General features: G+C 49.7%; 2 protein-coding genes across 2 annotated transcripts in view; both read right to left on the bottom strand.

Moving 5' to 3' along the window:
* Positions 1–22,925: 22,925 nt before the first annotated feature.
* Positions 22,926–52,257, bottom strand: LOC103173034 (epithelial cell-transforming sequence 2 oncogene-like). The gene is made up of 20 exons (XM_042332726.1): positions 52,051–52,257; positions 51,215–51,327; positions 46,887–47,049; positions 45,871–46,103; positions 45,199–45,295; positions 44,664–44,770; positions 43,588–43,708; positions 43,233–43,398; positions 42,222–42,341; positions 41,923–42,015; positions 41,201–41,383; positions 39,453–39,562; positions 37,614–37,828; positions 34,564–34,711; positions 33,854–33,927; positions 31,082–31,316; positions 30,033–30,098; positions 27,815–27,903; positions 23,362–23,534; positions 22,926–23,126 (listed from the first exon to the last, which is right to left on the bottom strand). Exons 1-20 carry the CDS (start codon positions 52,255–52,257, stop codon positions 22,999–23,001), a joined length of 2,841 nt encoding a protein of 946 aa, XP_042188660.1. The 3' UTR covers positions 22,926–22,998.
* Positions 52,258–61,015: 8,758 nt separating this feature from the next.
* The window catches only part of LOC121848556, a 35,465-nt gene continuing 24,391 nt past the window's right edge, over positions 61,016–72,089 (bottom strand). Inside the window, exons 2-3 of the mRNA XM_042333212.1 lie at positions 63,836–65,961; positions 61,016–63,115 (exon numbers count right to left, since the gene is read on the bottom strand). Coding sequence (XP_042189146.1) covers positions 63,852–65,945 — 2,094 coding nt within the window. The 5' untranslated portion in view covers positions 65,946–65,961 and the 3' untranslated portion in view covers positions 61,016–63,115; positions 63,836–63,851. The remainder of the gene's footprint in view (positions 63,116–63,835; positions 65,962–72,089) is intronic.

Raw genomic sequence — 72,089 nt, forward strand, 5'->3', positions numbered from 1 at the left:
CAACTGCAGGAAGACATAGACAGAATGTAAAATGGGCGACACATGGCAGAGGAGTTTCAATGTGGAGAAATGCGAAGTAATGCATTTTGGTAGAAAGAATGAGGGAAGGCAATATAGGCTGGAATACAATCTTAAGGGGAGTAAAAGAACAGAGAGACCTGGGGGGGGCACATAAATGAATCCATGAAGGTGGCAGGACAGGGAGATAAGGCTGTAAAAAGGGCATATGGGATACTAGGCTTTATAAATAGGGGCATAGAGTACAAGAGTCAGGAGGTTATGATTAACCGATATAAACACTGGTTAGGCCTCAGTTAGAATACTGCGCCCAGTTCTGGGCACCGCACTATAGGAAGGATGTTAAGGCATTGGAAAGGGCGCAGAGGAGATTTACGAGGATGGTACCAGGAATGAGGGACCGTGATGATGAGGAAAGGCTGGAGAGGTGAGGATTATTCTCATTGGAGCAGAGAAGGTTACGAGGACCTAATAGAGGTCTTCAAAATCATGAGGGGATTTGATAGGTTAGAAAGGGAAAAACTGTTCCCACTGGTGGGTGTGTCGGTGACTCGAGGTCACAGATTCAAAATAGTCTCTAAAAGAAGCCGAGGGGAGGGGAGAAGAAACTTTTTCACGCAGCGAGTTGTTCGAATCTGAAACCCATTGCCTGAAAGGGCGGTGGAGGCCGATTCAATAACTACTTTTAAAAACGCGGTGGACGGGTATTTGAGGAGGACGGGTTTGCAGGTTATGGGGAAAGGGCTGGGAGTGGGATTGACATTACATTGCTCTATTCAAAGAGCCGCACAGACTCGATGGGCCGAATGGCCTCTTTTTGTGCTGTACGATTCTATGATTCTATTCTAACTCTAACTACAAGACAATCTGGTTTGTCTCACAGATACAATTATCTTTCCCTTGCAACTCTCCCGAATCTAACCCCCAACTCAGTGCAACTGTTGAAGTCCCAGTGCCTTGTGACATGCTCCTGATGTGAAAGGCACTGTATAAATGCAATATCTTATTGTTCTACACTATTGTCCAGTTGTCCCAGGTCAGCTATAGCACAGATAGATAATAGTAATAACAAACCTTGTATTTAACAAAGCAACTTTAACATTGGAATGATCTTCCAAACCACACAATGTGTAGTGTAGTGACTCTGTATTGTGTGGGTGTACATGGCAGCAAATTGGCCCACGGGTCATCTGTAGCGTGGTTTAAAGATAGAATAGGACTCTCTGTCTGTCCACAATCTGGGTCATCATAACAGACAGAGTAACTCTTCTTCTGCACTGTCCAGCCACACTCCCGGGGCAAGGAAAGAGACAGAGTAATGCTCTCTCTACCCTGTCCATCCACACTCCTGCAACAGGTTAGAGAAGAGCTCCCTCTAGACTCGCCAACCACTCTCAGACCAGGGTTAGGAATGGAGGAAAGATATCCCTCTACACTGTGCATTCCCCAGGCCCAGGTCAGGGTTACAACAACAACGTGCACTTATATAGCACCCTCCACACAGGTTAGAGTGTGAGGATCATGAAGTCGATCGTTCGGTGATGGGAAGCCAGTGGAGCGTGGCTAGAACTGGTGTGATGGGGGTACGGAGCTTGGTCCAGGTAAGTATGTAGGCAGCAGAATTCTCAATGAGCTGGAATTTTTAACAGTGGAGCTGGGGAGACCGGCAAGGAGTGCATTTGAGTAATCCAGGAGGGAGGTGACAAAGGCTTGCACGAGGGTTTCGGCTGCATTTGAGGTAAGGTACGGAGCATATAGATGAGGAAAAGAAGGCAGCCAAGGATGGAGCCCTGGTGTTCCCCGCAGGTGACTGGTGACCAGCAGCTGGGTGGGCCAACGCAGCAAGTGGGGAACTTCATGTGGGTGATTGAAAGGGAGGAGGGAGAAATGGGAGCAAAGGAGGTGATAGACAATGGAAAACAGTGTCATTGGGTTGTTTTAGCCTCCAGGATGACTTTGGAGTAAAAGTCAGTTTCAGCCTGTGACAGGGAGAGGCTGTAGGTGCGGAGGTACTCGAGCCACAGCTGGCAGTGAATCAGGCGACCGGGTATCTGACATCTGCTTTCAAGCATCAGGGTTTGGTTTTAAGTGAGCGGAGATGACTGTTTTGTACCAGGGGGAGCGGGTGGATTTGGAAAGAGCCTTGGATTTCATGGGAGCCAGGGAATTGGAGGTTGTGGAGAGACAGTCATTCAGCAGCTTGATGACTGCCTCAGGATCACTGCGGGTTAGAGACAGAGTAACGCATCCTCTACACTGAGCTCTGGAGATGTACTTACGTGTGTGTTCCGAGCAGTTTGTGTGGATCTGGTAGAAGATCGGCAGCTGTTGGAGTGTGAGGTGTGGAAGTTCTGGTTTGTGTGATGGGCTAAAGCCCAGTTTATATGGAGCTGCTCAGGGGGAGGCGACTGCAAATCCTCCAGTGGATTGGCCGTGAGATTGACGTCAGATTGTTTGATTTCCAAAGAATTGCCGGATCCTCAAGAGCGTGTAATTCTCTAGAAAATAATTTTCATTGGAAACACCAGGCATAAGGCCAACAATACTTATCTCTTTCATGCTCTGGAGGTGGGGTGTGTGAGTAATGTGATAGAGTGGAGTCCTTCAGGTTAATGGTTATGGGCTTGCCACGCAAGTCAGAGTCCTGGGTTTGTTTCCTGGCAGGGAGAAATGTTGAGCAAATTTCCTTACTTCGCAGTGAACAGAAATCTGTTTGTTAGTTGATTAGTGAATCGCTTTTCCGGGGTTAATAATTCCTTTTATTAAAAATTAATTGGTCATTTAAATTCACGACTGTTGGTGGGACACTGCTGTGCGTAATTGGCTGCCCTTTTTCGCCCACAAAATATACAGTCAATTTACTTTATAACCCACATGAAACTGACCACCTGCTCCCTCGACCCCATCCCTATCCCTCTCCTTATGGTTCTGATCCTTTCTCTCTCACCGCCTCCACTTCATCTCCACAAACCGCTTCTCCTCGAGCCCCACACACCGTTTCATACAGCGTTCCTCAGGGCTCTGTCCTCAGTCCCCTCCTCTTCAATATCTTTATACTCCCTCTTGGTGACATTATCTGCAGACATGGGTCTGAACATGTATACAGATGATACCCAACTTTAGCTCTCTGCCTCCACCTTCGACTCTCGGATCATTGCTGACAGAATTCCTGACAGAATGTTTGTCAGACATGAAGTCCTGGATGGAGACAACTTCCTACAGTTGAACACCAACAAGACCGAGGCCCAACTGATCGGCTCCCATCAGTGCCTCCACATCTCAGTCACTGACAACATTCCCATCCAAGGATGCACATTCCACCTCACTGAGTTAGTGCAGAACCTTGGTGTTTTGTTTGACTCTCAACTTTCCTTCCTAGTGCACATCTGTGCCATGACCCACTCTGCCTTCACCCACATCATCAACATCTCCCAGCTCCGCCACTGTCTCACACTGCAGGCCGCCGAGACCCTCATACACACATTCATAAGATCCAGGTTTGACTATGCAAACCCCCTGCTTGTTGGCCTCTCCAACTCCTCCCTCCATAGACTGCAGATTATCCAGACTCTGCAGCCCATGTCCTCTCCTGCACCAGACTCTGCAACCCTATCACACCCATCCTCGCACGATTCCACTGACTTCCCATCACATGGGAGGATACAGTTCAGAATCCTGGTCCTCATCTTCAAAGTCCTCCCTCTGCAACCTCCCAAGCCCCTACAAACTGCCCGCTCAATCCAATCTGCAGACTCTGACCTGCTTCACGTCCCACGACTCGCCTGTACCACCATTGGAAGCCCGGCTTTCAATCACTCTGCTCCCACCCTCTGGAACTCCATCCTCCAGTCCTTCACCTCACCCTTGACTTGCCTCCTTCCAGACCCGTTTCAAGTGTCTCCTCTTCAACCATCCTCCTACCCTCCTTGCCCTCCACCCTCCCTTATCCCAACCCCCAGCTCAGGTCCAAATCCCTGAATGTTCAGCGCCTTGGGACATTCTACCAGTGTGAAAAGCACTGTACAAATGTAATTTTGTTGGGAGGACATCCCAAGTCACTGGACAGTCAGGGATTTGCAGCTGAGCTGGAGAGAATGGGGGTCATAGGGTCACGGAGCCCGACGTAGGAATGGGCACGAGCTGCAGAGTTCTGAATGATCTGCAGCTTGTTGAGGGAAGGGTTGGGAAGGCCGACAAACATGGAGTTGTTGTAATCAAGTCCAGGTGTGACAAATCCATGGATGAGGCACTTGTCAGCCAAAGGGGAGAGGCAGTGGCAGAGCCAAAGCGAAGAGGAAGGCAGAGCGGGTCATAGCACATATATGCGGTGGAAAGTACAGGTCAAACAAGAGAGTATCACTGTTACAACTGACATCTGACTATCCCTAATGTGGGGTTGATGTACACGCTTACAGACGGGACATGTTTACGAGTCAATACTTCGCTCTGTAATTATTTCCAAATAGCAAGCACAACATGAATGTGACTTATTTAGATGTTAATGTGATTCTAAGTACGTTTACTGAACATATTTGCACATTGCCCACTTGCAAATATGTTGAAAAAATCTTGAGGCCGCAATGGGCCTGAGGGCCGCAGTTTGGTCAGAGCTGCTGTAAAGTGCGTTGTGTATAGGTTTGTAGGTGAATGTGGATGGGAACAGCTCACGAACAGCCAGAATGACCAATTTTATTTGGGGGATGTCCAGGGCACTGGGAAAAACTCCCTTCTCTTTCTGAATTGTGCCATGGGATCTTTAACATCCACCTGAACAGGTAGTTGGGCATTAGTAAAACATCTCATCTCAGGGCGGCATCTCTTACAATGATCCTAGAGTGTTAGCCTAGTCCAGGGTGGTTCAACATTTTGGCTGCCACAGGTCAGACATCAAGTCCTGGATCAGAGCTAACTTTCTTCAGTTGAACGTCAACAAGACCAAGACCCTTCTTATTGGCTCCCGTCAGTGCCTCCACATCTCAGACTCTGACAGCATCACCATCCAGGGATGCACACTCAACTTTATTAAGTCAGTCCGGAACCTTGGCAATTTGTTTGACGCTCAACTATCTTTTCTAGCCCACATCTGTGCCATGACCCATTCTGCCTTTCCCCACCTCCACACCATCACCCGGCGCGCCACTGTCTGACACCGCAGGCCACCAAAACCCTCATACACACATTCATAACATTGAGGCTTGACTTTGCAAATTCCTTGCTTGTCGGCCTTCCAAACTACTCCCTCCATAGGCTGCAGATCATCCAGAACTCTGCAGCCCATGTCCTCTCCTGCACCAGGCTCCATGACCCTATCACCCCCATTCTTGCCCAACTCCACTGACATCCCATTACTCAGAGGATACAGCTCAAAATCCTGCTCCTCACCTTAAAAGCCCTCAATGGCCCTGCTCCCCCCTTACCTCTGTGACCTCCTAAACCCCTACCATCTTGCCTGCTCCCCCCGCTCAGCGGGCTCTGGCCTGCTTCACGTTTCCCACCTCGCCCGCCCCACAATTGGTGGGCCTTCTGTCACTTTGCCCCTACAGTTTGGAACTCCACCCCCATTCCCTCTGCCTCGCCCCCTCCTTTGCCTCCTTCAAGAACAATCTCAAGAACCTCCTCTTCAATCGTGCTTTCAATCCCCCTGCCTAACCCCGCCCTCCACCTGCCACGATCCCGACCCCCAGTTCGGATCTGAAACAACAACTGCCCAGTGCCTTGGGATGACCTCCCAATGTGAAAGTCGCTATACAAATGTAATTTTGTTGTTGTTGTTGTTGTTTATCTGGCCCGAGAGCAACATTCCATCTTCAGCTCTGGGAGGAAGTCCCAAAGTGCTGAACAGTCAGGATTTGCACCTGTGCTGTAGGTTGGGATCAGGGAGGGTGGAGTGAAAGGGTGTAGGAGGGTTTGGGTAGGAGGGTGACCACAGGCATGGTGAAAGGGGAGGGTCTTGAGATGGGCCTTGAAAGAGACAAGGAAGGAAGTGAGGTGAAGAGACTATTGAATGGAGTTCTAAGAATTGTGGATAAGAGAGTGTCTATGAATGTCATTTATATGGACTTCCAGAGGCATTTGATAAAGTTTTGCACAAGAAGTTATCAGCAAAAATGAAAGCGCATGGAATCGGAGGTAACGTTGTGATGTGGATTGGTAATTGGTTGGGAGGCAGGAAACGAGAGGAGGGATAAAAGGAACATTCTCTGATTGGCGGAACATGACAAGGATTGTTCCACAGGGGTCTGTACTGGGGCCTCAGCTTTACACCATTCATATTTGACTTGGATGAAGGAATAGATATTTATTTCCAAGTTTGCAGATGATACAAAGTTAGGAGGCACAAGAAATTATGTAGATGGGAGCAGGACGATACAAAGGGATTTAGATAGATTAAGTGAGTGGGCAAAATTGTGCCAGATGGAATTCAACAACAACAACAACTTGCGCTTATATAGCGCCCTCCACAAAGGATAGTGTCTCAGAGTGCTTAACAGTGGCAAAGGCTGACTCCACGCCAGGGGGAAGGGGGAGGTGGCCATCAGCATGGTTGAAGAGGAAAGCTTTCAGACATGACTTAAAAGAGGGGGAGAGGGGGCAGGGCGGAGGGTTTGAGGGTGAGTATTCCAGGGTGTTGGGGTGGATGTTGGGGAGAAAGGACTGGAAGAAGTGTGGAAGAGCAAAGGGATTTGATGCACATGTACTGCATTCAGTTTTGGGCACCTCAGGTCTAGAAAAACACATTGACCGTAGAGAAGGTGCAGCACCAATTTGCTGAAATGATTCAATACAAAACTACATTTGTATAGCTCCTTTCATGTTGGGAGGATGTCCCAAGGTACTGGACAGTCAGGGATTTGGACCATAGCGGGGTTGGGGGGCGGTAGGGATCGAGGATGTGGATGGGATGGAGATTGGTCGATGAAGAGTGTCTTCAGAGGTGCCTTGAAGGAGCCAATCGAGGGAGTGAGGCAACGGGAATGTGGGATGAAATTCAAAGTGCAGGTGGGGGCAGAGAGATTGAAGGCCTGACCGCCAAATGCGGGCTGGGTGGATGACGTGGAGCAGGCCAGAATCCATTACAGATATAGTGGGGATCCAAGGAATGGAGGGATTGTACACTAGAGTGAGGATCTTGAAGATGGGCCGCTCTGTGACAGGGAGCCATTAGAGTTTGGCAACAACTGGAGTAATCGGGGTACGGAGTTTGTTGCGGGTGAGAATGTGGGCGGCGGAGTTTGAATCAGTTGGAATTTGTGAATAGTGGAGGAGGGGCAACCGGTGAGGTGGCCATTAGAGTACTCCAGCCGAGAGGTGACGAAGGCATGGACCAGGGTTTCGGCATCTTTTGGGGTGGGATATTGTCGGAGATGGGCAATCTGGTGGAGCTGGAAGAAAGCGGTGCTGGTCAGGGTCTGGAATGTGGGGGAGGAAAGATAACTGGGGATCGAATCTGATGCCTAAGTTACGGACAGATTCAAAGAATTTTAAAGACACGTCGGGTAGGATGAGCAGGTTGGAACCGTGGGACAGAAGACATCAGCGGGATCCAAAGGGAAACGTATCAGATTGCTTAACAATGGCGGACACTGACTCTGAGTTGGGGCGGGGGGAGGAGTTGGAAGCTGACCATAAGCATGGTCCAAAAGGTAAGTTTTAAGACGGTACTTGCAAAGGGGAGAGAGTGGGCAAGTCAGAGTGATTGAGGGAGGGTGTTCCAAACTTTTGGAACATATTTGCTGAAAGAGTGACCTCCAATGTTGGAGCGGGGGGTGCGAGGGATGAGCAGGAGACCGGTGCCAGTCGAGCGGAGGTGCCGGGTGGTGGATTGGGGAGTGAGGAGGTCGGAGAGTTAGGGAGGTGCCAGAGAGTGAAGGGATTTGAACATGAGTGTGAGGATCTTGAAGTCGAGGCAGCCAGTGGAGGCTAGTCAGAACTGGTGAGATGGGGGAACAGAGTTTGGTCCGTGTAAATATGTTGGCAGCAGAGTTCGAAATGATCTGGATTTTTTGAACAGTGGAGCGAGGAATGTGATTGAATAATCCAGGCGGGCGGTGAGAAAAACATGCACGAAGGTTTGGGCTGCATTTTGGGTAAGGTGCGGTTGGAGGCGGGCAATGTGGCAGAGGGTGGAAGAAGGGAGTCCTGGTCAGGGACCCACTGTGGGGGAGGACAGGCAGCTGGGTGTCGAATTCGATGCCTAGATTGCGCATTTGTGGAGTCCTGTAGCTCAGTGGTGGTTAGAGCTCTCGCTTGCAAGCGAGACACCTGGGTTCAATTCCAGGCAGGTTAGGGCGAAACCTTGGGCAAGTTTCCTTACTCAACAACAACAACAACAAGATTCCATTTATAAAGCGCCTTTCACGTCAGGAGGACGTCCCAAGGCGCTGCACAGTTGGGTCATGACCCGAGCAGGGGGGAAATGGTCAGGGTGAGGGGAGGGAAGGGAGGGAGAGAGGAGGGGGGAAATGGTCAGGGTGAGGGGAGGGAAGGGAGGGAGCGAGGAGGGGGGAAATGGTCAGGGTGAGGGGAGGGAAGGGAGGGAGCGAGGAGCGGGGAAATGGTCAGGGTGAGGGGAGGGAAGGGAGGGAGCGAGGAGGGGAAGAGAGTCGAGAGTCGAGAGGGGAGCTGAAGGCACTCCACACAGAGCCTAATGATAATGCCTCCAAAACCAAAAACAATAATAAATTGGTCATTTTCAATCTACGACTGTTTGTGGGACATTGCTGTGCGCAATTGGCTGCCGCGTTCGCCCACAAATATACAATCAATTCACTTTACAGCAAATTCTGTGAAACGCTTTGAGACGTTAATAATAATAATAATAATAATAATCCTTGCATTTGATATAGTGCTTTTCAAGTGAAAAAAAGACGTGACAAGCGCGATATCAAATGCAAGGATTACTATTATTATTATCCACTGAGCAGAGCAAGCACACAGGTCGGTATGGAGTTAGCAGGTCAAAGAGGTAGCGAGGAGAAAGTTTGTGGCGGGCTGAGGAGGCGAGGACAAAGGTATCCGGGTGAGGGTGGAGGTGATAGGGTCACGGAGGTTAGTGGGGGAGAGGAACACAAGCTGCAGAGTTCTGAATAATCTATAACTTGTAGAGGGAAGAGTCGGGAAGAATAATCTGTAACTTGCAGAGGATTAGAATAATCGGCCCCTGGATGTGATGAATACGTGGATGAGGGTCTCGGTCTCGGTAGCCTGAGGGGAAAGACAGTGGCTGAACGAGCATTTTATCAATATTCAACATAACCTCCTGACTTTTGTATTCTATGCCCCTATATATAAAGCCCAGTATCCCGTATGCTTTGTTAACAGCTTTATCTACCTGTCCTGCCACCTTCAGAGATTTGCTTATGTGGACCCCCAGGTCTCTCTGTTCATTTGACCCTTTAAGATGGTACCATCAGCTAATACTGCCTCTCCTCATTCTTCCTTCCAAAATGCAACACTTTGCATTTCTCCACATTAAACCACATCTGCCACATTTCTGCCCATTTTACCAATCTGTCTAAGTCCTCTTGGAATCTGGTGCTTTCCTCCTCACCATGAACTACATTTCCTATCTTAGTATCGTCTGCAAATTTGGAAATTCTGCTCCTTATATCCAGGTCCAGATCATTAATATAGATCAGAAAGAGCAGTGGTCTCAAAACCTACCCTGAGGGACACCACTACACACCTCCTTCCAGTCATAAAAGCAACCGTTTACTACCACGCTCTGCTTTTTGTCTCCTCGCCAGTTCTGAATTTCCACTTGGGTCCCTAATTGGACCCACCCCACCTTTGATTAAACTTTTATTCTTGATGTGCTTATAAAATAGCTTAGCATTCCCTTTTATGTTTCCTGCTAATCTTTTCTCGTACAATCTCTTTGCCCCTCTTATTTCCTTTTACATTTCTCCTCTGTACACTCTGCCTGGAGGGTTACATCCTATTTACCTAATTCTAGGACATTTTAGGCAGAGTTTCAGAATAAGCCAAGGCTTTGGTTATCCAGAGTTGAGGTACTGCTGAAATCTAAGCAGCTGAAAATTTGAAAGGGTTTATTACCCCCAGAAAAGCAATCCGATGGCCTGAGATGACAAGGCGCAGAGAGAGAGGGAGAGAGAGAGTCCTCAGCCTCGCACCACGCTAACTCTGCGGCTTCCTAACCCCCTATCAATCTGCCCGTTCCCTCTGCTCAGCCGGCTCTGGCCTGCTCCACGTCCCCCGACCCTCCCGCCCCACCATTGGCGGAAGAGCCTTCAGCCACTCTGCCCCCAACCTTTGGAATTCCATCCTCAGTCACTCCGTCTCTCCCACTCCTTCAGGTCCTGCCTCAAGACCATCCTCTTCGACCATGTCATCAGCCACCCCCCTTCCCATCCACTCCCTTCTCCCCCTCTGACCCCAGCTCGGGTCTGAAATGCTGCACTCTGTCCAGCGCCTTGGGACGCGCTTCTAACATGAAACGCTATACACATGTAACATTGTTGTTGCTGTTGTATAAAGCATCTGAAAGAGAGGAAATGATGCTTCAGCTGTGTAGAGCCTTGGTCAGACCCCATCTGGAGACTGCGTTCAGTTTTGGGCACCTCACCTCAGGAAAGATATATTGGCCCTGGAGGGGATGCAATGCAGGTTCACCAAAATGATACAATACAAAATTACTTCCGTATGGCTCCTTTCGCATCGGAAGGATATCCCAAGGTGCTGGTCTGTCAGGGACATGTACCTGAGCAGGGGTTTGGAATATGAGGGTGTGGGGGGCATGAAGCCATGGTCGAAGGAGAGGATCTTGAGGTGTGCCTTGAAGGAGGCAATGGAGGGATCGAGGCAAAGGGAATGTGGGATGGAATTCAAAGGGTAGGAGGAGGAAGAGAGGCTGAAGGCCTGACTGCCGATGGTGGGGCAGGCCAGACAGGTGACATGGAGCAGGCCAGAATCCACTGAGCAGAACAAGCCCACAGGTCAGTACGGAGTTAGCAGGTCACAGAGGTAGGGAAGAGAAAGTTCATGGAAGGCTTAGAAGGTGAGGACGAAGAGTCCTCTGGGGAATGGGGAGCCAGGTGAGCCGGGCAAGTGTGGAGGTGATAGTGCCGTGGAGCTTAATGCGGGAAAGGACACAAGCTGCAGAGTTCCGAATAATCTGTAACTTGTAGAGGGAAGAATCGGGAAGACCGACATGCAGAGAATTAGCATAATCGACCCTGGATGTGATGAATATGTGGATGAGTGTCTCAGTCTCAGTAGCCTGAGGGGAAAAACAGTGGCTGAGCCATGCAATGTTATTTCTGTGTTATACGCAACATGTAAACCCAATTGGAGTGGTTCATTGAGGGATTGGTAGGGGAGGAAAGAGCAAAGGTGGCAAACAGCAACTCATCCCAGGACATTGAAATCCAGGAACAGTGTAAAGAGTGGATGTTTTCAATGAAAAACATTGGAGAATTGCGGAAAACTGGGGATAACTGGTTTGTGTCACGACAGATGGGGGTCCAACAATGATAGGCTGACAAAATGAACTCGATTGACCTTGAAACCAGATGGAATGTGACTTCAGTCATTTTAGTCTCCTGGTTACCTCCCAGATTTAGCTAATTCAGAGAAATCTGATAACACTTTATTACTCACCTCACACAATGGGACTCTTTCTCCATGAGCAGAGCATTCAGTTTCGTTATTCCTGAGTTCAAGATCCTGAACAGCCAAACAGACAACAACAACTTGCTGTGTGGGGGTAGTTTTGCGGGTAGTTTTGGGGCTGAAATCACGGCCACCGATGGTGGAACGAAGGAATCACGCGAGTTGCAGGAAGCCGGACCCAGTCGAGTGGTGGCAGTGGCTTGGGGTGTAAGCAGGTCGGAGAGGTGGGGTATTGCCAGGGGATAAAAGGATTTGAAAACGGATATGAGGATCTTCAAATCGATCCATTCGTTGACAGTGAGCCAATGGAGTCGGGCTGGAACACAACACAATTCAAAGTTACATTGCTCCTTTCATGTCATATTTCACGCAGATATTTCCTCCCCAGAAAAGGCTGTTTAGCTCTTCATTTCTGGGCCACAACCTATTTTTCTAAATTGCCTTCATCCGGGCTGTCACTGCCTCAGGTTTCCTGCGGCCCTCCTACCCCCTCTGCCCTCCCTCATCTCAACGCTGCCCCCACGCTTGGGTCCTGATCCCTGACAGTTCAGCACCTTGGGACGTCCTCCCGATGTGAAAGGCACTTTACAAATGTAATTTTGTTGTCATTGTTGTTGTTCTCAATGCGTTCCCTCATGACAGTAGCATATTGAATGGCATCCAGACGGATTGGTGTATCTGTTCCAAATACTCCTGACAGAATTGTGGCACTTCTGTTTGTCAATTTACATTTCTGCCACTCCTTCATCTTCCTTCTGCTTTTCTCCACCCGGTCCATCGTGGCTCTCGGCGTTGGTTGTCCCAGAGCAGCCACACCAACTGTCCCATCGCTCACTCTCTCCGCAGCAACCTCCTCAAAAAGGCAAACACCCCTTCCTCCTCCCTCACCCATACCCTCTCCAACTCTCCCTGCTCCTCAAGCTTCATGGTCACTTCATCCCCAAATCCTCTCTATTCCACTCTCCCCATCACCGCCCCCCACCAGCAAACCTATCTATATCTCTCTCCAAAGTGTCCACTCCCTCTCCAACAAAACCTTTACTATCCATGACCTCATCCTGGATGAGCACATTGATATTCTTGGGCTTACAGAAACCTGGCTCTCCCCCAGTGACCCCATCCCCCTCGTTGAAGTCTCTCCTCCTGGCTACATGTTTTACCACAACTCCCGTCTCCTCCCTAAACCTCACCCTCCACAACAACTCGCTGATCCACAATCGTGGCCACTCCCTTAACATCATCATCACACAGGGCCTTGACATTTCCGACCTGTGTATCATGGACAAGGCAATCTCAGACCACTTCCTCATCTCCCTCTCCTCCCACATCTCCCTCCCCTCTTCCAAGCCCTCTGCCATTTTTTTCCACCCTTGAAAAAAAGCCTCCCCCTGAGTCCATCATAAATACCTTCTCTTTCTCGGACCTCCTCTCCCTCTAGCCCTCCACCCACAACGATCCTGACGCAGTTATCGAGCTACTAAATGACCTTTTCTCCACAAGCTTCAATGCTCTGGCTCCCCTGAAATCCAGGGTTGTTTTCAAACCCACCCAGTCCCCCTGGTACAACAGTCATCTCTGCTCACTCAAAACTCAAGCACAGATGGCAGAAATCCGGCCTCATGATTCACTGCCAACTGTAGCTCAAGCATCTCCACACCTACACCTCTCCCTGTCACAGGCCAAAACTGACTTTTACTCCAGTGTCATCTTGGAGGTCAAAAACAACCCAAAGACACAGTTTTCCACTGACCATCACCTCCTCTGTGCTGCCCCTCAAGACTTCTTTGCCTCAAAAATTTAAAACATCCGCTTGGTTGCATTGTCCGCCCACCACACACCCACACACCCCATCCCGTACCTTCCGCACTGCCTTCTCCCACTAACACGGCCCTGCCACTCGCCACTTCTTACACTCGTTTTCCCCCATTTCTCCCTCCCCTCTCTCAACCACAATCGCCCGGATGAAGTTCACCACATACTTCCTCCCCTCCACAACTGTTTGTCACTCAGAACCCCCCTTCTCTCCCCACCGCTGGCAGACACAGTCAACTAGTCTCTCTCCTCAGGCTCTGTTCCACTCCCCCTGATAACCAGGGCTCCCTCTGCCTCCTCCTCCTCCTTGATCTCTCTGCCTCAATTGACAACCACTCTATCCTCCTCCATCATCTCTCCTGCCTCATCGACCTTAGTGGGACTGCACTCATATGGTTTGGGTCTTACTTAACCAACTGCCTCCATTTCATCTCAGCCAATGGTTTCTCCTCCTGCCCGGTCACCTGAGTGCACCCCAGGGCTCCATCCTTGTCCCTCTTCTTTTCCTTGTCTATATGCTCCCTCTGGGTGATGTCATCCGCATCCGTAATCTTTCACATGTATGCAGATCACACGCAAATCTACTTTGCCTCCTCCAGTGCAAACTCCAGGTCTGCTGATGTTCTATCAGACTGTCTGGCAGACATCAAGGCCTGGATGAGTGTAAACTTCCCGCTCGCAGTCTTGTCCCAAAGTGCTTGCGACTAGCCAAGACAGGAGGTTTTTAGACTCCGACCTCATCCCCCCCACCCACCCACCCACACACGCGCACACACACACACACACAGGCCCAGCCTCACCCCAACCTCAGGTTACACACTCAGAACTGTGGGAGATGGCACTGGGGCCAAAAGCAGTTGAAAAGGGTATCAGATTACAGAGCAGCTTCTAATCCTTTCCCTCATGGAGCCTTTTATTAGATATATTACGTGGATCCTGTAGCTCGGTGGCTGGAGCCCTCGCCTCACAAGCGAGAGACCTGGGTTCAATTCCTGCCAGGGCGAAACCTTAGGCAATTTCCTTACTCCACACTGTTTACCAGCAGTGAGTAGGAACCCGGTTGTTAGTCAATTAGCAGATGGCTTTCCAGGAGTAACAACCCCCTCATTTGACACAGGGCTGTATCACGTCGTCAAGACGTTTCAAAGCACTTCACAGAATATACTATAATAATATAATATAATTATAAATGAATAATATAATTAATAATATAATAAATTATAAAATTAATCGACTGTATTTTTGTGGGCAAAACAATGATTGAAGTGTGTCTCATATACCCCCTCCCCCCCCCCCCACACACACACACACACGCACACATCCGGAAATAACTGTGTCAGTAAGCAAAAAACCTTCCCTCCCGCCTCACTTTCCGTGAGAGCAGTGAGTTGCTGAATGGCTAATTGACACCTATTGTTTACAGAAAACACTGAGTTGCCCTGGAGAGGGTGAAGCTGTTGTTAATGTGACTGACTGAATCAGCTTTGTCTCCCCGCACTCAGAGATGGGTGTGAGAAGCACTTGACATAAGAACATAAGAACATAAGAATTAGGAGCAACAGTAGGCCATTCAGCCCCTCGAGCCTGCCCCGCCATTCAATAAGATCATGGCTGATCTATTCTAACTCCACCTTCCCGCCTTATCCCCATATCCCTTAATCCCTTCATCCACAAGAAATCTATCAATCTCAGTCTTGAATATGTTCAAGGACTGAGCATCTACAGCCCTTTGGGGTAGAGAATTCTATAAATTCACTACCCTCTGAGTGAAGAAGTTTTTCCTCAACTCAGTGCGAAAGGGTTTACCCCTAATTTTAAGACTGTGACCCCAGTTATAGTTTCTCCAACCAGGGGAAAAAGTCTCCCACTATCTATTCTGTTGTGTCCCTTAATAATCTTATAGGTTTCTATAAAATCAGCTCTCATTCTTCTATATTCCAGAGAATATAGGCCTAAATTGCTCAACCCATCCTCATAACTCATCCCCTCATCCCTGGTACCAACCCAGTGAATCTACATGGTACCCCCTCCAAGGCGAGTACATCCTTTCTTAAATAAGGAGATCAAAACTGTGCACAATACTCTAGGTGCGGTCTCACCAGGGCCCTATACAGTTGCAGCAAGACTTCCCTACTCTTATATTCTAACCCTTTTGTAACAAATGCCAACAACAACAAGATTTCATTTTATAGAGCGCTTTTCACGTAGGGAGGACGTCCCAAGGCGCTTACATACCGTTAGCCTTTCTAATTGCTTGCTGTACCTGCAAATTAACTTTTTGTGACTGGTGTACAAGGACACCCAAGTCCCTCTGAACGCTAACACTATATAGTCTCTCCCCTTCCAAAAAATAATCTGCTGTACTGTTTTTGCTACCTAGGTGGATGACTTCACACTTCCCTACATTATACTTCATCTGCCACCTATTTGCCCACTCACCTTGCCTATCTCTATCTTGTTGCACTTTTTAAATGTCATCCTCGGTGTTTACTCTCCCTCCTAGTTTGGATATATTAAGTTCGATGTCCTCATCTGGATCGTTGATATAGTTGAGGCCCGAGCACTGATCCTTGTGGCACTCCACTAGTCACATCCCGCCAATCTGAGAAGGATCTGCTTATCCTTACTCTTTGTTTTCTTCCCGTTAGCCATTCTTCAATCCATGCTAATATATTCCCCTTAATTCCATGGACCCTAATTTTGTGGATCAACCTTTTATGTGGCACTTTATCGAATGCCTTTTGGAAATCTAAACACACTACATTCACTGATCCCCCCTATCTAATCTACTGGATATGTCCTCAAAAAAATCTGAAAGATTTTTTAAGCACGACTTCCCTTTTGTAAAGCCACGTTGACTCTGTCTAATCATATTGTGATCCTCTAACTATCCCACTACGACATCCTTAATTAAGGATTCTAGAATTTTCCCTACCACCGATGTCAGACTAACTGGAGTCCTGTGGCTCAGTGGTTAGAGCACTCGCTTTGCAAGTGAGAGACCTGAGTTCAATTCCAGGCAGGTCAGGGCGAAACCTTGGGCAAGTTTCCTTACTCTACACAGAGCCTAATAATAATCCCTCCAAAACAAAACAATAATAAATGGTCATTTTCAATCTACGACTGTTTGTGGGACATTGCTGTGCGCAATTGGCTGCCGCGTTCGCCCACAAATATACAGTCAATTCACTTTACAGTGTGTTCTGTGAAGCGCTTTGGGACGTCCTCCCGACGTGAAAAGCGCTATATCAAATGCAAGGATTATTATTATTATTATTATTATTAACTGGTCTATAGTTCCCCATCTTTTCTCTCCCACTCTTCTTAAATTGTGGTGTGACGTTTGCGATCCTCCAATCAATGGGAACCGTTCCAGAATCCAAAGAATTTTGGAAGATCAGACCCAAGGCCTCCACTATATCATGAGTTACCTCTTTTAAAATCCTCGGATGCAAACCATCAGGTCCAGGGGACTTGAAACCTTTTAATGCCAACAATTTCCCTCACACCAATTCTTTGCTAATGTAAATTTCCCTAAGTTGCCCCTATCATTAGCCCTTTGGTTCATCTCTATTTCTGGTAAACTTCTTGTGTCTTCTAACGTGAAGACAGAAGCAAAGTATTTATTTAGGGACTCTGCCATATCCTTATCCCCCATTATGATTCCTCCTGTCTCTGCCTGTAATGGACCCACATTTACTTTTGCTCTCCTATTCCTCTTAATGTATTTATAAAAACTCTTACAATCTGTCTACTGTTCCTAGCAGTTTGCCCTCATAATCCATTTTCTCACTCTTAATGAGCTTTTTGATTTTCCTTTGTTGGTCCCTAAGACACTCCCAGTCCTCAGGTTTGTTACTCTTTTTGGCAGCTTTGTAGGCCTTTCCTTTTACTTTTATACTTTCTCTAACTGCTCTGGTGAGCCACGGATGAACTGCTTTCCCTGTGGTACTCTTATTCCTCAAGGGAATATGTGACCGCTGAGAATTATGCACTACATCTTTAAACGTTTGCCATTGTTGGTTTATTGTCATATCCATTAATCTAATTCCCAGTCTATTTTAGCTAATTCTTCCCTCGTACCTGCAAAGTCAGCTTTATTTAAATTTAAGACCCTTGCTTCGGATTTGACGACATCACTCTCTAACTTAATACTAAATCTATCATGTTATGATCACTCTGCCTTAATATCTATATTACCGACTCGGACTGTTTCGTTACACAAAACAAGGTCTAGGATGGCCTGTCCCTGAGTTGGTTCCTCAGCTCCTGCTCCAGAAAGCTCTCTCTCATACACTATAAACTCCTCCTCTACCCTACTTTTGCCGATTTGGTTTTCCCAATCTATGTGAGGATTGAAATCACCCACGAATACTGTATTACCTTTGCTACACACTCCTCTAATTTCTTGATTAATACCCTGCGCTATCCTGTGATCACTGTTTGGGGTCTATAAACTACTCCCACTGATGTTTTCTGCCCCTTGTTATTTCGTAATTCTACCCATACCATCTCTACATCCCGGTTATCTGATTTGAAATCCTTCCTCTGTTTTTATTTATTCCATTCCTTATTAACAAGGCTACCCCACCCCCCCACCCCCCGACCCCACCTCGTTTTCCACATTGTCCATCCTGAAAACCCTGGAATATTTAACTCCCACCCTAGATCTCCCTGTAACCATGTCTCAGTAATGTCTACTCGATCATACCTGTTTGTATCTAACTGTGTTTTCAATTCATCTATCTTATTCCGAATGCTTCGTGCATTCAGATATAGCAATTTAATTTCTTACCATTTTCCCCCTACTCTCTGATGCCCTATCTTCTTTACTGAGCTTCTTACCCCTCTTTGACCTATTCTGTTTATCTCTCTCACTATTCTGTTCTGCCACCTTTAGTTTTCTTACTATTGCTTGCAATTATTTCTAATTGTATCCCCCCCACCCCTCCCACACACACCTTTACTAGTTTAAAGCTTTATTTACCTCCCTGTGTATTCGGTTTGCGAGGACATTTGTCCCAGCCCCATTTACTTGGAGCCCATCTTTTTGAAATGGACCCCTTTTCCCCCAATACTGGTGCCAGTGGCCAATAAAATGAAACCCCTGTGCTCCGCACCACTCCCTCAGCCATGCGTTTCACTCTCTAATTTGCTTATTCCTGTACCAACTTCCACATGTCAAAGGCAGCAATCCTGATATCACCACCTTTGATGTTCTTTGTTTCAATTTAGTTCTCAGCTCCTTGAACTCCCTCCTCAAATCATCACCACTAACCCTACCTATGTCATTGGTGCCAATGTGAAGAACCACCAATGGATCCTCGCCCTCATGTTTTAGATTCTCCTCCAGCCCCCCTGAGACATCCTTCACCCCGGCCCCAGGAAGGCAACAGAGCCTTCGGATCTCCTGGTCGTGGCTGCAGATAAGTGTATCTGTCCGCCTTATAGTCTCCTCCCCAATTACTACAGCTTTCTGTTTGTTTCCCTTCCTCCTCACAGGCTTCCTTGTCCACACAGGTTGCAAGGATCTCGTACCGGTTGGCCAAGGTTAAAGCCTGAGGACCACTCTCTCTGGTGTTCCCTTAACCTCCTGCCTGTCAGACACCCTATCCTGTCCTTGACTGATACGGTTATCTATACATTCCCTGAGCCTCAGGGGAGTGACCGCTCCAGGATGAAACTATCCAGGAAGCTCTCACTGTCCCTGATGCTGCGCAGTGTCTCCACCTCGGATTCCAGCTCAGACTCTCTGCCACTCTGAGCCGGAGCTGCCTCAGGTGCAGACATTTGCTGCAGATGTGGTCAACCGGGTTCGGCAACTCCCACATGGCACAGTCCTCACACAGAACCTGCCACCACATTGCCCCCTCTGCCACCCCCACTGTCCTCACAACACCTGCCACCCCATTGCCCACTCTCCCACCCCCACTATCCTCACACACCTGCCACCCCATTGCCCCCTCTCCTACCCCTATTGTCCTCACACAACACCTGCCACCCCATTGCCCCCTCTCCCACCCCCACTGTCCTCACACAACACTTGCCAGGCTATTGCCCCCTCTCCTGCCCCCACTGCCCTCACACAACACTTGCCAGGCCATTGCCCCCTCTCCCGCCCCCACTGTCCTCACACAACACTTGCCAGGGCATTGCTCCCTCTCCCGCCCCCGCTGTCCTGACACAACACCTACCACCCCATTGCCCCCTCTCCTACCCCCACTGTGCTCACACAACACCTGGCACCACGTTACGCCCTTTCCCACCCCCACTGTCCTCTGCTCCTGATGGCTGACTGCTCCCCTCGCTCCCCGGCCTCTGCTCCTGATGGCTGACTGCTCCCCTCGCTCTCTGGCCTCTGCTCCTGATGGCTGACTGCTCCCCTCGCTCTCCGGCCTCTGCTCCTGATGGCTGACTGCTCCCCTCGCTCTCCGGCCTCTGCTCCTGATGGCTGACTGCTCCCCTCGCTCTCCGGCCTCTGCTCCTGATGGCTGACTGCTCCCCTCGCTGTGGCTTTTATCCCCACTGCTTGGTCTCGGCTCTGCCCCTCGATCTCCTGCCTCTAATCCTGACTTTGTCATATTAACATCTCTACGTTGCTTCCAGTGCCTTGTACCACTAGAATGGCTGGATAAGCAGCGGGAAGCTTGCCAGGCAGCCACATCACTGACAAGCTACAGGGTTTTGGCTGGTTAGACCGCAGCAACAATAACAACTTGCATTTATATAGTTACCCCAAGCCTTGGCTCTCGCTGACCTGTGTCTAATTCTCGCCAGAATTAGGTAAACAGGATGTGTCCCTCCAGGGAGAGAGAGAGAGCGAGAGAGAGAGTGCATTCCACTCCAACAATCTATCCCTGGGGTTTCCATGTGTCGGGGGATACATGGAAATCTCAGCTTGGTTTGGAGACTGTTAAGACTGGTGTTGGTTTTCACACGGCTGAGCAGGAAAAAATACAGCGCTTTTCACGTCAGGAGGACATCTCAAAGTGCTTCACGGGATTTACTGTGAAGTGTAGTGACTGTGTGTCTTGTGGGCAAATGCGGCTGACAATTTGTTCACAGCAATGTCCCACAAACAGTCATGCAGTGACTGTTTAGTGTCTCATTCAATGGCATCTCCAACAATGCAGTGCTCCCCCCAGAACCAGCCCAGACTGTGGACTCAAAGTCCCTGACGTGGGGCTTGAACCCACAACCTTCTGACTCAGAGGCAACAGTGTGACTGACTTGAATCAGACTGAGACCCTGAGATGTCCTTTCATGTTGGAAGAGCGTCCCAAACCCGACAAGGATGGAGTTGGGAACCTGAGCCGGAAGGGAGACAAGGTGGGCTGCCATCTGCATGTTTGCCTCCACACGCACAGTCACTACACTTTATAAGAAATCCTGTGAAGTGCTTTAAGACCTGCCGTCACAGGAAGTAAAGTAATCAGCGGGTCATCAGCCTGCAGCCATGGAGGAGGCGAGAGGATGTGACACAGAGGGGAGAGAGGGTGAGATGGCCCTTTATGTCCACGTTAGACAAGAGCCCAGTCTGATAAATAACTCAGAGAGTTTGAGAGAGAGAAAGAGAGAGAGCAAAAGAGAGAGAGTGAAAGGAGAGGTGAGAGACGACTGGAAGGGAAAGTAGGCAGTTTCTGGAAAAAAGACCATAAAAACCATACTTCGCCTGGTGGGTTTGAAAAATGGGGTAAATAACGTCATGAAGTGAACTGTGGCGTTGGTTCAGGAGATTTTGAAATGACTGCTTCTGCCCCTGGACTGACCAATGGCCTCGATTCCCAGAGCTCACTATCTCGCCGGTCCACACTCTCACTCACTGGACTGCCTTTGGTCCCTCTCCGGGTCCTGATCAGACTCACTGGATTGTTGAATTTGAAGTTGGACGCTCACTGGTCTCTATTCACAAAGGAAAGGGAGTTTCTCCCGGTGTCCAACAATCCCACAGCCACTCACCACATGGGTGTTTGTGGGGCACTGCTGTGTGTACGTTGGCTGCTGCTTTTGCCTATAAAATACAGTCACCCCATTTCTCAGTAAAAATGCTGTGAAGCTCTTTGAGTTTTCTTCCAAATGTATGAAATGTTCGACATTCTCAGTGTCTCTGTGTGGAGATATTTTCTGATCTCACTGCTAATGGTTGTTCTAGTTTGAGCTGTGGAACCATCACTCAATGGATATCCAACCTGTGGGCAGGAAGATGTTGGCAATGCTGATGTGTAGTGACTGTGTTTAAATAGCGCCATACAATTTACATTTAGACAATGTCTTTCACATGGGGAGGATGTCTCCAAGTGCTTCAGAGAGCTGACTGGGCACTGGGACTGAGGGGGTGGGAGCCATGGGGGGTGGGAGCCAAGGGGTGTGGGAAGGAGAATACCCGAAAGCACGGGCAAAGAGGTACGTCTTGAGACAACTTTTGAACATGAGGATATAGAGCGCGAGTCCAGCACCTTTCATATCAGGAGGACACCTCAAAGTGCCTCCCAGGATTCACTGTAAAATGTAGTGACTGTGTGTTTAACCCAGAAGCTCTGTTTGTGCACAGCGACGTCCCCACAAACAGCTGTGGAGTGAATGAATGAACAATTTTATTTGGGATATTGTTGGCCAGGACATTGGGAGAGAGAGAGAGAGAGAGAGAGAGAGAGACAGTCCCTTCTTTTACAGCTCTGTCCACCTGAACAGGGTACAGAGAGTGAGTGAGGTTTGTGACATCTGAAGGACGGTACCTCTGACAATGCGATGTGTGTTGGAGCATCAGCTTAGACTATATGATTCCAAATCCCGATGCTGGAACCTACAACCTCAGAGGCAAGAGTGCGAGCGACTGAGCCAGACTTAATATTGCATTATATTCAATTGTGGAGTCCCATCACGTAGTGGTGAGAACATTCACCTCACAAACGAGAAGACCCGGGTTCAATTCCCTGCCTGGGCAAAACCTTAGGCAAGTTTCCTTACTCCACCTCCTCTGTTTACCAAGCAGTAAGTAAGATTCTGCTTGTTAGGCTATTGGCGGAGCCTCTGATGATCGTCTGCTGATTGGATTATGAGGGCATTCGATAGGGTAAACGAGGAGAAACTATTTGCACTGGCGTGTGGGTGGGTAACCCGAGGACACCAATTTAAAATAATTGTTAAAAGACACAGAGGAGAGCGAGGAGAAACGTTTTCACACAGCGAGTTGTTTGGATCTGGAATACATTGGCCGAAAGGCTGGTGGAAGCCGATTCGATAACAACTTGTTAGAGCGAAGTAGATAATTATTTTGGGAGGACAAGTTTGCAGGGCTATGAGGAGAGAGCGGGGGAGTGGGGTTGATCAGGGCTATGGGGAGAGAGTGGGGGAGTGGGGTTGATCAGGGCTATGGGGAGAGAGCGGGGGAGTGGGGTTGATCAGGGCTATGGGGAGAGAGCGGGGGAGTGGGGTTGATTTGGATAGATCTTTTCAAAAAGCCGGCCTATGATGGGCCGAATGGCCTCCTTCTGTGCTGTATATTTCTACGAATCTTTGACTGAGAGATAACTGAGATCAGCGCTCCAGCGCAGCGTGAATGGTGGAGTCCAATGCTAAGAGCCACGTGATTTTCTCCTGCTCTGTCTCTGTGGCACAGATCCACGTCCGCTTTTGGCCTCTGAGGACGAACGCATTTTTTACATCTGCAAAGACAACATAGGAGGCAAGTGACACACTGCATTCTTGTGACTGTAGGTGGTCACTGTCGCTGCCAATCGTCCCTTTCATTTCCCCCCCAAAATATAGTCCATTTTACAATACACTGTGTGAAGCACTTTGTCTCTATGACGTGATAAGGCGCTATATCAAATGCAGGGATTATTATCATTTATATTCATCATTCCTGCCAAGCGGCTACACCACAGCCCGGGACCTTACACTTGGAGTCGGGGATGTCCTGTGGCCGGAGGCTGTGTAGGGCCACGGAGGCGGAGAAGTGGAGGGTGGTGACAGAGCGACGCTTGAACGGCAGATGTGAGTGTGTCCGCAGCGAGATCACCAGAGCATCAGTGAGGAGGAACAGGCTGAGGTCCCTCACCTGCTGGTATATCCTGTCAATGGGAAACAGCCAGTCACTAACACTGACTGAGAGAGAGTGACACAGCCAGTCACTAACACTGACTGAGAGAGAGAGTGACACAGCCAGTCACTAACACTCACTGAGAGAGAGAGTGACACAGTCAGTCACTAACACTGACTGAGAGTGAGAGAGAGAGACACACAGTCATTCGCTAACACTGACTGAGAGAGAGAGAGAGACAGCCAGTCACTAACACTGACTGAGAGAGAGAGAGAGAGAGACAGCCAGTCACTAACACTGACTGAGAGAGAGAGAGACACAGCCAGTCACTAACACTGACTGAGAGAGAGAGAGACACAGCCAGTCACTAACACTGACTGAGAGAGAGAGAGAGAGAGAGAGACACACAGCCAGTCACTAACACTGACTGACTGAGAGAGAGAGAGACAGTCAGTCACTAACACTGAGAGAGAGAGAGAGAGAGAGAGAAAACAGCCAGTCACTAACACTGACTGAGAGAGAGAGAGAGAGAGAGAGAGAGACAGTCAGTCACTAACACTGACTGAGAGAGAGAGAGAGAGACAGTCAGTCACTAACACTGACTGAGAGAGAGAGAGAGAGAAACAGTCAGTCACTAACACTGACTGAGAGAGAGAGAGAGAGAGACAGCCAGTCACTAACACTGACTGAGAGAGAGAGAGACAGCGAGACACAGTCAGTCACTAACACTGATTGAGAGAGAGAGAGACACAGTCAGTCACTAACACTGATTGACTGAGAGAGAGAGAGAGACAGCCAGTCACTAACACTGACTGAGAGAGAGAGACAGTCAGTCACTAACACTGACTGAGAGTGAGAGAGAGAGACACACAGTCATTCGCTAACACTGACTGAGAGTGAGAGAGAGTGAGACAGTCAGTCACTAACACTGACTGAGAGAGAGCCATTCCTTACTCCACACACATTACGATGGTGAAATGACAGAAATGACATAATTGTGATCTGCTCTCCTTGAGTCCGTGTCTTACACACAATCTCAGTGTCCGGGTGTTTGCACAGGACAGGGTGTGTGGCTGAATGTGCTCAGCCTTGCAAATCTCCCACACTCGCACATCCAAAATCCAACCATCCATCTCACATCCCACCATCTGAGCTGTGAACACTCCTCTACCCTCTGGGTATCAGACCCTGTGTATCAGCTCCGCCCTTGGGAGTGTTTAACGCAGCAACAAAATCATATTTGTAGAGCGCCTTTCACATTGGGAGGACATCCCAACAGCTCAGTTTATGCGCAACAACGTCCCCACAAACAGCCATGGAACGAATGACCAATTTTATTTGGGATATTGTTGGCCAGGACATCGGGAGAGAGTCCAATCTTCGTTGGACACAGGAGTGGTGCCCGAGGACTGGAGAGTGGCCAATGTTACTCACCTGTACAAAACGGGACAGAAGGACAAACCTGGGAACTCCAGGCCAGTGCCTAACATCAGCAGTGGGGAAACTCCTGGAGACTATAATCCGGGACAGAATAAATCTTCATTTAGAAGAATATGGGTTAATTAGGGACAGGCAGCACGGATTTGTTAAAGGCAAATCTTGTCTAAAAAATCTAATAGAATTTTTCAATGAGGTAATGGAGAGGGTGGATGACGGTAGTGCTGTTGATGTAGTTTATATGGACTGTCAAAAGGCATTTGATAAAGTGCCACATGAAAGACTTGTAAGAAAGATAGAAGCCCATGGTATAAAAGGGACAGTGGCAGCAGATCCAGAACTGTCCGGGAGACAGAAAGCAGAGAGTTGTGGTGAACGGCTGCTTTTCTGACTGGAAGGAAGTGTACAGTGGTGTCCCCCAGGGATCGGTATTAGGACCACTGCTCTTCTTAATATAAATAAATGATCTGGACTTGGGTATAGTAAGGCCAACTCCAAGTTTGCGGACGACACAAAGTTAGGTAGTGGAGTAAACAGTGAGAAGGATAGGAGTCAACTGCAGGAAGACATAGACAGAATGTAAAATGGGCGACACATGGCAGATGAGTTTCAATGTGGAGAAATGCAAAGTAATGTATTGTGGTAGAAAGAATGAGGGGCAATATAGGCTGGAAATACAATCTTAAGGGGGTAAAAGAACAGAGAGACCTGGGGGTGCAGGTAAATGAATCCATGACGGTGGCAGGACAGGGAGATAAGGCTGTAAAAAGGGCATATGGGATACCAGGCTTTATAAATAGGGGCATAGAGTACAAGAGTCAGGAGGTTATGATTAACCAGTTCTGGGCACCACACTATAGGAAGGATGTTAAGGCATTGGAAAGGGCGCAGAGGAGATTTACGAGGATGGTACCAGGAATGAGGGACCGTGATGATGAGGAAAGGCTGGAGAGGTGAGGATTATTCTCATTGGAGCAGAGAAGGTTACGAGGACCTAATAGAGGTCTTCAAAATCATGAGGGGATTTGATAGGTTAGAAAGGGAAAAACTGTTCCCACTGGTGGGTGTGTCGGTGACTCGAGGTCACAGATTCAAAATGGTCTCTAAAAGAAGCCGAGGGGAGGGGAGAAGAAATGTTGTAACACAGCGAGTTGTTTGAATCTAGAAGTATTGCCTGAAAGGGCGGTCGAGGCCGATTCAATAACTACTTTTAAAAACGCGGTGGACGGGTATTTGAGGAGGACGGGTTTGCAGGTTATGGGGAAAGTGCTGGGGACTGGGATTGACACTACATTGCTCTATTCAAAGAGCCGCACAGACTCGATGGGCCGAATGGCCTCTTTATGTACTGTACGATTCTAGGATTCAAAAAAATTTAAAAAANTAATTTGGTCCCTCAATCCAATTAGATGTCATGTTTCGTGCACAAGTACAGTCATCTCACTTTACAGCATATTCTGTGAAGCGCTTTGAGACATCTCGTGACATGATGAGGCGTTGTATCAAGTGCAGGGATTAGTATTTTTATGAATAAATCTAAGGATCGTTTTTTTATTTCTGCAGCACCTTTAATGTTGGGAAGACATCTCACACCACTTCACAGGACTCACTGTAATGTGTAGTGACTGTGTTTATGGTGACCAACGCAGCAGCCAATTTGTGCCCAGCGACGTCCCCTCAAACAGCCTTGAGCAATTTTTTGTCTCTCGGCCAGAACACAGGGTAGAACACCTCATTTCTCTTCTATGCCTCCAATATCACAAATGAGTCATTGTTTTTGCTTACAGAGTGTGAACCATCCGTCACATTGGCACTGAGGGCGTATATAAGCCACCCTCCTCCCTCTCCCAGTTCCCTCCCACTCCCCACGCACTGTCCGTGCAGTTTGACGCTGTGTGAGTGTGAGTTGTTGTGAAGCTCTGAGACACGCGAGTGGAGCGGTCTGTATAACTGAGTTGTTCTGTGCAGTTTCGCTGGGATGGATGCCCTGGGATTGTCAACTGCAGGGAGGACTGTGTGCAAAGTCGTGTCTCGCGACACACAAAGCTGAAGGGCTCTGCCTTGTTGGTGGGGGCTATAGCTGCTTCCCAAGGAGCATCGAGTGAGCAGCAGAATGCAGAGCTGACCATCACCAGAAAGGAAGAGACAGTCAACGTCTCAGCCACCAGCCTCCTGGAGCTGTAACTCACCTCCTGAACGAGAGGGTGGAGGGCAATAAATAACTATCACTCATCTGAGGATCAGTCTGGTCTTTGTGTTTCTGAGAGAGAGAGAGCGAGAGCGAGAGCATGTGTGACAGAGAGATTGAGAGAGAGACTAAGCCAATGTGAGAAAGAGACTGAGAGAGACTAAGAGGGTGTGTGGCAGAGAGAGTGTGGGAGAGACAGACTGAGAGAGAAAGATAGACAGAGAGAGAATGAGAGACAGAGAGAGAATAAGAGACTGAAAGCGAGAGAGACAGAAAGAGAGAGAGGGAGAGAGAGAGACTGGGGGAGAGAGAGACTGAGAGATAGAGACTGGGAGACAGAGGGAGAGACTCGGAGAGAGACTGAGCGAGAGAGGCTGAGGGAGAGGGAGACTAGAAGAGAGAGAGAGAGAGCCATCCTAAGAGAGTGAATGAGCGAGAGAGACTGAGAAAGAGAGAGAGAGAGAGAGACTGGGGGACTGGAAGAGAGAGAGAGACAGAAAGAGAAAGACAGAAATAGAGACTGGCAGAGAAGAGAGACACTGAGAGAGAGATACTGGGGGAGAGAGAAAGAGAGGCTGTGTGTGTGAGTAGTCTGGTTGTGATGTGGGACAGGCAGAGTGGAGTGAGGGAGGGAGGGAGGGAGGGAGGGAGGGAGGCTGGGTGTATCGAGGCCGGTGCTGAGGTACCTGAGAGGAGCACAGATGGAGTTGTCAGGGCTGCTCAACTGAGACACTTCCTGAACGAGGAGCAGAGACCGGCCGGGCTCCAACAGGATCTGTAACACAGGCACATCCACTTCATCACAGTCCCAGGAGACTCCACCACAGACACTTGTGTTCTCATCGTATCTACAACACAGCGTATCTTAGTCAGGGGGTATCTACATCGCGCAGAAAGAAAGTCTGACAGGTCTTAATAATAATAATAATCCTTGCATTCGATATAGCTCCTTATCACGTCTTCGAGACGTCTCAAAGCTCTTCACAGAATATACTGTAAACTGGATTGACTGTGTATTTTGTGGGTGAAACCCGGCAGCCAATCGTGCACAGCAGCGTCCCCACAAACAGCTGTGGATTAAGTGACCAAATTATTTATAAAAAGAATTATTTTGAAGGAATTATTACCCCCAGAAAACTGATCCATCAATTGATGAAATAACTGGGTTCCTACTCACTGTTAGGTAAACAGAGGCGCAAGGAGTAAGGAAACTTGCCCAACGTTTCGCCCTGTCTGGGCATCGATCCAGGGTCATCTCGCTAGTGAAGTGAGCGCTCTAACCACTGAGCCACAGGACCCAAGGTTTCACAGAAACAACAAGGAGCACCGAGAGTGGAGGAGAGGAGAGGAAGGGGAATGTAAAGGCCACAGACACAGACACAGACAGAGAGAGAGAAAGAATCTGAGTGAGAGAGAGAAACGGAGAGACAGACAGAGAGGGGGAGAGCCCAGTCAAGTTTGGTTGTAATTAAGGCATGTATGAGGGTCTCGGCAGCCTGAGGAGTGAGGCAGTGGCGGAGTCGGGCAATGTTACGGAGGTGTACGATAGCAGAGCAGGTCATGGCACGGTGGTGGGGGGGAAAGGACAATTGAGGTTGAACAAGACGCCTCGGTTCCTGACTGGCTCAGTGAGGTGGAGTGGTGGATACTGATGCTGCCAGTGCCTGAGGTGCGGAGGCACTGGCGCGAGCCAATCAGAAGAGCCATGGTCTTGCTGACATTCAGCTGTAGAAAGTTGTCTCCCATCAAGGACTTGATCTCTGACAGACAGTCTGTCAGGACCGCAGTGGGGCCAGAGAAATAGAGTTGGGCGTCATCTGTGTACATGTTCAAGTTGACCCCATGTCTGCAGATGATGTCACCAACAGGGAGGATGTACAGGTTGAGCAGGAGAGGACCGAGGAGAGAGCCTTGAGGAACACTGCATGACACAATGTGTTTATGGGGGTGGGAACATTGCCAGTTGACAGAGAGAGGTTGACAAGGTCTGAGAGTAAAGGGGTGAGGAGATGGAACTGGGAGGTAAGGAGAGTGGTAGGATGGGGCTGAGGGAGCAGGTGGTGGGCTTCATGCAGTGATAAGAGAGGAGTGGGAGACAGGTTGAAGGTGGGGAGGGATGGGTAGGGGCCGGAGTGCGATGGAGAGAAGGGGAAGGGGTGATGGTTGGGAGGGTGGAGGCGGGCGGAACCAATCTCCTCGATTTTGTTCTCGAGGCTATCGAGCATCGCCTCACAGTTGGAGTTGGAGTTGGAGTTGGAGGAGAGTCTGCACAGAGGAGCCGGTTGGTAGTGGAGAAGTCTGAGGTTGTCCTTAGCCTCGATTACCTGGGAATGGAAGGATGATGTAGTGGAGGTGAGGGTGGACAGTAAGTGGTCCGGCCAGATCTGCGGGTGGATTGTTAAATCAGATTTGAGCCGGGTGCATTCAGCGGCTCACACCTGACCCCTGAGTGAACGGAGGTGGCAGGTGTACCAGGGTGAGTTGCGTGAGTAGATGGTTCAGGAGGTGAGGGGGGCAAGGGCATCAAGCATGGTGGAGAGAGAGCTGTGGAGGAGAGTGACCGACGAGGATAAGTTGACTGACAAAGAAACAGTCAGGCAGACAGACAGACAGACAGACAGACAGAGACAGTGAGAAGGAGACAGTGAGTCAATGAGACAGACAGACAGACAGACAGACAGACAGACAGACAGACAGACAGACAGACAGACAGACAGACAGACAGACAGACAGACAGACAGACAGACAGACAGACAGACAGACAGACAGACAGACAGACAGACAGACAGAGACAGTGAGAAGGAGACAGTGAGTCAATGAGACAGACAGACAGACAGACGGACAGACAGACAGACAGCGTGAGAGAGACCCAGCAGGTTATTGAGAGACAGCACACAGACATACAGGAGCCCCGGCTATCGATCTCTGAGCTTCCAACAGCTGCACCGCTCGTTCACTCTGTGTCTTCATCTGTAACACGAGAGAGAGACAGAGAGAGAGAGAGAGAGAGGACACTCAGAGCTGAGAGACATCACTGAAAACAAGTGTCTGCCATGAAAATGTGTGTCAGAGGAGAGACGTGGGGACCGATCTGTGTCTGCTCTTAGTTATGGTATATCTACATCACTGCTCATCTTAGTCATGGTTTATCCTCGATACGTCGGACCTCAGTCAGTGTGTACCTCAGTCATTGTGTACCTCAATCAGTGTGTACCTCAATCAGTGTGTACCTCAGTCATTGTGTACCTCAGTCAGTGTGTACCTCAGTCAGTGTGTACCTCAGTCAGTGTGTACCTCAATCAGTGTGTACCTCAGTCAGTGTGTACCTCAGTCATTGTGTACCTCAGTCATTGTGTACCTCAATCAGTGTGTACCTCAGTCAGTGTGTACCTCAATCAGTGTGTACCTCAGTCATTGTGTACCTCAGTCAGTGTGTACCTCAGTCAGTGTGTACCTCAGTCAGTGTGTACCTCAGTCAGTGTGTACCTCAGTCATTGTGTACCTCAGTCAGTGTGTACCTCAGTCATTGTGTACCTCAGTCATTGTGTACCTCAGTCAGTGTGTACCTCAGTCAGTGTGTACCTCAGTCAGTGTGTACCTCAGTCATTGTGTACCTCAGTCAGTGTGTACCTCAGTCAGTGTGCCTCAGTCAGTGTGTACCTCAGTCAGTGTGTACCTCAGTCATTGTGTACCTCAGTCAGTGTGTACCTCAGTCAGTGTGTACCTCAGTCAGTGTGTACCTCAGTCATTGTGTACCTCAGTCAGTGTGTACCTCAGTCATTGTGTACCTCAGTCAGTGTGTACCTCAGTCATTGTGTACCTCAGTCAGTGTGTAACTTAGTCATTGTGCAGCTCAATGAGTGAGTATCTCAGTCATGATGTAGCTCAGGGTGTATGTCGGTCAGTGTGTGCGTTGGTCAGTGTGTACTCGGGATTGTGGAGCGAGGGTTTACCTGGAGCAGGTGGTCCCTGGCTGCCCTCAGGGAGGTGATGGTGGCTGTGAGGAGGGGCCGGTCAGGGTGCTCGGGTGGGGTGTGGAGTCGCAGCCCGTACAGCAGTGTCAGGTATTCCCCCAACCTCACCCCGGGGCACAGCAACAGGTCCTGTAGCCTGAGGAGCACAGGATAGTCATCCCCCCCACAGCCCAGCCCCCCACAGCCCAGCCCCGCAAAGCCCAGCCCGCCCATAGCCCCCCCACAGCCCAGCCCGCCATAGCCCCCCCACAGCCCAGCCCCCCATAGCCCCCCCCACAGCCCAGCCTCCCCATAGCCCCCCACAGCCCAGCCCCCCATAGCCCCCCCACAGCCCAGCCCCCCACAGCCCAGCCCCCCACAGCCCCGCCACAGCCCAGCCCCCCATAGCCTCCCCACAGCCCAGCCCCCCACAGTCCCCACAGCCCAGCCCCCCACAGCCCAGTCCCCCACAGCCCAGCCCCCCATAGCCCCCCACAGCCCCCCCATAGCCCAGCCCACACAGCCCACACACAGCCCAGCCCCCCACAGCCCAGCCCCCCATAGCCCCCTCACAGCCCAGCCCCATAGCCCCCCACAGCCCAGCCCCCCATAGCCCCCCCACAGCCCAGCCCCCCATAGCCCCCCCACAGCCCAGCCCCCCATAGCCCCACCACAGCCCCCCATAGCCCAGCACCACACAGCACACACACAGCCCAGCCCCCACAGCCCAGCACCCCATAGCCCTCCCACAGCCCAGCCTCCCACAGCCCAGCCCCCCATAGCCCCCCCACAGCCCAGCCCCCCACAGCCAAGCCCCCCACAGCCCAGCCCCCCTTAGCCCCCCACAGCCCAGCCACCCCACAGCACAGCCCCCCATAGCCCAGCACCCCCACAGCCCAGCTCCCCATAGCCCAGCCCCCCATAGCCCCCCCACAGCCCAGCACCCCTAGCCCCCCCACAGCCCAGCCCCCCAGAGCCCCCCCACAGCCCAGCCCCCCACAGCCCAGCCCCCCATAGCCCCCCCACAGCCCAGCCCCCCCACAGCCCAGCCCCCACAGCCCCCCACAGCCCAGCCCCCCCACAGCCCAGCCCCCCACAGTCCCAGCACCCCATAGCCCCCCCACAGCCCAGCCCCCCACAGCCCAGCCCCGCACAGCCCAGCCCCTCAAAGCCCAGCCCCCACCGCCCAGCCCCCATAGCCCCCCCACAGCCCAGACCCCCACAGCCCAGCCCCCCCACAGCCCAGCCCTCCATAGATCCCCCACAGCCCAGACCCCCACAGCCCAGCCCCGCACAGCCCAGCCCCCCATAGCCCCCCACAGCCCAGCCCCCACAGTCCCCCACAGCCCAGCCCCCACAGCACAGCCCCCCACAGCACAGCCCCCACAGCACACTCTCAGCCCAGCCCCACAGAACACAGCCCCACAGCCCAGCCCCCCATAGCCCAGCACAGCATGCCATACAGCTCAGCCCACCATAGCCCAGCCCCACAGAGCACAGCCCCCCACAGCCCAGCCCCACACAGCACACCCACAGCCCAGCCCCACAGAGCACAGCCCCCCACAGCCCAGCCCCACACAGCACAGCCCCACAGAGCACAGCAGTCCACAGCCCAGACCCCACAGAACACAGCCCCCACAACCCAGCACAGCATCCCCCACATCCCAGCCCCCCAAAGCCCAGTCCCCCACAGATCACAGCCCCCCACAGCACAGCCCCACAGAGCACAGCACCCCACAGCCCAGACCCCTCAGCCCAGCCCCACAGCCCAGGACAGCATCCCCCACAGCCCAGCCACCCATAGCCCAGCCCCACAGAGCACAGCTCCCCAAGCCCGGCCCCACCACGGCCTCCCACAGCCCAGGACAACATCCCCCACAGCCCAGCCCCTCCAAAGCCCAGCCCCCCCACAGCTCAGCCCAGCTCCCCTCACAGCCCATCCCCACAGAGCATAGACCCCCACAGCCCAGTGCCCCACAGCCCAGCACCGCCCACAGCCCAGCACCACCCACAGCCGAGCCTCCCACAGCCCAGGACAACATCCCCCACAGCTCAGCACCCATAGCCCAGCCCCCCCACAGCCAACCCCCACAGCCCAACAACAACAACAAAATAATAATAATAATAATCCTTGCATTTGATGCAGCGCCTTATCACACCGTCGAGATGTCTCAAAGCGCTTCATAGGATATACTGTATTGACAGCACAGAATTAACTATATTTTGTGGGCAAAATGTGGCAGCCAATTGTGCACAGCAGTGTCCCACAAACAGTCATGGATTGAGTGACCAAATTATTATTTTTCAAGGGATTATTACCCCCTGAAAGTGATCCGCCAATCGACTAACAACCGGGTTCCTCCTCACTGCTGGTAAAGAGAGGCGTGTGGAGTAAGGAAACCCATGTCCTCTCACCTCTGAGGCGAGTGCTCCAACAACTAAGTTACAGGACTTCACAAATTGCATTTATATAGCGCCTTTCACATTGGGAGGACGTACCAAGGCGCTGGGGGTTGGGATCAGGAGGGGAGAAGGACAAGGAGAGTAGAGGGGTAGGAGGGTGGCTGAAGGCACGGTCAAAGAGGAGGATCTTGAAGGAGGCAAGGGAGAGGGCGAGGTGGAGGGGCTCCGGGATGGAGTTCCATAAGGTGGGGCTGGAGTGGCTGAAGGCCCAATAGACAATGGTGGAGCGGACAGGGTGTGGGTGAGTGTGGGTCATTCTCCCCACAGCTCAGCAGGAGTCAGCCCCTGCCAAGGGAGAGGTAGTGGCACCTCAGAGTCCCTGTCACCGCACTCCCATCCCGACGTCCCAGGAAGGCCCGGAAGTTGGGAAATACATCGCGACACTGAAAGAGAAGAGGAGAGACAGTCAGTCATGAGATCTCCCTCTGCCAACTCTCAGTGCGGATATGAAAACATTGTGGATAACAGGTCATGAAACAAAATTGCCAGAAACGTCCACCTTAATTACTGCACAAGTGCAGATACTGTGCGAGGATACATGGAGTGCGGATACACATCAGGATCAGGAATAGTTGAAGCATGTGGCTGGAGCCCTCTAGTGTCTATAATAAATAATCCTTGCATTTAATACAGCATCTTATCTCAAAGCGCTTTACAGAACACACTGCAAAGACTGTATTTTGTGGGCGAAAAGTGGCAGCCAATTGCGCACAGCAGCGTCTGTCCCACCGACAGTCGTAAAGTGAGTGACCAACTTATTATTACTGTTTGGTTTTGTTTTAAAGGGATTATTAACTTTGGAAAAACGATCTGTCGATTAACCAACAACTGGGTTACTGCTTAATGCTGAGTATACCGAGGTGTGTGGAGTGTGTGGGAGGAAACTTGCCCACGTTCCACCCGGCCTGGGAATCAAACCGAGGTCACTTGCGAGACGAGTGCTCTAGCCACCCAGCTACAGGACACTAGTGACTGTCACTATCACGGGATAAGTTTCCTCAGATGGCCCCCACCCTCACCTTATCCACAGTTTTCAGCACCAGGCTGTAATTGTTGAAGAAATTGCTGTAGGTTTTCAGGCCAGAGCAGAACCTCACAAACACGTCACCCAGACCCTGTGCCGGCCCCCACTCCACAAGCCGAGCACTTACGTCAGCCAGAAACTGTCTGTAACAACAGCAACGACAATAATATAACAATAATATAATAATAATCACATCACCCAGACCCTGCCCTGCCCCACACTCCACAAACCAGGCACTCACATCAACCAGGAACTGTCTCGAAATATAATTTAATAATGTAATAATAATAATATAATAACATAAGAATAATAATCCTCACATCAACCAGAAACTGTCTGTAACAATATTATGATAACATATAATATAATAATTCAATAATATAATATATAATAATTTATAATAATTAATATAATAATCCGTGCATTTGATATAGTCCTTTCACATCTTCTATACATTTCAAAATGCTTCACAGAATATACTATCAATTTGTGGACAACACGCGGCAGCCAATTGTGCTCAGCCGTGTCCCACAAACAGTCATGGAGCCAATGACCAAATTTTATTTGGGGGATTGTTGGCCAGGACTCCCACCAGCTCTGCACTGCAGAGTCAGCTTAGACGATGTGATTCCACGTCTCGATGTGGGGCTTGAACCCACAACCTTCTGACTCAGAAGCGAGAGAGAGGGAGAGAGAGCACTATCACTGAGCCAGACTGACACATGACAGACTAACCCCCACCCCTGAGAAACAGCCACAGTCACCAAAATACCAATCCCCACCTCATCTCCACCAGGAAAGAGATTGAATGAAGTTCAGAGTGAGTTACAGGCTACAATCCAATCCAGGGGTTCGGGGGGTTATATAATAATAATAATCCTTGCATTTGATGAAGCTCCTTCGCACGTATTCAAGACGTCTCAAAGAGCTTCACAGGATACACTGTAAAGTGAATGGACTGTATATTTTGTAGGTGAAATACAGCAGCGAATTACACACAGCAGTGTCTGTCCCACAAACAGTCGTGGATTGAGAGATCAAATTATTATTGTTTGTTTTGGAATCCGCCAATCGACTAAGATTAGTCTCTGCCCGGGAATCGAACCCAGGTCCTCTCGCTAGTGAGGCGGTGCTCTAACCACTAAGGTGCAGGACCCCACGGTTAAATGTACAACTAACTGAGGCTGTGGCAGCTTCGCTTGCAACCAAAGGATCCAATATGGAATGTAGATTGGCACACAGTCAGACATTTCATCTTTATCTCATCTGAGAGGACTCCAGTGGGAGGATTCCAGTGGGAGGACTCCAGTGGGAGGACTCATGGAGTGGACTCCTGTGGGAGGACTCAGAGGGAGGACACCGGTGGGAGTACTCAGTTGGAGGACTCCTGTGGGAGGACTCCTGTGGTAGGACTCCTTTGGGCCATTCGGCCCCTCGAGCCTGTGCCCCACCATTTGATAAGATCATGGCTGATCTCCTGACCTGACTCTAATTACCCGCCCTCTCCCCATGTCCCCTAATCTCTCTGCTTTTTAAACGTCTGTCAGTCTCAGCCTTGAAGATGTTGAAGGACTGACATCTACAGCCTTCGGGGGGAGTGAATTCCATAAAGTCACTGCCCTCTGAGTGAAGAAATGTTTCCTCAACTCTGTTCTAAAAGGCTGACCCTTAAATTTCAGACTGTGACCCCTGGTTATAGATTCTCCCACCGGGGAAACAGACCCTCAGTGTCTACTTTATCAGCCCTTTAAGAATCTTATATGTTTCAATAAGATCCCCCCTAATTCTTCTATACTCTAGAGAATACAGCCCTCGTTTATTCAGCCTATCTCAGTGGGAGGACTCAGTGGGAGGACTCCTGTGGGAGGACTCCTGTGGGGGGACTCGGTGGGAGAACTTGGTGGGAGAGGACTCAGTGGGAGGACTCCTGTGGGAGGACTCCTGTGGGGGGACTCGGTGGGAGGACTCAGTGGAGAGGACTCAGTGGGAGGACTCGGTGTGAGGACTCGGTGGGAGGACTCGGTGTGTGGGAGGACTCGGTGGGTGGGAGGACTCGATGGGTGGGAGGACTCGATGGGAGAGGACTCGGTGGGGGAGGACTCAGTGTGAGGACTCGGTGGGAGGACTCGGTGGGAGGACTCGGTGGGAGAGGACTCAGTGGGAGAAGACTCAGTGGGAGGACTCGGTGTGAGGACTCAGTGGAGAGGACTCAGTGGGAGGACTCGGTGTGAGGACTCAGTGGAGAGGACTCGGTGGGAGGACTCAGTGGGAGAGGACTCAGTGGGAGAAGACTCAGTGGGAGAGGACTCAGTGGAGAGGACTCAGTGGGAGAGGACTCAGTGGGAGGACTCGGTGTGAGGACTCAGTGGAGAGGACTCGGTGGGAGGACTCGGTGGGAGGACTCGGTGGTTTAAAATTGTAATGTTGTTGCTGTTGCCGCGGCTGAGCTCCGTCTGTTCTCTTTATTTCGTTCCCGCCACTTGGCTACACGCGTGTTCTGTGCCGCACAATGCCACAGCGCCACTTTGACACGGTGGCCACCAGGTGTAACTGCAGCGAAAAAACAAACCTGAAAATAACTCACGAATGATGGGAGATACCCGAAAAGAAATATGCCCATGTCACTCCCATTTACAAGACCTTTACGGTCAGTTATAAATCCTACGTCTCTACGTCAATCTGTTATTGAGATCCTTCTTGAAGCGCAGACAGACATTGTCGTTTTAACAACAACAACAACAACAAGATTCCATTTATAAAGCGCCTTTCACGTCAGGAGGACGTCCCAAGGCGCTGCACAGTTGGGTCATGACCCGAGCAGGGGGGAAATGGTCAGGGTGAGGGGAGGGGAGGGAGCGAGGAGGGGGGAAATGGTCAGGGTGAGGGGAGGGATGGGAGGGAGCGAGGAGGGGGAAGAGAGTCGAGAGGGGAGCTGAAGGCTCGGCTTCTTAAAGCCGAAAATACTTAAAGGCTTTTAACAGTATAAAAGGAAGATATATAGTTATAGGCCGTGAGGTTACAGTGAGGAGACGGTGAGACATTAACCTGTTGAGGGTCAGGATAGTGAGAGTGTCTGAGAAGATGGTGTGGATGTTGGTGGGGCTCAGGATGGCTCTGTTACTGCCCAGCGCAGCCTGTAGCGGCTCCCAGTACACGTCCTTCACCATTGCCATCGTCCTGACATACACCCTCTCGCTGGCCACGATCTCCCGGGCAATCTGTGTCCTTCTGTCCAGTGCCTCCCCACCAGCCCATCCCTCCTGCCAACCACACAGGCAACACACAGCATTCAGCACACTACAGGCACAGGAGTTTGATCCACAGAGGGACTACAGGCAGAGAGGGACTACAGGCGGAGAGGGACTACAGGCAGAGAGGGACTACAGGCCGAGAGGGACTACAGGCAGAGAGGGACTACAGGCCGAGAGGGACTACAGGCGGAGAGGGACTACAGGCGGAGAGGGACTACAGGCGGGGAGGGACTACAGGCGGAGAGGGACTACAGGCGGAGTGGGATTACAGGAGGAGCAGGATTATAGGCAGAGAGGGATTATGGGTGAAGGATTACAGGCGGAGAGGGATTATGGGTGAAGGATTACAGGCGGAGAGGGATTATGGTTGAAGGATTACAGGCGGAGAGGGATTATGGTTGAAGGATTACAGGCGGAGAGGGATTAGCAGTGGAGAGATATAAGAAGCGAATGTGAGACAACAACAACAACAAGATTCCATTTATAGAGCGCCTTTCACGTCAGGAGGACGTCCCAAGGGACTGTACAGTTGGGTCAGAACCCGAGCATTGGGGAAATGGTCAGGGTGAGGGGAGGGGAGGGAGGGAGCGAGAGGGGGGAAATGGTCAGGGTGAGGGGAGGGGAGGGAGGGAGCGAGGAGGGGGGAAATGGTCAGGGTGAGGGGAGGGAGGGAGGGGGCGAGGAGGGGGGAAATGGTCAGGGTGAGGGGAGGGGAGGGAGGGAGCGAGGAGGGGGGAGATGGTCAGGGTGAGGGGGAGGGGAGGGAGGGAGCGAGGAGGGGGGAAATGGTCAGGGTGAGGGGAGGGGAGGGAGGGAGCGAGAAGGGGGGAAATGGTCAGGGTGAGGGGAGGGGAGGGAGGGAGTGAGGAGGGGGGAATGGTCAGGGTGAGGGGAGGGGAGGGAGGGAGCGAGGAGGGGGAAATGGTCAGGGGGAGGGGAGGGGAGGGAGGGAGCGAGGAGGGGGGAAATGGTCAGGGTGAGGGGAGGGGAGGGAGGGAGCGAGGAGGGGGGAAATGGTCAGGGTGAGGGGAGGGAGGGGAGGGAGGGAGCGAGGAGGGGGGAAATGGTCAGGGTGAGGGGAGGGGAGGGAGGGAGGGAGGGGAGGGAGGGAGCGAGGAGAGGGGAAATGGTCAGGGTGAGGGGAGGGAGGGAGCGAGGAGGGGGAAATGGTCAGGGTGAGGGGAGGGGAGGGAGGGGAGGGAGGGAGGGAGCGAGGAGGGGGAAATGGTCAGGGGGAGGGGAGGGGAGGGAGGGAGCGAGGAGGGGGGAAATGGTCAGGGTGAGGGGAGGGGAGGGAGGGAGCGAGGAGGGGGGAAATGGTCAGGGTGAGGGGAGGGGAGGGAGGGAGCGAGGAGGGGGGAAATGGTCAGGGTGAGGGGAGGGGAGGGAGGGGAGGGAGGGAGCGAGGAGGGGGGAAATGGTCAGGGTGAGGGGAGGGAGGGAGGGAGCGAGGAGGGGGGAAATGGTCAGGGTGAGGGGAGGGGAGGGAGGGGAGGGAGGGAGGGAGCGAGGAGGGGGTAGAGAGTCGACAGTCAAAAAGGGATGACAATCAGAGAGAGATTGTAACTGTCGACATAACAGGAAGAGGGATGAGGTGCACACCCTCTCCTCGGGCGGCAGCCTCGGGGTTCACCTGTCCACACAGAGAGGGAAACCTCATGTCTGCAGCTCCGACAAACTTCGGGTCCTCATCCAGACTCAATGCCTCCATCACCAGCCGCCCTGTGGGGACCACAGCGACACAGGGTCAATATACAGCATTAATACTCACACCCTGAGAATCCACCGTGTTAATACTAGTACTCACACAGCACCCTGTTAATACTCACACACATACACACACACAGCACCCTGTTAATACTCACACACATACACACACACAGCACCCTGTTAATACTCACACACATACACACACACAGCACCCTGTTAATACTCACACACACACAGCACCCTGTTAATACTCACACACATACACACACAGCATCGTGTTAATACTCACACACATACACACACACAGCACCCTGTTAATACTCACACACATACACACACACAGCACCGTGTTAATACTCACACACATACACACACACAGCACCCTGTTAATACTCACACACATACACACACAGCATCGTGTTAATACTCACACACATACACACACACAGCATCGTGTTAATACTCACACACATACACACACACAGCACCGTGTTAATACTCACACACATACACACACACAGCAACCTGTTAATACTCACACACATACACTCACACAGCAACCTGTTAATACTCACACACATACACACACACAGCACCGTGTTAATACTCACACACATACACACACACAGCACCGTGTTAATACTCACACACATACACACACACAGCACCCTGTTAATACTCACACACATACACACACACAGCACCGTGTTAATACTCACACACATACACACACACAGCACCGTGTTAATACTCACACACATACACACACACAGCACCCTGTTAATACTCACACACACACAGCACCGTGTTAATACTCACACACATAAACACACACAGCACCCTGTTAATACTCACACATATACACACACACAGCACTGTGTTAATACTCACACATACACACACACAGCACCGTGTTAATACTCACACACATAAACACACACAGCACCCTGTTAATACTCACACATATACACACACACAGCACTGTGTTAATACTCACACATATACACACACACAGCACTGTGTTAATACTCACACATACACACACACAGCATCGTGTTAATACTCACACACATACACACACACAGCACCCTGTTAATACTCACACACAAACACACACACAGCACCATGTTAATACTCACACACAAACACACACACAGCACCCTGTTAATACTCACACATATACACACACACAGCACTGTGTTAATACTCACACATACACACACAGCACCGTGTTAATACTCACACACATACACACAGCACCGTGTTAATACTCACACGCATACACACACACAGCAACCTGTTAATACTCACACACATAAACACACACAGCACCCTGTTAATACTCACACATATACACACACACAGCACCCTGTTAATACTCACACATATACACACACACAGCACCGTGTTAATACTCACACGCACAGTGCCTGTTAATATTCTCACACGCACAGCATTGTTAATTCACACATAGCATTGTCAATACTCATACACATACATAGTGTCCTGTTAATACTCGCGCATACATCTCTATTAATACTCTCACACACATTTCTGTTAATACTCTCACTAATAACTGGAGTAATATTAACACTGTCTCCCACGGAGCATTCTCTATTAACAATAACCCACTGATCTCTATGTTAATGCCAAGTGATAGTTTGTCCTCACCGGCCAGGCGTGGCCGCAGTTCTCTGCGGATTTGGTTGAGGTAGGGGGCAGCGAGGACACGGACATCTCTCAGCACCTCCTCCAGCGTCTGTGCCGCCCGACTCCACACCTCCAGCTCCGGCTCCAGGAAGTAGAGGCGCCCGGGAGAGCTCCCCTCCCCCGGACACAGCCACTCGCTCAGGACTGGGGGCAAGAGACACGAGACATGGTCCCCGCAGATCAGATCCTCTCCCACACCAGCCTCCCCAAGCCCACCACACACTCCCCCTCCCCATAATAATAATAATCCTTGCATTTGACATAGCGTCTCATCAAGTCATTGAGACGTCTCAAAGCCCTTCACAGAAAATACTGTAAAATGAATTGACTGTATATTTTGTTGGCGAAATGTGACAGAAAATTGTGAACAGAAACACAAACAGTTATGGATTAAGAGACCAATTTTTTAGGGAGAGGGATTAATACCCTCGGAAAGCGATTCACCCATCGACTAACAACTGGGTTCCTACTTACTGTTGGGTAAACAGAGATGTGTGGCGTTGCCTAAGGTTTTGCGCTGCCTGGGAATGAAGCGCAGGTCCCTCACTTGCGAGGCGAGTGCACTAACCAATACACTACAGGACTCCAAATAATTTAGCTGTGGCGAGAGTTGTCACACTGAACAAGTTATAACCTTTCACCATATCGGCTATGAGCCCCACCTCACTCCCACAGACACTCACTGTGCTGGTAAGAGCCGGTTGCTGTCCCTGTAGGCGCGTTCTGCACCAGGCCGGTCAAAGAGGACAGTGCGGACAGAAGCTCCATCCCGGCCTCTGGAAAACAGTCCATCAATCATTCCAACAATCCATTTCCCCTGGGAACATGATGGGAATATTCCCAGGGCCAGGGGAACTCCCTCAAGCCTGGCAAAGTCGCGGGAATCCTCGCCTTGGTAACATCCCAGAAATCTCATCACCCCAGATCCCAGGATTCCCTTCATCCCAGATCCCGGGATCTCTGTCTCATTGGGAAGACACACCTGAGGCCGCCAGAGGAACAAAGATGTCAACACGGCCTCCAGCCTCCACACAGCCACCCAGCTTCTCCCAGAATTCCCGGATCTCTGGCTCTGGAAGGTTCCTTGCACTGACTTTGCAACCTGGAAACCGCAAGGGGAGAAACCTCTGATCACGGCCCTCACATCCTGAATCGAAGCAGGAATAATCAGTCCCTACACTTTACAGTATATTCTGTGATGCGCTTTGAGACGGATTTGGAAACCCATCGCTGTGCTTAAAAGTCTCCAAACCAAACTGAGAATTCCATGTATTCCATGTATCCCACCTACACATGGAAATCCCAGAGATAGATTGTTGGAATAGAATGCGCTCTCTCTTCCTGGAGGGACACATCCTGCTTACCGAATTCCAGAGACTATTAGGCGTAGGTTGGCAAGAGCCAAGGCTGAAGGACTTCAGAGTGTGGGTTGAGGTAACTGCTGGAGTCTAACCAGATAAAGCCGTGTAGCTTGCCATTGATATATATCGCTGTCTCGCAAGCTTTGCTGCTGCTTGTCCAGCAAGGACCACCCTACCTGTTAGGCCTTATCAACAACAACAACAAATTAGATGTTGATAGTGCCTTTCAAGTCAGGAGGCGGGACTGTGCTGCCATCAACAGTGCCCTTGAACACTGTGGACCCTCCAGGCTCAGGAACCGAAGTGGAGACCGTCACAGAGGACTCTCTGGATTCCAACATTCCGTTGCCAAACATGTCACCTTGACGCCAGTTCAGCTCTGAGGAGACACTGCTTCCCTCCCCTCAAGGAGGATAGTCACTAGTTGGTTGTTTGACAACTGCCAATCGACTAACAACCGGTTTCCTACTTACTGCTCGGGAGGCAGAGGCGAGTAGAGTCAGGAAACGTGCTTAAAATTTCCCTCTGCCCAGGAATCAAACCCAGGTCCTCTCGCTTGCGAGGCGCGAGCTCCAACGACTATACTGAAGGAGTCCACATCAATTGGCTTTTCCTGACTGTTAGTTACGTACCTCGGAGCAGGCAGAGCTGGGTGGGGTCTCCCTCGGTGAGGATGGCGATGGTCTGGGCAGTGTGGCCCTGCAGGGCTCGCTCCAAACACAGCAGCACAGCCGTCAGCGTACAGCTGTCCTCATACACCACAGGTACCACACCTGGTCTCACACACTCCAGCACTGTCTGAGAGGAGACACACACACACACTCCAGCACTGTCTGAGAGGAGACACACACACACTCCAGCACTGTCTGAGAGGAGACACACACACACACACACACACTAACACATGTGCCCCACATACCCCACACCCACCCACGCACACACACTAATACGCACACAGTCCCAGTGTGTGATCTGATGAAACGGTACCTCCCAGGCTGGTATCCGGGATGATATCAGGACCAGACGGGGATGTGGGGAGCTGAGCAGTGTTGCCGTGGTGACGGTGTGGGGGGGCAGATGGTAAGGGCTCCCCCCACACAGGTTCTTTCTGATATCAATAAACACAGGACACCAGTCAAACCCTCACTGAGCCCATAATTACTGACACATCAACACCGACCAGTAATAATGAGATTGAATAATAACAATATTCCTTACAGTTGATATCCCCATCCTCGCCTGGTTCCACTGGCTCCCCAACACTCAGAGGATAACCTTCAAGTTCCTGGTCCTCACCTTCAAAGTCCTCTACGGCTTTGCTCCCACCTAACTTTGTGACCTCGCGCCCGACCAACCTGTCCACTCACTCCACTCAGCCGACTCTGGCCTGCTTCACGTCCCCCATCTTACCCATCCCACCATTGCCAGGCAAGCCTTCAACTGCTCTGCTCCCACCCTCTGGAACTCCATCCCACAGTCCCTCGGCCTCGCCCCCTCCCTTGCCTTCTTCAAGACCCTCCTCTTCGACCGTGCCTTCGGTCACCCTCCGCCCCTACCCTCCCCACCTTCCACCCCTCCTGATCCCAACCCCCAGCTCGGGTACAGATCCCTAAATGTCCAGCGTCTTGGGATGTCCTCCTGACATGAAAAACACTATACAAATGTGATTTGTGATTTTTGTTATCATGTCATTGAAAAGCTTTTTTGGAGCGATTATTACCCCTGGAAAAAGATCCACCAATTAACTAAGAACCAGATTCCTACTTACTGTTAGATAAACAGAGGAGTGCGAAGTAAGGAAACTTTTCTAAGGTTTCATCCTGCCTGGGAATTGAACCCGGGTCCTCTCGCTTGCGAGGTGAGTGCTGCTCTAACCACTATGCAACAGGACCATAATAATAAAAAAANTGAGACAGTGAAAGCAGATAGTGTCAGGTCATTCAAATACGAATTTGATGGATTTCTTGCTCTATCCAATAAGCTACAGGACTCCACCATCTCCCAATCCAACCCCTAACCTCACAACCAGGTTATAAGCAAAGGCTGTTGCTGGTATCACTTACCTGGTAAGCAGAGCTTTCAGGGGAGTCAGTTGAGGGTTTACGGGGGGTGAAGATTGATCCTGGATGGAGAGCAGCTGGGAGAGGGTCACATCAGAGAGGTCTTTCCCCTGTGAGGAAACCACACAAAACAAATACAGCTTAAATATAATCCAGTTCCAAGCACTTCCAAGCTAGTCCACGTCGGAGGTTAGACGCCACACCAGCCCCCACCCTCCTATTCCCCTATTAATAAAAATAATCCTTGCACTTGATGCAGCACCTTATCATGTCTTCGAAGCGTATCAAAACACTTCACAGAACGTACTGTAAAGTGAATCGACTGTACATTTTCAGGGAGAAATACGGCAGCCAATTGCCCAAAGTCATTGAGTGACCACATTTTCTTATAAGGAATTATTACCCCAGGAAAGCAAACCGCCAATGGACAAACAACCGGGTTCCTCCTGACTGCTTGGTAATCAGAGGCGCGTGGAGTAAGCAAACTTGCCTACGGTTTTGTTCTGCCCGGGAATCAATCCCAGGTCCTCTGGCTTACCTTTGGTGTGAGTGTTGATGTGCTCTCGCGGCTCTGGGCCAGGCTGGTCATGGTGTCTGTGGTCTGATCTTTGGCACGGAGCAGACCAGGTGGCCAACTGGCGGACACCCAGGGCGGCCGTGTCTGCAGAGCTTTCCCTGAACACAGACACACACACGTGAGAAGGTGGGAGAGGAACATGCGCTTCACAAAGATAATAATAGTTGCCACACTTCAGAGTCTCTAAACTATTAAGAGTCCTGTGTGCAGTCAGACCCCGGTAGAATGTTCCAGAGTATTGTGTGGGCCCGTTCGCACCATGAACCCCTCCCACCTGCAGCCCATTTCCAGCTTCCTGTGCACTCAGGATGCACTAAGACTCACTCACTCGCTCTCTCTCTCTCTCTCTGGAGGGACGCACCCTGGTCACCAGGTTCCAGAGAGAGTATCACATAGGAACATAGGAACAGGAGGAGGCCATTCAGCCCCTCGAGCCTGCTCCGCCATTCTGCTTATCATGGCTGATCTGTATCTCAGCTCTATTCACACGCCTTTGCCCCATATTGCCTTGATACCTTGACTTGATAAATATTCAGATTACTCACAGGTTGGCGAGGGCTAAGGCTTGGGTGTTGGGTTGGGGGAACCCGAGGGTGTACGTTCAGGCGGGTGGGGTGCGGGGGAGATAATTACTGGTGTTTCACCAGCTGAAGCCGCAGAGCTTGCCATTGAGAGCATTGTCTCGGGGGGGGCAGCCAAGACTTAGTTAGGGCCCCGTACAGCTCAGCCGCCTCCTCACGAGGCACGTAATCCAGGCCACAGACACACGCCACGTAATGTCTCTTCCACGCCCCCTGCTCACTCTCTGGGGGATCATAGGGCAGGAACCAGCCTCGCAACACACACTTAGGCTTCCACAGGCTGTCCTGGGGGGAGAGAGAGAGAGGGTCAGTGATCAGTGAGGATGCTGCTCACCAAGCCAGTACATAGGGAAAGAGAGTCGGAGGAACAGAGAGAGGGAGGGATGGAGGGAGAGAGGGATGCAGGGAGAGAGAGGGGAGAGAGAGAGAGAGAGGGGGGGAGAGAGAGGGAGGAAGAGAGGGAGAGAAAGGGAGAAGAGGACAGAGAGAGAGAAGACAGGGTAAGGGTCAGTGATTAGTGAGCCACCAAGCCAATACACCTCGAGAGAGAGATAGCCAGAGGAACATGGAGGGAGGAAGGAGGGCAGGAGAGAGGGATAGAGAGCGTGAGGATCAGTCTTCAGTGAGGATCCTACTAATCCCCCCAATGCTCGGGTCCTGACCCAACTGTCCAGCGCGTTGGGACGTCCTCCCGACGTGAAAGGCGCTCTATAAATGGAATCTTGTTGTTGTTGTAATCAAACCAGTACACAGGGAGAGAGAGATTTGGAGGATTTTTTTCGGACAGCCAAGCGCTCCCAGCGGGACATTCCATATCCTGTTTATCCTGTGTGAAGAATATTCTGCTGACCTCCCCTCGTGCTCGTTTTTTTGACGTTCTTTGTGGAAGTGCTTTTTGCCCACAAAAGACCCAGTCACTACAGGTTACAGTATATTCTGTGAAGCGCTTTGAGATGTCTCAAAGACGCGATAAGGCGCTGTATGAAATGCAAGGATTATTGCTGTTAAGTGTAAGTTGTATTGTGTTGTATCTGAAGGTGAGTTGATGGATGGAGCGGAAGCAGTGACCTGCTCGGTCAGGCTCCTCCAGTGCCAGCTGACCCTGGCCGCAGTGCTCAGCTCCCGGGGACTCAGCCACCACAGCACCCGCAGCGACAGGCAACGTGGCAACACAGCAGTGAAATCCCCCGCCAGCACCGGCACTGTCTCTGCCAACCGGGCACGGGCAAACCTGCCGAGACACAACACGGTGAACAAACAAACAAACAAACACACTCAGGCACACACGTGTGCACTCGTGCCACAACAACACCAACAACGTTACATTTCTAAAGCGCCTTTCACGTTGGGAGGACGTCCCAAGACACTGGACAGTCAGGGGTCAGGGCCCGAGCGTGGGAGGCAGGACTGGGATGAGGGAGGGCAGAGAGGGTCGGAGGGCGGCTGAAGGCACGGACAAAAAGGAGGGTGTGGAGTCGTGCCTTGAAGGAGGCAAGAAAGGGAGCAACGCGAAGGGATTGTGGGATGGAGTTCCAAAGAGCGGAGGCAGAGACGCTGAAAGCCCGGCTGCTGATGGTAGGGGGAAACTCATGCACACATTCATTCACTCCATATACTCTTATTCAATGACTCAGACCCTCATGTACACATTCGCTTTGTACACACTCACACACGCACTCTCAAGCATGCACGCACACATCACTCACACACCCACACACTCATGTGTGCATGCTCTCACTCACTCATTCACTCACTCACTCACTCACTCACTCACTCACTCACTCACTCACTCACTCACTCTCTCACTCACATACACTGGCTCACACTTTCTCATTCACTCACTCACTCACTCACTCACTCACTCACTCTCTCACTCACTCACTCTCTCACTCTCTCACTCACTCACTCACTCACTCTCTCACTCACATACACTGGCTCACACTTTCTCATTCACTCACTCACGCACACATATATTCATTTTTATATAAATATATATATACATATGGCCAAACATCACACACTCACTCTCACAGAATCAGCACAACTACCTGACATTTGCATAAATAACAATAATTATCTTTACATTTGATGTTTGGAGCATAAAAGATCCGAATGCCTCAAACTCCCGGATTGTTAAGTGCTTTGAGACATCTTCCTGACGTGAAAGGTGCTGTGCAAATGTGAATTGTGTTGTATTGAACCTGCGGTGAGAGGGCAGATGGAGAGGGAGGGAGGGAGAGAGGGCAGAAGGAGAGGGAGGGAGGGAGGGAGAGAGGGCTGAAGGAGAGTGAGGGAGGGAGGGGAGAGAGGGCTGAAGGAGAGTGAGGGAGGGAGGGAGAGAGGGCTGAAGGAGAGTGAGGGAGGGAGGGAGAGAGGGCTGAAGGAGAGTGAGGGAGGGAGGGAGAGAGGGCTGAAGGAGAGTGAGGGAGGGAGGGAGACAGGGCTGAAGGAGAGGGAGGGAGGGAGGGAGAGAGGGCTGAAGGAGAGGGAGGCAGGTGAAGGCGGTTGTGTTGCTTGTTACAAAGGGAGCTCCTGTCAGCACTTACTGGAGCTGTGACTTGCTGCAGTGATGAAGGATGGTCTGTAGGAATCGCCGTCTCTGCTTGTCCGTCCAGAGGTCAAACCAGTGACCCACGAGGGTCATTCTCTCCTCAAACAGCTACATTGAGGAGCTTGTGTTACATCAACACACCAACAACAGCAGCAACTTGCATTTACACAGCGCCATTCATGCAGTATAGTGTCTTGAAGAACTGCACAGTGGTGGGGTCAGACACCGAGCGAGGGGGGGAGGGGAGGTGACCATAGACGTGGTGGAGGATGTAGATCTTCAGGTGGGGTTTAAAGATGGATTTGTTTGGTCAGACGAGTGTCTGACACATACGGAAACCCATCACCAGGCTTAAGAGAATCCAAACCAAACGGAGGATTCCACGCTTCCCACCTACACTTGGAAATCCCAGAGATAGATTGTTGCAGTGGAATGCGCACTCTCTCCCAGGAGGGATGCATCCCGTTTACCTAATTCCAGGGAGTATTAGGCGCAGGTTTCCTGGAGCCGAGGCTTAGGGACCCCAGAGTATGCATTTGGGGTAACAGCTGGAGTCTCACCAGCTAAAAACACAGCGTGCCATCGAGAGCGCTGTCTGTCAAACTTTCCTGCTGGTTGTCCAGCTGGAACTGCCCTACCCATTAGGCCTTGGCTTGCAGGGTTAACAGGAGCTGAGTGTGATGATCTCTGCCCCAGGGACTGGTCTGTTCCAGGTCCTGCCGATGATCCAGGGTGGCTGTGCTATCAGCAGGAGGGATAAAGAGAGGGCAAGGTGGAGGGTAAAAGCAGGGAGTTCCAGAGGGGAGCAAGCATTGGATTGAGCTGCTTTACCTGCTGGTTGGCAGTCCTATTAACCACCGGTGTCCACGCGCTGAATCTTGTTTGCCGGGTAATATCTGAGTTGCCGGTCGCTGGGAGATATTTCCCCCCGGAATGCTGAGGCCAGATACAGGTGTCTGTGCGGTGTGGGCCAAGTGCCAGGCTGGTGGGGTTCAGCGTTCCCACAAGACACAGTCTGGGGGTCACCAAGCCCTCCATCCCAACACACACAGGCCAACAGGAATCTGTCAGAAAGGCTGAGAGCCACAGTCACAGGCAGCACCTACACACGACAACAGCAATAATTATTCTGGAAAGTGCTTTGCGACGTCCTGTATCTCAGTGGTCACAGCACTCACTTCGCAAGTGAGAGGAACGGCGTTTAATTCCTGCACAGGATGAAACATTGGGAAAATGTCCGTATTCCTTGCAAGTCAGAGGCCTGGGTCTGATTCCTGGCAGGGCGAAACGTTGAGCAAGTTTCCTTGCTCCATACACCTCTGTTTAACGAGCAGTGAGTAGGAACCCGGTTGTTAGTCAATTGGCTGATGACTTTTGCGAAGATAATAATTCCTTTAAAAATAATCCATGACTATTTGTGCGCAATTGGCTGCCGCTTTGCTCCCACAAAATATACAGTCAATTCACTATAGAGTACATTCTGTGAAGTACTTTGAGACGACTCAATGACCTCCTACCTCGACCACGCTATCCTCCTCCACCGCTTGTCCTCCCACCTAAACCTTCAAGGCCCTGTCCTTGAGTGGTTTAGGTCGTACCTCTCCCACCGTCTTCACTTTGTCTCCACGAATGGTTTTTCCTCCACCCCCCGCACTGTCTCGTGCGGTGTCCCTCAAGGCTCTGTCCTCGGTCCCCTCCTCTTCACCCTCTATATGCTCCCCCTTCTTGACATCATCCGCAGACATGGGGTTAACTTCCACATGTATGCGGATGACACCCAACTCTACCTTTCCTCCTCTACCCTCAACTCCACGACCCCCGATGTCCTGACAGCTGTCTGTCCGACATCGAGTCCTGGACAAGAGACAACTTTCTTCAGCTCAACGTGCGCCAAACTGAGGCCCTCCTGATTGGCTCACGTCAGCGCCTCTGCACCTCAGGCGCTGACAGCATCAGCATCAAAGGCCGCACTCTCCAACTCTCAAAGCCATCAGGAACCTCGGGGTTCCCCTCGACCCTGAGCTGTCCTTTCTCCCTTATATCCACACCACAACTGGCACCGCCTTCCATCACCTCCGGAACATCGCCAGACTACGGCACTACCTCACCCCTCACGCGGCTGAAACTCTGTTCCACGCCTTTATCACCTCAAGGCTGGACTATGGGAACTCTCTCCTCGCCGGCCTTCCCGCCACCTCCCTCCACAAGCTGCAGGTCATTCAGAACTCTGCAGCTCGTGTACTGTCCCGCACCAGGCTTCGGGACCACATCACTCCCACCCTCGCTCGCCTCCACTGGCTCCCCATCCCCCAGAGGATCGATTTCAAGATCCTCATCCTTACCTACAAGGCCATTCACGGCCTTGCTCCCTCCTACCTCTCCGACCTACTATCTCCCTACCTACCTGCCCGTACCCTCCGTTCCTCTGGCTCCGGTCTGCTCCACATCCCCCGCCCCAACCGCCCTACCATCGGTGGCCGGGCCTTCAGCCTCTCAGCCCCGAGGCTCTGGAACTCCATCCCCCAGTGCCTTCGCCGCTTCCTCCCTTTCCTCCTTCAAGGCCGGTCTCAAAACCTTTCTCTTTGACCGTGCCTTCAGCTCCAGGGAGGGAGGGAGAGAGGGCTGAAGGAGAGTGAGGGAGGGAGGGAGACAGGGCTGAAGGAGAGGGAGGGAGGGAGAGGGGGCTGAAGGACAGGGAGGGAGGGAGAGAGGGCTGAAGGAGAGTGAGGGAGGGAGGGAGACAGGGCTGAAGGAGAGGGAGGGAGGGAGAGAGGGCTGAAGGAGAGGGAGGCAGGTGAAGGCGGTTGTGTTGCTTGTTACAAAGGGAGCTCCTGTCAGCACTTACTGGAGCTGTGACTTGCTGCAGTGATGAAGGATGGTCTGTAGGAATCGCCGTCTCTGCTTGTCCGTCCAGAGGTCAAACCAGTGACCCACGAGGGTCATTCTCTCCTCAAACAGCTACATTGAGGAGCTTGTGTTACATCAACACACCAACAACAGCAGCAACTTGCATTTACACAGCGCCATTCATGCAGTATAGTGTCTTGAAGAACTGCACAGTGGTGGGGTCAGACACCGAGCGAGGGGGGGAGGGGAGGTGACCATAGACGTGGTGGAGGATGTAGATCTTCAGGTGGGGTTTAAAGATGGATTTGTTTGGTCAGACGAGTGTCTGACACATACGGAAACCCATCACCAGGCTTAAGAGAATCCAAACCAAACGGAGGATTCCACGCTTCCCACCTACACTTGGAAATCCCAGAGATAGATTGTTGCAGTGGAATGCGCACTCTCTCCCAGGAGGGATGCATCCCGTTTACCTAATTCCAGGGAGTATTAGGCGCAGGTTTCCTGGAGCCGAGGCTTAGGGACCCCAGAGTATGCATTTGGGGTAACAGCTGGAGTCTCACCAGCTAAAAACACAGCGTGCCATCGAGAGCGCTGTCTGTCAAACTTTCCTGCTGGTTGTCCAGCTGGAACTGCCCTACCCATTAGGCCTTGGCTTGCAGGGTTAACAGGAGCTGAGTGTGATGATCTCTGCCCCAGGGACTGGTCTGTTCCAGGTCCTGCCGATGATCCAGGGTGGCTGTGCTATCAGCAGGAGGGATAAAGAGAGGGCAAGGTGGAGGGTAAAAGCAGGGAGTTCCAGAGGGGAGCAAGCATTGGATTGAGCTGCTTTACCTGCTGGTTGGCAGTCCTATTAACCACCGGTGTCCACGCGCTGAATCTTGTTTGCCGGGTAATATCTGAGTTGCCGGTCGCTGGGAGATATTTCCCCCCAGAATGCTGAGGCCAGATACAGGTGTCTGTGCGGTGTGGGCCAAGTGCCAGGCTGGTGGGGTTCAGCGTTCCCACAAGACACAGTCTGGGGGTCACCAAGCCCTCCATCCCAACACACACAGGCCAACAGGAATCTGTCAGAAAGGCTGAGAGCCACAGTCACAGGCAGCACCTACACACGACAACAGCAATAATTATTCTGGAAAGTGCTTTGCGACGTCCTGTATCTCAGTGGTCACAGCACTCACTTCGCAAGTGAGAGGAACGGCGTTTAATTCCTGCACAGGATGAAACATTGGGAAAATGTCCGTATTCCTTGCAAGTCAGAGGCCTGGGTCTGATTCCTGGCAGGGCGAAACGTTGAGCAAGTTTCCTTGCTCCATACACCTCTGTTTAACGAGCAGTGAGTAGGAACCCGGTTGTTAGTCAATTGGCTGATGACTTTTGCGAAGATAATAATTCCTTTAAAAATAATCCATGACTATTTGTGCGCAATTGGCTGCCGCTTTGCTCCCACAAAATATACAGTCAATTCACTATAGAGTACATTCTGTGAAGTACTTTGAGACGACTCAATGACCTCCTACCTCGACCACGCTATCCTCCTCCACCGCTTGTCCTCCCACCTCAACCTTCAAGGCACTGTCCTTGAATGGTTTAGCTCTTACCTTTCCCACCGTCTTCACTTCGTCTCAACGAATGGCTTCTCCTCCACCCCCCGTACTGTCTCATGTGGTGTCCCTCAGGGCTCTGTCCTCGGTCCCCTCCTTTTCACCCTCTACATGCTCCCCCTCGTGACATCATCCGCAAACATGGGGTTAACTTCCACATGTATGCGGATGACACCCAACTCTACCTTTCCTCCTCTACTCTCAACTCCACGACCACCGATGTCCTGACAGCTGCCTGTCCGACATCGAGTCCTGGACGAGAGACAACTTTCTTCAGCTCAACGTGCGAAAAACGAGGCCCTCCTGATTGGCTCACGTCAGCGCCTCCGCACCTCAGGCGCTGACAGCATCAGCATCCAAGGCTGCACTCTCCACCTCTCAAAGCCAGTCAGGAACCTCGGCGTTTTGTTCGACCCTGAGCTGTCCTTTCTCCCTCACATCCGCACCACAACTGGCACCGCCTTCCATCACCTCCGGAACATCGCCAGATTACGGCACTACCTCACCCCTCACGCTGCTGAAACCCTGGTTCACGCCTTTGTCACCTCAAGGCTGGACTATGGGAACTCTCTCCTCGCCGGCCTTCCCGCCACCTCCCTCCACAAGCTGCAGGTCATTCAGAACTCTGCAGCTCGTGTACTGTCCCGCACCAGGCTTCGGGACCACATCACTCCCACCCTCGCTCGCCTCCACTGGCTCCCCATCCCCCAGAGGATTGATTTCAAGATCCTCATCCTCACCTACAAGGCCATTCACGGCCTTGCTCCCTCCTACCTCTCCAACCTACTATCCCCCTACCTACCTGCCCGTACCCTCCGTTCCTCTGGCTCCGGTCTGCTCCACGTCCCCCGCCCCAACCGCCCGTACCATCGGTGGTCGGGCCTTCAGCCTCTCAGCCCCGAGGCTCTGGAACTCCATCCCCCAGTGCCTTCGCCTTGCTTCCTCCCTTTCCTCCTTCAAGGCCGGTCTCAAAACCTTTCTCTTTGACCGTGCCTTCAGCTCCCCTCTCGACTCTCTTCCCCCTCCTCGCTCCCTCTCTTCCCTCCCCTCACCCTGACCATTTCCCCCCAATGCTCGGGTCCCGACCCAACTGTCCATCGCCTTGGGACGTCCTCCCGACGTGAAAGGCGCTCTATAAATGGAATCCTGTTGTTGTTGTTGTTGTTGTGATAAGATGCTATAACAAATGCAATTGCTTATTATTAATAAAAGCGTTTCCGGGAAGCTGAGAAAATCCTGGGAGAAATGTGCCCAGTGAGAGGGTTTACATGAAACATGGCCTGAGTGGATAGACCTTACCTGCAGTGTCCCTGCTTTGAGCCTTGTCTCTGTTTAGTGCCCTGTATATAAATCCCATCTCCCAGGTAACCACAGACGCCAATGTAACCCGGAAGTTTCCCTTTAACACTAACATCACAACTTACACACCAACTTCCTGACTCTCCTCCCCCACAAGTCTGAGCTTGCACTGCTATAGGTCCTGTAGCATGAAAAGTGCTTCATAGCGACCGCTGGGATGTGGAGTTTGTTTGTAGGCAATTGATTCGCGTACATTAAGCGCTCCGGGACGCTATCCCGCGTGAAGTGCGCTATATAAATGCAAGTTGTTGTGTATTTACACGGCACCCTTCAGTGTCTGAGAGGTGGTTGAGTCCATCCTCCTTTCCTCCTTTCATCGCCTCCACACCTCAGAATCACCATTCATGGAGGGGCTTGAGCCACCAGGATGATGAGGGAATGGAGGGCTATGAGGAGCCACTCAGTAAATTGGGCATTTCACACTGGAAAAGAGAAGATTGAGAGGCCACATATTGCTGTCTTTAACATTCTAAAGGGGCAAATCAATATAGACCATTGGAGGCTGTTTCACTTTGTCCAGAATAGTAGAACCAGACGACATGGCCTGCGATTGAAGGGGATAAATTCAGAACAAATCTACACAAACAGTATTTCAGTGAGCGAATAGTGAACCTGTGGAACAGGCTCCCCAGGGAGACGGTTGAAGCAGAAAGTGTTGATTCTTTCAAACACAGGTTAGATATAAACAAAATGCAAAATCCTGCAGATGCTGGAAATCTGAAAACAAAAACAGAAGGTAACTGGGAACACTCAGCACCTGACGAAGGGTCATGGACCCAAAATGGTGACTCACGGATTAGATTTTGTTTTCTTTTAGGAAATAACATTATGGGATATACTACATATGGAGTTTGGGATAGATGTGCATGCGACCGCCAGGGAGGTCAAAGGTGAACTAGATGGATCTTGTTTTTTTTCGTCCAGCATTCCTTATGTTCTTATAAATGCACACTCCACCTCACTGAGTCAGTCAGGAACCTTGGGGTCTTGTTTCACCCTCAAGTGTCCTTTAAACCTCACATCCATGCCATGACTCGCTCTGCCTTCCCCCACCTCTGTAACATTGCCCGGCTCCACCACTGCCTCACCCCTCAGGCCACAGAAACCCTCATCTACGCTTTCATCTTGTCCAGGTTTGACTGCACTAACTCCCTGTTTGTTGGCCTTCCCAACTCTTCCCCCCACAAGCTGCAGATCATCCAGAACTCTGCAGCTCATGTCCTCTCCCACACCAGACTCCGTGACCCTATCACACCTTTCTGTATAAGAGTGAGTCTGTCAGTCTATCTGAGAGTGAGTCTGTCTGTCTGTCTGTCTGTCTGAGAGTAAGTCTGTCAGTCTGTCTGAGAGTGAGTCTGTCTGTCTGTCTGAGAGCAAGTCTATCTGTCTGTCTGTCTGTCTGTCTGAGAGTCAGTCTGTCAGTCTGTCTGTCTGTCTATCTGTCTGAGTGACTGTCTGAGTGTGACTGTGTCTGTCTGTGTATGAGAAACAGCCAATGTTAAGAGGGTAAAGGCAATGTAGAATACTGAGCAGTTGAGTGTCGACATCATTGAGTAGTGTTTTGGTTGTAGCTACTACACCAAGTGGAGCTGTCAAGGTACAGAGCAAAAGCCAACAGCGCTGTGAGGTACAGAGCTGCAGTGAGCAGGTCTCAACACTCAAACCATGGAACCAGCCACTAGTCTCTCCCCGTGTCAGCCACGTAATAGTCACCAAACCTGAGCAGCATCGGTCGGGGAGTGTGGGGGATGTGGAAAAATCAAGCTGAAAACCATGGAGTCGAATGACCCCAGGATGTGCATTCACCAACTTGCAAAGAAAAGGCGATACCCAACACCAACTGCCATAACAAAAGGCATAACTGGTTCAAACACAATGAACTTCCTGAAACTGGACTCAGGACACTTCGAGTCCAGGGCAGAAAAAACAAGTCCTTATATGGTCAATGAACGACTCAAAAATAATCAGCGGAGGATGGGAAAGAAAAAGGGGTTAGAAAAGCTTGAGTGAGCAGCGGCACGAGAGAAATCATGGCTGTGGCAGAGGAGTGAGCTGCATAAGCTAAGAACTGAAAGCAACATCGACAAGTAGTCACTCCAGGTCTCCCAGGGTAAAACTCTTGATTGAACTGAGCCCTGAATCATCTTCTGCAGGTTATGTGTTTTATAACTCTTGTAATCGTCGTTTTCATATCATAGAATCATAGAATTATACCACACAGAAAGAGGCCATTCGGCCCATTGTGCCTGTGCCGGGTCTTTGAAAAGAGCTTCCAAATCAATCCCACTCCCCTGCGCTCTCCCCGTAGCCTTGCAAATTTGTCCTCCCCAAATAATTACCTACTTCTCTCATGATGGTGGTTATTGAATTAGTTTCCACCACCCCTTCAGAGAATGGATTCTACATCCGAACAACTCGTATGAAAACATTTCTCCTCACCTCCCTTTGTTTAGGAACATAGGAATTAGGAGCAGGAGTAGGCCATTTGGCCCCTCGAGCCTGCCCCGCCATTCAGTAACATCATGGCTGATCTTCTATCCTAACTCCATCTGCCCGCCTTATCCCGATATCCCTTAATCCCTCTATCCTTCAGAAATCTTTATCCTTTAGAAATGAGAAGACATGAAAAGCTCTATATCAAATGCAAGGATAATTATTATTTATTATTAATAAGTCTCCTCTTAACTTTCTCTGCTCCAAGAAGGATAATCCCAGCTTCTCGAGCCTCTCCTAATGAATGAAGTCCTTCATTTCTGGTACCATCCTTTGCACCCACTCCAATGCCTTGACATACTTCCTAAAGTGTGGTGCCCAGAACTGAACACATTACTCTCGCTGAGGCCTATCCAGCATTTCATCATAACTTCCTGACTTTTGTATTCTATATCCCTATTTATAAAGCCAAGTATTCTATTTTGCTACAAGTCTCTTACGTGATACTTTATCAAACGCCTTTTGAAAATCCATATAAACTACATCAACTGCACTACCTTCAACCTCTTAATTCACTTCATCAAAAAATTCTATCAAGTTTGTTAGACATGATTTGCCTTCAACAAATCCATGTTTACTGTCCTTTATCAACACATATTTTCCTCAGTGAGAATTTATTTTGTCCCGGATTATAGCGCTAGAAATTTCCCCACTCACTACTGATGTTACGCTTACCGGCCTGCAGTTCCTGGGTTCATGCCTCTGCCCCTTCTTGTACAGGGGGGTAACATTTGCAACCCTCCAGTCCTCTAGCACCAGCCCGGTGTCCAAGGACGATGGAAAGATTGTGGCCAGACCCTCCGTTATGTCCACCCTTATTCCCTCAGGAAGCTAGGATGCATCCCGTCCAGACTGAGTGACTTATCTACATTGAGCAAGTCAACATTTTTAGTACCTACTCTTGGTTTATTCTTATTTTATCTAATCTCTCTCCCCTCTCCTCTGATACTGTGGCATTGGCTGCATCCTCTTCTTTTATGAAGACAGATGCAAACTATTCATTGAGTGCATCAGCCGTGCCCTCCCCCTCCACAAGGAGATTCCTCTTTGGTCCCTAATTGGACCCACTCTACCTTTGACTAACCTTTTATTCTTCATATGCTTCATGTTCTTCATTTATTCTTCATATGCTCGTGGAGTCCTGTAGCTCAGTGGTTAGGGCACTCGCTTTGCAAGCGAGAGACCTGAGTTCAATTCCAGGCAGAGGGCGAAACCTTGGGCAAGTTTCCTTACTCCACACAGAGCCTAATAATAATCCCTCCAAAACCAAAACAATAATAAATTGGTCATTTTCAATCTACGTCTACGACTGTTTGTGGGACATTGCTGTGCGCAATTGGCTGTCGCGTTCGCCCACAAATATACAGTCAATTCACTTTACAGTGTGTTCTGTGAAGCGCTTTGGGACGTCCTCCCAACATGAAAAGCGCTATAACAAATTCAAAGATTATTATTATTGTTATTATAAAATACCTTAGGGTTCCCTTTTATGTTCCCGCTAATCTTTTCTCATACAATCTCTTTGCCCCTTTTTAACTGTAAACTGTGACACATTCTTTTAAGGAATGTTTCACAGCTCTTTACACTGGATGCTAACACCCCAACAACCAGCCCCACACCCACCCCACCACCGCCCCTCCACTCCACCCCCACACCCCCACTCCCCACTGCCACCCCACCCCCACAACCCACCCGCACCACATAATAAACTAATTAGAAAAATTGAAGCCCATGCAGTAAAAGGGACAGTGGCAGAATGGTTACAACATTTTTAGAGTTAAGGAACAAAAAAGGAGCTGTGACGCTGGTAGGGGTAAACTATAGACTACCAAATAATGGGAAGGAAGTAGATGAGCAGATCTGGAAGCAGATCTCAGACAGATGAAGGCCAATAGAGTCGTGATAATGGGGGACTTTAATTATCCCAACATAGACTGGCAAAACAACAGCGCAAAGGGCAAGGAGGGGGAAAGATTCCTAAAATGCATACAGGACAACTTTCTTGATCAGTACGTTTCCAGCCCAATGAGGAAGGAAGCAGTGCTGGATCTAGTTCTGGGGAATGAAGTAGGGCAAGTGGAGCAGGTTTCAGTGGGAGAGCATCTGGGCAATAGTGATCACAACATCATTAGATTCAGAGAGCAAATGGAAAGAGACAACGAACCATCTAAGGTACTTAGATACTCAACTTCAAGAGGACAAATTTCAGTGAGTTAAAAGGGGACATAGCGATGGTGGACTGGAAATAAAAATTGGCAGAAAAAACGGCCAAAGAGCAGTGAGAAGTCTTCAAGGATGAGATAGCTCGGGGACAGAATTAAAACATACCCACAAAATGAAAAATATGGCTTCCAAATCTACCTGGTTGTCGAATGCAATTGTATCTAGAATGAAGCAGAGAAAGGAGCCGTGTGAAAAATGTCAAGCCCATGATACAGAAGGAAACCAAACAGAATATAGGAAGTGCAGAAGACGTCTGAAAAAGGAAATAAGAGGGCCTAAAAGATTGTACGAGTTAAGGTTAGCGGGTAACTTTCAAAATATTTTACAAGCATATCAAGAGAAAAAGGTTAGTCAAAGGTAGGGTGGGTCCAATTAAGGACCAAGGGGGAAATCTTATTGTGGAAGCAGAGGGCAATGGCTGATGGGCTGAATGAGTACTTTGCATCTGTCTTCACAAAAGAAGTGGAAGCACCAAATGCCGCAGTATCGAAGGAGAGGGCAGAGGAAATGGACAGGATAAGTATAAACAGAGAGGAAGTACTGAAAAGGTTGATAAGTCCCGGTCCGGACGGGATGCAGCCAAGGTTACTATGGGAGGACGGGTACAAATAGCGGAGGCTTTGGCTACAATTTTTCAATCTTCGTTGGACACAGGAGTGGTGCCAGAGGACTGGAGAGTGGCCAATGTTACTCCTCTGTACAAAAGGGGCAGAAGGACAAACCTGGGAACTCCAGGCCAGTACAGCCTAACATCAGCAGTGGGGAAACTCCTGGAGACTATAATCCGGGACAGAATACATCTTCATTCAGAAGAATATGGGTTAATTAGGGACAGCCAACATGGATTGGTAAAGGCAAATCTTGTCTAACAAATCTAATTTAATTTTTCGATGAGGTAATGGAGAGGGTGGATGATGGCAGTGCAGTTGATGTAGTTTATATGGACTGTAAAACGCATTTGACAATGTGCCACATGAAAGACTTGTAAGAAAGATAGAAGCTCATGGTATAAAAGGGAGAGTGGCAGCGGATCCAGAACTGTCCGGGAGACAGAAAGCAACAACAACAGCAACAACAAGATTCCATTTATAAAGCGCCTTTCACGTCAGGAGGACGTCCCAGGAGGACGCAGAGAGTTGTGGTGAACGGCTGCTTTTCTGACTGGAGGGAAGTGTACAGCGGTGTCCCCCAGGGATCGGTATTAGGACCACTGCTCTAATTAATATGCATAAATGATCTGGACTTGGGTATAGCAAGCACCATCTACAAGTTTGCAGACGACACAAAGTTAGGTCGGGTGGTAAACAGTGAGAAGGATAGGAGCCGACTGCAGGAAGACATAGACAGAATGATAAAATGGGCGACACATGGCAGAGAGATATGGAGCAGGCCAGAGCCTGCTGAATGGAGGGAGTGGATAGGTTCATAGAGGGTTAGCAGGTCAGAGAGGTGGAAGAGGGCAATGCCATGGAAGGCATTGAAAGTGAGGACAAGGATTTTGAACTCTATCCTCTGAAGATGGGGACCCAGTGCAGTCAGGCGAGGATGGGCGTGATTGGTTCCTGGAGTTGGTGCAGGAGAGGACATGAGCTGCAGAGTTCTGGATTATCTGCAGCTTGTGGAGGGAGGAGTTGGGGAGGCCGACAAGGAAGAAATTTCCATAGTCAAGCCTTGAGGTGACGAATGCGTGAATGAGGGTTTTGGTGGCCTGAGGAGTGAGGCTGTGGTGGAGTCGGGCAATATTGCAGAGGTGGGGACAGGCAGAGTGGGTTATGGCACAGATATGGGGAAGAAAGGACAGTTGAGGGTCGAACAAGATGCCCAGGTTGTTCCACCATTGGTGGAACGGAGGGCACGAGGGATATGCACAAAGCTGTAGACAGTCGAATGCAGGCAGCGTGTTGTGGGTGGAGGGGTAAGCAGGTCGGAGAGGTAGGGAGATGTCAGGGCATGAAGGGATTAGAAGTTGAGTGTTAAGATCTTGAAATCGACCCGTTCAGTGATGGAGAGCCAGTGAAGCTTGATTAAAACTGGTGTGATGGGGTAGAGTTTAGTACGGGTGAGAATGCAGACACACATAGAGCAGAACAGACACAAGCAGACAGCGACTGGACACAGAGTGAAATAGTGACAGCGACTTATTTAATGACTATAGAGGGTCCAGACAGGTCACAGATCACAGGCTCCAATCCTAGTGTACATCATATGTCCTGATCCATCAGCCTGCAACTGGCCTGGCAACATCTAGAAGCACATTTAGTCTTTTATTTCATACACAGTAACATCATACATGACTGGTAGGCAGAGCATTGGTTACAAAAGCTGCACATGGCACTACACCCAGTGTTATTGTTCCCCACCCTGGAATCATAGACATTACATGACAGGAGGAGGCCAATCGGCCTGTGTTGGTGTGAAGTCCTCCACTGGAGTTACTCATCCCAACCCCTTCTCTGCTATTTCCCACCACCTTTTAACAATATTTTCCACAATTATTGATTCAATTTCCCATTCAATGAGTTAATAATGCAGCTTCTGGAGACAAGTCCTCCTTCAAACCTGAGAGACAGGGAGATAGATAGAGCAAGAGAGTGAAAGCATGTGGAATATGGAGAGACAGAAAGGGGTATGGGTGGATGGAAGCAAACAATCAGTAAAGAATCAGCAGATGGAAAGAGAGAGAAAACTGGAAAGAGATAAAGAGTACGGTACACAGAATGATGTATATTTTGGTCGGCGGGTGCTAACACATTCAGAAACCCATCACTGTGCTTGAGAGTATCCCACTCAGAGAATTCCATGCATTCCAGCTAAACTTGGAATGGAATGTGTGCAGCTCCTCGGAGAGACACATCCTGCTCACCTAACTCTGGAGAGTTCTAGGCTCAGGTTGGCAAAAGCCAAGGCTTGGGGAAGCCAAGGTGTGCATTGGTGTAACTGCTGGAATTTAACCAGCTAAAATCTGCAGCGTTTAACAGAAGCTGAGTGTGAAGAATCCCAGTTCTCAGTGAATGTTCTGCTGCTCCAAATAGCAGTGAACTGGAGTACTGCGGAGCTGACTCGCTGAGGAACTGGACTATCGAGATGTCACAGATGGTGGACATGATTCTGACGTTCAATGACAGCTCAGGCCCGGGGAGACTCTGCTTACCCCCCCTGCCTCCACTCCCCGAGATATAGTGAAAGAGGATCAGAAATAGAGCTATGGGAATAAAGAGACAGACAGCCATGAGGAGAGATGGAAAGAGAAGGAGGCTGAATGATGAAGCATGTGCAGAAGCCACTCATTGCCTATGGCCCATCACATGTGTAAGAATCTGATAATCTCTTATTTGCTAATATCATTTAATGTTGAAGCTATTGCGTGTTTCTAACATGAAAAGCGTTGGTGAAAGTTCTACTAGTGAAAGCATGAGATGCGAACCTGATTCAGTAATGGATGAGGGTCAGGTTCCCTTCTCTAGCTCCTTTTAACCTGAACAGTGACTGAACCATGGAGAGAAGTTACTGTGAACATTTCAGTGATGGATCTGGTCCTTTGCACTGAGTGGGCAGTGACACAGGGCCTCTTGCCATTGACCTGCCGCTGATTCCCGCTCAGAGAGAATGGGCAGCTCTTCAGTGATACACCAGATTAGCCAAATGACAGCAGGTCACAAGCAACCTGGTGCCCGCCAGCACATTGGTGTCAGCTGGGCTCAGTTGGCAGCACTTTTGTCTGAGTCAGAGGTTGTGAGTTTCTAACCCATGTTGGGATTTTGAGCTCACAGTCCAGGCTGACACTTTAGTACAGTGCCCGGGGGGAGTGCATTGCTAGCATTAAAGGTCCAATGGCAGAAGGGAGTTTCACTCAGCCAACAAACCCCAAATAAAATGTATTCACTTCATGGCTGTTTGTTGCTGTGTGTAATTTGGTTATTAAAAAATATACGGTCACGAGATATTACAGTGAAACCTGTAAAAGTGCTTTGGGATGTCCTAATGTGAATGGCTCTGTTTCAAATGTTATTATGGGAACGATGACTGCAAAGATTTAAACTAACTGGAATGAGGAGTTATCTGACTCAAATCACTGAGCACGTGTAAGAATGTAACAATGGAGTGAGTTGTCCTCTCTGTTTGTCCGGTGGGAAGGCTGAAGTTTTCAGTGTGTGAATTGTCCGGTGAAGCCTCTTTCTCAATGGTTCAGTCACGGCAGCAATGGCTGAAAGTTGAAGGAACTGCAAGAATGAAAACAAAGAGAAGAGATGAACATTTTGGTGTGAAACATCCCCAGTACCTGGGGTGGGCCTGGCACAGTTGGTAGGCCCAGGCCTCGGAGTTAGTAGGTTGTGATTGAAGCCCCACATAGAGGGTTTGAACGTTACAGTTTAGGCTGATGTGTCATTGCAGCACTGGGGCTGAAAATCCCCAGATAAAACTCCATGGCTGTTTGTGAGATATTATTCTGTGCAAATTAGCTCCCGTTTTCATTACAACAATAACAACTTGCATTGATAGATTGTCCTTCATGTGGGGTAGCATCACAAGCGCTTACTGCACTATGGAGTCCTGTAGCTCAGTGGTTAGAGCACCCATCTCCAAGCAAGAGTCCTGGGTTTGATTCCCAGCAGGGCGCAACCTTGGGCAAGTTTCCTTACTCCACACCTGATAATAATCCCTCAAGAAAGAAACAACAATAATTTGGTCACTTCAATCCACAACTGTTTGTGGGACGCTGCTGTGCACAATTGACTGCCGTGTTTTGCCCACAAATATACAGTCAATTCACTTTATTGTATTTTCTGTGAAGTGCTTTGTGATGTCCAGAAGCCATGAAAAGCGCTATATCAATTGCAAGGATTATTATTATCATTATTACTGACAGTAATTCCTCTGAAAAGCTTTGAGTCGTCCTCCTGATGTGAAAGGCATCGTATCAATGTGAGGATTATAATTACCTGTAATCCTTTATCTTTAGATATCAATGTCATCTGACATGTCTTTAGTCGCTTCGTCCATTCCCTGATTCACTGTGTACTCAATCATCTTTTTCTCTTCTACAGACACAGGAGGGAGCACGGCCTCCAGGTTTTCATTGATTGTCTTGACTCTGCTCTCCAGGTTCCTGCTGTACTCCTCCTTGTTCCGAATTATCAGCTCCTGTATCCCTTTGGAAGCCTTGTCACAGTCACTATGTAACTTATTACGTTCAACGTCAAATTTATTCCCATCTTTTGTTGGATCCAAAGCGATGAGTCTTCCCAAACTGCTCACTCGATCCATCAGAAACTCACTAGATATTTCTACGTAGGAATCAGAAATCATATGGACCATGTTGATGATGTTAGTAGCCTGAAACGCTTCTGTATAGATCATATCTTTCATGAAAGAGGCCATAGAATATAGAGGAAGCTCGGAAGCCGTCTCAGTGTAGGAGACAAAATTCTTGACAGACTCAAGACAAAGTTTAATCAGATTGCATAACATCTGGAAGAAACAAATCATCTTGGCCCACTGCTCTTTAACTTTCCCCAAGGCATCAAGTCCTTTCATGAGGATCTGAATGGTTGTCTCAAAGTCTATTTCCTTCAGTTCACACCTCCTCATCCCAGCCAAGATTTCTGCCAGTTCCTTGTTGCTTCTCATCAGGTTTTGGAAGCTCTTTTCGTAACTTTCCTGTGATTTCTGGAACATCGATGTCGTCTGTTGGATTTTGAACCTGGCGTTTCTTACAGCTGCAGTACCAGCGCCTACCCGGCCAGTGCTTTCCTCGCTGTCTGCCTTTGCCATCTGTGGTGGTTGGACATTTAACCCGGAAGAGTTATTCGCTGCTGCGCAGTAGGTGCTGAACTTGCGCGCTTTGTTACAGACTGGATTTATCTGCGAGATGATCTTGCTCATCATCTTCTCATCCTCTGGGTTATTGTTCAGGTTATCAAACTCGCTATAAACCGAAATGGCCTGGTTGATCAGCTCCATGGCCCTCTGTTTAGGCTGACTGTCTTCCTCCTGTTCAAATTCACTTTTCAGTTTGACTAATTGACCCTTCGCCCAGTCTGTATTCAAGTCCCCAGTTTTCTGGTTAATCACAAGTTTCATGTCGATTTTCTGATCCTTGGTCACTAAGTCTTCAAGAGGGGTAATCCAATTCAAAACCTCATTGCCTTTGTTCAAGATTTTGACTGACTTTAGTAAGTCATTGCCAGAGAGCGGTGGCGAATGGGGTCCATTTGATGTGCTATCAGAGACTCCTGCGAAGCCTTTTATAATGGATGGTAGTGTAGAGGTGATGGTGTTGACAGTATTCAATAATCCGTCAACAAAATTCATTCCTAGAACTTCCCAGCCACTGGGCATAGAATTAAGTGCTGATTTGTAATCTTCTTGGCATTGTTCCATCTGTTTCTTCATTAACTTCTCCTGATTCAGTGTCATTTCTTTCATTGCTTTTGCGGACTCTTCTTTGACTTTATATTCTTTCATTTTCATTTTGACCTCTTCCAGGCTCTGCTCATGGGCACCTCTTGAGTTAGTGCAGGCCTCCAACAGCTCATTGACCAGAACCATCACTGCATTAAACTTGGTCTCCACAGATGTTGCCAGACTCAGGCAGGACTCTGCCGATGAGCTAACATTCCTCAGTACTTTAGGGAGGAGTGTGTGAATCATGTCTTTATTTCCTTGCATTAGGATCCTCACCGAGTTCTTTATATGGTTTGGAATGGTCAAAGAGTGAAGCCGTATGCCATCCATGTTCTTGTGGGCTTCGTTGAACGCCTCCCACCCTTGGTTGCTGACTTGCACCAGACAAGCACGGAACGACTGGGGGTATCTAATGTACTGGTAGCCATCTTTGGGCATGTTCTGATCGATGGGAAAGTCATCCTTTGCTGAAATGAATATCAATTCACCTAAAATGGACACAGCGATGGGTGCTGGCATCAAGAACTCTTCCCAGTTGCTGTAGGGCTTCATCATTAATGCCGTGTCTTGTCTGACATTGTCAGCCTTGGAGATCTTTCTCAGGGTGTTGTTGATCATGGCCACAGTGTTAGTTTCAGTTGTCATGGTGTCCACTTGGTCACTGCAAATAAACAGTTTTGTAAAACTGTCAACAAACAGCAATTGTATTTATAGCGGTGCCCTGGGGATAGAGCTTGGACCTTGGAAAGAAAAGAAGAGTTGGAGATGGGATGGCAGTGATGGGTCAAGGGAAGATTTTTGAGAGTGGGGGTAATGACAGCTATTTTTAAGGAGGTGGGAACGGTGACAGTGGCCAACGAGAGGTTGATGTCGGTTCGGGGCAATGAAGTGGAGCTGGGCTGTAGGGATGGGGCCAAGGGAGTGGTGGTGGGATTCATTTGGGAAATGATGAAAGTGAAGGTATAGGAAATTGGATGGGAGCGGAGGGGGGTNGGGGGAGCTGATGCTGAGTGAGGAAAGAGCTTCAATTGAGAACATGGGGTGGGTGGGGAGGGAGGAATGTCTGATTACGTGGAGAGTGAAGCGGAGCCTTATGCATGCACACTGATCGGCCTTGAATCAGCAAACGCAGAGCTCCATGTGAGACAGTCACAGGAACCTAATTCCCCACTCGTCATACGTATTCACCATCTGCATTACCAAAGGACCACATGCCCAATACAGAACAGTGAACAAGTACATAAAACAAGGCTTTGACCAACCATCATGGCATCAGGCAATCCAGACAGCCCAACTAAATGCTATTTACTGACAAGGACTGAGCAGAACTTCCAGATTCTCCAATTTTGCAAAGGAAATCCTGAAATAGAACCAAAGGACATGGGCTCCAAATTCGATTTGAAACCACAGACATTGAATGGGGGAGATCAGGCAGAGTGAATTGAGGGTTTATGTCTGATTCATCATTTTCTTAAAAAGTGATTGATAATTCAGTTACAGTGTTAATACTGTTTGACTTTATAACAGTTTATATTCTAATAAATGGGTTCTGTGTTGAAACCTGTTGTGTTGTGCAATTCATTGCAAAGGATATGTTTTGTGCACACGAGGTACAGCAGTGTGCAGAACTGGATATGGAAAGAAAGGTTATTATAGCTTTTATGCATGGATTAGACATGGTACAGAAAGCTGGCCTTAATGTCACCAGCCAACTCAGTACTTATTTGTTATCAGTTATATAAAATCCGACTTGTACTTAACTTTGCATAAGACATATATGATAAACCCCTCTATTACCCTCTCCTACACCCCTCTATTTCCCTCTCCTATACCATTCTATTGCCCCCTCCTACTCCCCTCCATTACCCTCTCCCACATCTGTCTGTTAGATTATAGAAGTTGTAGTCGAATAATAATAAAACATTAATGAACAAATGTAGAATGGAGAAAATACTGATGGTCATGGGACAGGACACATCTGGTTCTCTCTGGTTTTGAAGGAATAACAAGATAGCCTTGAAAAAGGGCACGAGGTCACCACTTGTCAGGGTATAACCAAACCCACATTTCTGTAGCAGTAACGGACCAAAGTACCGGTCGACACAGGATCTCAGCTTAACAATATGTCTCTACATTCTAACAGGGACTGCCAACTAACAGAATAGCGAACTAACGAGTAAGTTGTTTAAACTGGAGGACTTTGGTACCATCCTGAGATGTTGATAAGAGATAACCAGTCACTTAAAAGGAACGTACATAACAAAATAAATAAACACCACGTACAGACCTAAACTGATCAATCTCCTATCTTATTCAGGACAAAGAGAAGACCTCATCAATCAGGCTGGCACCAAGCCAAATGATTGATTAACCTGAGTACATGGCAGTACCAGAAGTAGGGAGGGAGGCCCTAGGAAAAGACACTAGAGAAAGAGTATTACTAGTCCATCTCTAAGAATGAAAGGAAGGACAGGAAGGTTCCCGAGTGAGAGAGAGAGAGACCAGAGCTGCGGGGCACCTTTCAGGAGAAAAAGAAAGGTGTCCCATGAATGTCTGCAAAGACTGGTAGTATGATGTGTTAAACAATTATAGCATAATGCAAGTTGTGTTCTGATCTAGTCCACCTCTAAGAATGAAAGGAAGGACAAGAAAGTTCCCGAGAGAGAGAGAGAGAGAGAGAGACACCAGAGACAAAAGGTCCCTTTAAGGAGAAAAAGAAAGGGGTCTCGTGAATTTATACAAAGACTGGTAGTATGATGTGTTAGACATTTATAGCATACTTATTAATGTAAGTGGTGTTCACTTTGTTCATAATAAACCTTGCTACACACCATATTTGGATTGTCGAGTCATATTTCCTAACCACGGGATCGGAAATCCCAACACCTCTATTCCCCTCTCCTACACTCCTCTATCACCTTCTCCTAAACCCTTCTCTCCACCCCTCTTTACCATCTCCTAAACTCCTCAGTTACCCTCTTCTCAACCCTTCTTCCCTTTTGTGTATAAAGTTTCTCTTAAATAAATTGATGCTTTTTCCTTCAACCGGAGACCTGCAGCTCAGTGGTAAGAGCACTCGCCTTGCAAGCGAGACACCTGGGTTCAATTCCAGGTAGGGTGAAACCTTGGGCAAGTTTCCTTACTCCACACACCTAATAATAATCCCTCCAAAGCAAAGAACAATAATAAATTGGTCATTTTCAATCGACGAATGTTTGTGGGACACTGTTGTGGGCAATTGGCTGCCGCGTTTCGCCCACCAATATACGGTCAATTCACTTACAGCATACTCTGTGAAGCGCTTTGACACGTCGAGAAGACGTGAAAAGCGCTATATCAAATGCAAGGATTATTTTTATATTATTATAGCCATGGCATCCAGGAGCGAGTTCCACTCATTCCCTTCACCACCCTCTGCATGAAGAAATTCTAGATACTAAATGCTCTCGTCTCTCTTGATGTGAAAGGTGCCATTCACCATCTTATATTTTTGCCCATTGGACTCACCCACATTCACTCTCTGAGATTATGTGAGCAGAATGTGTCTCTCTGGGGAAAGAGTGTTCATTCCTCCCACGTGCACTACAGGGATATGTGGACTCAGTAGATCACAAGCTTGGTTTGGATGAAGAAGGCACTTCAGTCCATCCAATCTCATCCTTGTTCTCTCTCACTCTGATTCTCCCCCTCTCTCTCTATCTGGTTCTTTTGGTCATCCTCCTACCCCACCCCCTTGCCCTCAACCCCCTTAACTCCAATCCCCAGCACAGTGCAAATCCTTCACTGTCGAATACTTTAGGACATCCTCCCGACATGAAAAGCAAAATATAAATGCAATTTATATTGTTTATATTTCGTTAAAATTCTGTTTTTCTTGCAGCCTTCTTAAACCTATCAATCTTTCCACTTCCTCCACTCAGCGGGCACTAGCCTTGCCCCCGCCCTACCCGCTCCACACTGCCGAGTCAGGATTACAACCTATCTGCCACACTCTCTGGGACTGTATCCCAGAGTCCCTATGAATCATTCCTCTCTCACTTCCTTCAAGATCCATTGCAAGATCTTCTCTATAGCTGCAGCTTCAATATTTTTCCCTTCCCAACTCTCCCAAATCTAACCCCCAACTCAGTGCAACTGTTGAAGTCCCAGTGCCTTGTGACATGCTCCTGATGTGAAAGGCACTGTATAAATGCAATATCTTATTGTTCTACACTATTGTCCAGTAGTCCCAGGTCAGCTATAGCACAGATAGATAATAGTAATAACAAACCTTGTATTTAACAAAGCAACTTTAACATTGGAATGATCTTCCAAACCACACAATGTGTAGTGTAGTGACTCTGTATTGTGTGGGTGTACATGGCCCACAGGTCATCTGCAGCGTGGTTTAGAGGTAGAATAGGGCTCTCTGTCTGTCCACAATCTGAATCATCATAACAGACAGAATAACTCTTCTTCTGCACTGTCCAGCCACACTCCCGGGGCAAGGAAAGAGACAGAGTCATGCTCCGTCTACACTGTCCATCCACACTCCTGCAACAGGTTAGAGAAGAGCTCCCTCTAGACTGACCAACCATACTCTCAGGCCAGGGTTAGGCATGGAGGAAAGATATCCCTCTACACTGTGCATTCCCCAGGCCCAGGTCAGGGTTACAACGACAACGTGCACCTATATAGCACCCTCCACACAGGTTAGAGTGTGAGGATCTTGAAGTCGATCGTTCGGTGATGGGAAGCCAGTGGAGCGTGGCCAGAACTGGTGGGATGGGGGTATGGAGTTTGGTCCGGGTAACTATGTGGGCAGCAGAATTCTCAATGAGCTGGAATTTTTAACAGTGGAGTGGGGGAGACCGGCGAGGAGTGCGTTTGAGTAATCCAGGAGGGAGGTGACAAATGCTTGCACGAGGGTTTCGACTGCATTTGAGGTAAGGTACGGAGCATATAGATGTGGAAAAGAAGGCAGCCAAGGATGGAGCCCTGGTGTACCCCGCAGGTGACCGATGACCAGCAGTTGGGTGGGCCAACGCAGCAAGTGGGGAACTTCATGTGAGTGATTGAGAGGGAGGAGGGAGAAAGTGTGCAAAAGATTGTAATGAGGTGGGGAGTTGCAGGAGCTGTGGCAGAGGGAGAAGGCGGTGTGGATGGATTGGGTGAGGTGGAACAGGACCAAGTTGGGGGGTGAGAGGGAGATCAATGCAGTCGTAGATGTTTTCAAACTTTGAGGTGAAGAAGTAAAGGTCATCTACACACTTAGCATTTGATGTGAGGATAAAGGCGCCTTGAGGGGTGGCATGGAGGACTTGATGGACAATGGAAAACAGTGTCATTGGGTTGTTTTTGGCCTCCAGGATGACTTTGGAATAAAAGTTAGTTTCAGGGAGAGGCTGTAGGTGCGGAGGTCGAGCCACAGTTGGCAGTGAATCGGGAGACCAGATATCTGCCATCTGCGCTCAAGAGTCAGGGTTTGATTTTAAGTGAGCGGAGATGACTGTTTTGTACCAGGGGGAGTGAGTGGATTTGGAAAGAGCCTTGGATTTCATGGGAGCCAGGGAATTGGAGGTTGTGGAGAGACAGTCATTCAGCAGCTTGATGACTGCATCAAGATCACTGCGGGTTAGAAATAGAGTAATTCACCCTCTACACTGTCCGTTCCCCAGGCCCAGGTCAGAGTTAGAGACAGAGTAACACACACTCTACACTGTGCGTCCGGCATGCCGAGCTCTGTAGAAGTACTTATGTGCGTGTTCAACAACAACATAAACCTTTCCCTGTTCACTGGCACCATTCCCACTCCTCTAAAAATGGCCAGCATCTCTCCTATATATGGAGTCCTGTAGCTCAGTGGTTAGAGCACTCACTTTGCAAGCGAGAGACCTGAGTTCAATTCCAGGCAGAGGGCGAAACCTTGGGCAAGTTTCCTTACTCAACACATCCAATAATAATCCCTCCAAAACCAAAAACAATAATAAATTGGTCATTTTCAATCCATGACTGTTTGTGGGACATTGCTGTGCGCAATTGGCTGCCACGTTCGCCCACAAATATACAGTCAATTCGCTTTACAGTATGTTCTGTGAAGCACTTTGGGACATCTAGAAGACGTGAAAAGCACTATATCAAATGCAAGGATTATTATTATTATTATTATCCTTAAAAAACTCTCCCTGGACTCATCTCTGCTCTCAAATTATTGCCCCATCTCCAACTTCCCTTTCCTTTCCAAGGCCCTGGATCGAGTCATTGCTTCCCAGCTTCCCTCCTTCCTCGCCCACAGCACAGAAACAGCCTTGGTTAAAGTGACAAATGACATTATGTCCATCTGCAACCAGGGCTTCCTCTCTCTCCTTGTACTCCTTGACCTCTCTGCTGCCTTCGATACCGTTGACCACTCTATCTTTCTCCACCGCCTCTCCTCTCACCTCAACCTTCATGGTTCTGTCCTTGAATGGTTCAGATCCTTTCTCTCACACCACCTCCACTTCATCTCCACAAACCGCTTCTCCTCAAACCCCCACACAATTTCATGCAGCGTTCCTCAGGACTCTTTCCTCAGTCCCCTCCTCTTCAATATCTATATGCTACCTCTGCAGATATGGGGTCAACTTCCATATGTATGCAGATGGTACCCAACTCTATCTCTCTGCCTCCACCCTCGACTCCAGGACCACTGCTGTCCTGACAGAATGTATGTCAGACATGAAGTCCTGGATGGAGACAACTCTCTACAGTTGAATGTCAATAAGACCGAGGCCCAACTGATTGGCTCCCATCGGCGCCTCCACATCTCAG

The sequence above is a fragment of the Callorhinchus milii genome, unplaced genomic scaffold, assembly GCF_018977255.1.
Source record: "Callorhinchus milii isolate IMCB2004 unplaced genomic scaffold, IMCB_Cmil_1.0 Scaffold3, whole genome shotgun sequence".
Lineage (NCBI taxonomy): Eukaryota > Metazoa > Chordata > Chondrichthyes > Chimaeriformes > Callorhinchidae > Callorhinchus > Callorhinchus milii.

Coding starts and splice junctions, on each gene's coding strand:
- LOC103173034 (XM_042332726.1), bottom strand. CDS start 52,257: ATGGAGGGCTTGGTGACCCCCAGACTGTGTCTTGTGGGAACGCTGAAC. Junction 37,829..39,452: donor TTCCCTCTCTGTGTGGACAG/GTGAACCCCGAG, acceptor TGTGGTTGGCAG/GAGGGATGGGCTGGTGGGGA. Junction 34,712..37,613: donor ACTATCCTGACCCTCAACAG/GTTAATGTCTCA, acceptor CTGTTGTTACAG/ACAGTTTCTGGCTGACGTAA.